This window comes from Rhipicephalus sanguineus, chromosome 11, assembly GCF_013339695.2.
Source record: "Rhipicephalus sanguineus isolate Rsan-2018 chromosome 11, BIME_Rsan_1.4, whole genome shotgun sequence".
Lineage (NCBI taxonomy): Eukaryota > Metazoa > Arthropoda > Arachnida > Ixodida > Ixodidae > Rhipicephalus > Rhipicephalus sanguineus.
In genome coordinates, this window is record NC_051186.1 from 77,839,040 (window position 1) to 77,911,128 (window position 72,089).

Consider the following 72,089-nt stretch of genomic DNA (forward strand, 5'->3'; position numbering starts at 1 on the left):
CGCAGTTTCTTCTTCTTCTTTTAGGACGTATGTTGTTGCCCGTTCAGAACCGTGAGTTTGACGCCACTGTATGTTTAGTTATTTTATACACTCATACACAAGTTTACAAAGAAGCCTTTGCTTAGGATGCTCCGATATGTTGTATCACTACTCTAACACTCTTTGTTCAGGAGAGTTGCTTGTTGGGCAAATTGGTACATACTTAGTTAACTACAAAAGAAGCCACAAAACGTCGAAAATCGGAAAACAGCAGAGCGGCAGAAAACAGAGACAGAGCGCAGAGACGTGGCACTAACAACTGGCGTTTATTTCGGAAAAAACCTTCCCCCCCTGACCGTACGACGCATGCGCAGATGACAAACAAAACCAAACACCCCAAAAAGCACACACAGCTAATCTAAGCAGATCACCTCTGTGCTAGAAAACAAAAATTCTTTCCTGGTAAGATAAACAGAAGCCGCACTAACGCATTTGTCTGGACTAAGTTTCCAAATATGGACATATGTCTTCCATATGTCTTCATATTCCAAATATGGAATATGTCTGACAAATGCGGTTACTAAGAGTTGCATTCATAATATGCAAGAGAGCATGGCTGAGCAGCAAAATAGACTTCTGTCGGCTGGCTACCCGAAGTCGTTAATAACCTCTGTTGCCGAATATGGGTTTCAACGCCTCAATGTTAAACACAGGAGTGATGGTGGTTTTCGAGAACACAGAAGCGAAGGAGGTGATCGAGAAAAGAGGGCCCTTGTGGTCATGCCGTATATACATGGCATTTCTCATGGACTGAAAAAGGTTGCGGCCAGGAGCGATGTAAAACTGGTCTGTTCTGCACCGTGCAAACTCGCGGGTCTTTGTAAGAAGGTTGTCCAGCGTGGCACGATGAGCAGCATTTGTGACATAAAACATGTCAAAAAATACTGTGCGTGTAACACATGTGTAGTGTATGCATCCCTTTAAGTTGTGACAAGTTTTACGTTGGACAGTCGGGTCGATGTGTCAATGTTAGGTTGAGGGAGCATGAAAATCTTCTACCCACGGGCACCGGTGGTAACTTGCCGCTGCACTGTAAGTTGTGTGGTTGTTCGCCTCTGTTTGCTAAGGTGACAATTTTAGGTAAGGCTAAGACGCAGCGAGAACGGGAGATTATTGAGGCATTCCATATTTGGAAACTTAGTCCAGACAAATGCGTTAGTGCGGCTTCTGTTTATCTTACCAGGAAAGAATTTTTGTTTCTAGCACAGAGGTGATCTGCTTAGATTAGCTGTGTGTGCTTTTTGGGGTGTTTGGTTTTGTTTGTCATCTGCGCATGCGTCGTACGGTCAGGGGGGAAGGTTTTTTCCGAAATAAACGCCAGTTGTTAGTGCCACGTCTCTGCGCTCTGTCTCTGTTTTCTGCCGCTCTGCTGTTTTCCGATTTTCGACGTTTTGTGGCTGCCTTTGTAGTTAACTCTTTGTTCAGCTTTGAGGTGGTAGTATAGCCACCGCTTTTTACAACCGCAAAGTATCACGTGACAGTGTTTTTAGTCGAAGTTGTGTGTAGTGGGATTTACCCAACCTGTGTGGCACATACGCATTTACGATGATCATAGGTTCAGGGGGGGGGGGCGAAGGTTCATCGCAGCACCCCCCCTCCCTATTTAGTCAATACATAATATATGGAGTAGACTTTGCGCCCCCCACCCTCTTAAGTGGCTAGAAAGAGCGACCGCGCCCCTGCCCCCCCCCCCCCACCGCTAGCACCCCCCTGCCCTCCCCCCGGGCACGCCTATGATGATGATGATAGTTTTCTGATAGGCCGCACAGATTTCTGTGGCACGTACCCGTTTGTTGGGCTAACTGCTGCGTTGATTTTTGTTGAACCAGTGGTGAGTAGTGGGATTTACCCAATGTGTATGTGGCTCATAACGGTTTACGATACCCACAAGCGTTAACACGGATCCCGCACCACATGAAAGGCTCGACCAAGAACAGCTTCCTTGTTAAAGGTCTGACGGTTGCATCCCAGCACATGACGATGCTTCTGTGATGCACGTTGGAGGGAAACAAAGAGAGAGGGAGGTAGTAGATGCTCTCGAAATTCACAGGGCGGGTGACGCATGTGTCATCATTCCGTCCATTACATTGTCAAAAAAAAAAAGAATTGGACTATCTATGCAAGCAAAAACCATGTGTGAGAGGGAGGTACAGATAGGCAGCGGTGAATTTCCTTTTGACAAATTTTGTCCGTGACGTGGCACCTGCGTGCGCGCAATGAAATGTATCCCTTCTGTCCTTCATGTCGATGAAAAATCAGTTAAAATCTAGCGACTCTCCTGTGTCTTTCTCTGCAGCCCTTGTGCGTGTTCGCTAGTAATGTGGAAACATTACGTCAGTACCAACTGGCCCAGCTAAATGCATTCACTCAGCTGCACCTTTGAATAAATTACTGACTTGCGGTGTTCCCTTTCAGTGGTCTCCCGAATGCGAATCAGCGTTTTCCGATCTGAAAAACGTCCTCAGATCTGAAGCAGTTCTTTGCAGTTTCATGGCAATAACCATGAAACTGCATTCACACTTCTGCATACAGACGCTAGTCACGGCATCGGTGGTATTCTCGTACAGCGATATAAGATTTCACGTGAGAGGGTCGTCGCGTACGCAAGCCGCGAATTGACAAACGCTTAGAATTATACTATCACCGAGCAGGAGTGCCTCACTGTTATTTGGTCGGTGCCAAAGTTTTGACCTTATCTCCACGGCCTTACCATCGCTACAGACAACTATGCCTCATGCTTTCCACGCTGAACGACTTGTCTGGGCGCCTTGGTCTATAAATTATTCGGCTACAAGAATACGACTTCACTGTTTTCTACAAGTGTGGTAAAAAGCACCAGTACGCAGATACACTTTCGCGCTGGCCGCTTCGTACGGCACCATGCGCGACTACCTTTCGTTACAGGCTCTCAGGCGGTCCTGCCGCATATGTGTTGTCCTAAGCCGCTATTGACCAGATTCATCCTGACAACCATGGACCGCTTACACGCGTATGTCACCAACTCGCTGACTCTTACTGTCGACACATCACAGACTTCGAGCCCACCGAACGTCCTGCTTCGTCGACAGCTGACGCAATTCAAATTTGATAACTGCATTCTGTGCCGCCACAACTATCTCCCTGACGGTCAACGTTGTGTGTATGTTCCGCGTCGCTCTATTTAAAGGCCAACTCCGGCGATTTTTCAAGGTCGATGGATCTCAATCAAATTCGCTGGGTACGTTCCTTTGCACGTTTCCGTCATTTATGCCAAATTACAGGCTTGAGACATGCACAGATTGTTTGCAAATGAATTTTAAAGATTGTCTGCAAACGCCCTCCTGGCTTCCCACAATTATTGGCAACATTGCGTCTGTGACGTCAATGTTGGGAAGGCGGCGGAAGTGACGCAGCTGAGGGCACCGCTAACTTCGGCGCTTCGGCCGCTACAGCGAGCGTCTGCTGTGCACAAGGCGACAGACAGCGTTGGTTTGACCGGCGCTTCGCTGGTCGTCTCGGCTGTCACAGTTTTCATACTCCGCGCCGGCGTGACCGGAATGCCTTGCCCGACTTCCGGTTCGTTCGTAACAACGTCTACGTCATACGTAGACAGTACACTCGGTTGGGTTTCGGTTTCGGTGTTGCGCGTTTTTGCTTATTTAAAATTATTCTCCAATTTGCCGAGTATTTCTGCTATCGGGCCCGTAACAGGAGCGTCTCAGGAACATAAAAGCACCATTACTTTGACATGGCCAAAAAATCACCGGAGTTGGCCTTTAAGGCCCCTCACGAAGACATCACTGCAGGTCACTCTGGCTTCCAGAAAACGTACGACTTCATCAAAGGTCGCTTCTGCTCGCCTGGCTTATCCGCCAGTGCACCGAGGTACGTCGCTTCCTGCGCCCTTTGTCAGCGCTAAAAGCTCCCAACATCAGCTCAAAGCGGAGATCTGAAACAAATCCCGTGTCCGTCGGCACCAGTTGATGTCGTTGGCATTGACCTGCATGGAGGCCCAGAGCCTCCGGAACCACCCCAAGACAACCTCCACATACCATCCTCATGCCAGCGGCATGACTAAGCGATTTCATCGCACGCCTTCCGACGGGATAGCTATGGACCTTGAATCACAGCACACAAACTAGGACGCAATTTTGCCATCTGTGAATTTGCGTACGATATCGCTATACAACGCACAACTGGTTACTCGCCATTCCACGTTGCATATGGCCGTTCACCCTCTTCCTTTCTTGTCGTCTCTTTCTTCGCTGCCACGGTGGCACTCGACCTGCATGCTCCTGTAAACAATGTGGCTCGCCTCCTCCATTGCTGCCAGCTCGCCCGCGTCAACACCGAAGAAAGGCAACAGGACCGCAAGAATCTCTATGACGCATGTCATCGCACGGTGTTTATGTAACATGGCTGTATACAGGCCTAAAAATGGGCCCAGTAAATGGCGCAAAATATACAATAAAGAAAATTGCGTCAATCAAAGGCAATCATGCGGAAATTTCCTCTACAATGGTGTGTGTGTGTATATAGACAACCTTAGTATTATTGCCTATGAGAATGCGCCAAAGATGATCAACTTCTCTTCACAGAGAGTACTTGTGATGTCGTCTCCTTTGTCTCATTCAACGTGTGTTACTTTCGCCGAAAAAGCCGCCGAAAGGTCGCTTGATATATCACCCAACTGACACGCACATCAAGCTCGATAAGAATGTAAAGAACAGCGTTTTGACAATGACAACAGCGGAAAGGTGGGTTATGACGCATGAAGGACGAACACAAAGAAAGCGTTCTTCAAGCCAAAGTTTATTGCAGAAGAGCACGAATAACTTACAATGCATACACCAAGTAACGAACACTCGATCACCAAGACAACATAAATGCTTCGCAGGTTTGACGTTAAAGAGCTCAGTAAAACTTACATGACCTTCAAACTTGATGAGTCCCGTCTATGTATGCTCAGCTAACTGCTAGCAACAAGCTTGTTGAGGTTTAAAACACAAATTTGAAGATACATCTAGGCACAATCAAAGGTATCGTTATCCTTGCCTTTTTTATGAGAGCTCCTGCGATATTCTATAACAAGCATGACCAGATTCATCGAAGCAGGTACATTTCTCATGTTAATGTGCAGCGAATGGTGCATTATTCAAGGTGAGTGATGGCTGAGTTATTTTAAATGCGAAGCATTTAAATGCTCGGGAGCAAAATACATTTTTCTCAGGGTCACTCACAATTTGCGTTTATAGCAAAATCACCTGTTCGCTCCAATTGTGCTAAAATTACATTAAAATTGTCCCCTATACTGTCCCCTGGGACAGTATAGGGTAAAGTAATGTCTCCTATGTTTCCTTTCGCTTCATTGACCCTTGGCTTCGTTCTGAGAAATAAGGGAATAGTTTGCCACTGCTTCCTCCCTCGCGCAAAAGCGTCGTGGCGTACGCAAGCCGCGAACTGACAGGAGACGCAGAGGTGTCACTCCACGCGCCGCAGTTAAGAAAAAGAAATATCTAAGAGCGTCTCATTCTCCATTGTCGACACTCGCAGCGCGTTACTCAAGCACAAAGACGCAATACGTAACAACTGTGAAAGTTGTTAGTTCACGCGCTTGTCCTGTGTATACCTGTGCGTTCTTTTCGGGCGTCCTTCCTTGTGCTTCAGCGTCGCGCTGCAAGCATCGAGCTGCTTGTCGTTCTTCGTGTGACATTCCAATTTCTTGCTATAGCATTCGTTGCTTCAAGCTTGCGGCGAAACTGTGACTTTCTTTTAGGGGCGAAGCTCCTTAAGGCGGCACCCGTTCGTCCCTCGTAGTCATCGTAGTAGTCCGTAACAAGTCTTACGCTTTGACCTCCAAGGTGGTGCCGGTGGGAGATTTCTCCTGTGCGTTGTTGAACAATAAAAAATTCGCAGCGTGCGCGTTAACTAAAAGCCGAATTCTTCTGTCTCTCATTCCCCATTAGCAGCCATTGGCATGTTCCAGTAGGAAACGTTAGTAGAAGTAGAAGTGTAAGTGTTAGCTAAAAGCCGACTTCTTTTGTCTCTCATTCCCATTAGCAGCCATTGTTTACCTCCAAGGTAGTGTCTGGTGAGATTTCTCCTGTGCGTGATTAAACAATAAAAATTTTGTTCAAAACGCCGTTGATTGATGAAATAAACCAACGAAAGACGCCAGATGTTTTGTAAAAGCAGAACGAAAGAACGCCAGATGTTTTTCTTAAAGTGTAGTAGTAGTAGTTGTATGTAGCCACCTCTCCCGATCGTCAACGGGCGAGGTGGACCGGCAACGGCGCGAGGACCCTGCCGTACGAGAGCTAAATCACACTAAAAGACATACTTTGCGGGCGATACACTCTAGTGAGCTTTCAACTTTCCGTCTTAATGTACATGATAAAGAAATTATTTCTACGAAAAACGCAAGGCACACCTTGAGCAATATATTTGGTTTTGGGACGCTAAATGGAACCATGAGGCGATGCGAAGCCGGAGCACTTGCACGATCGCGTTCCGTTGGCTTTCGTTGGGCATGCTACCGACCTCGCGTCGTGGAACGCGCGTCCTGTCTTCCCTCTAGCCTTGCCTTTAATTCGCACAGGGCGAGCGGGGAATGCGGTCGCTCTTGGCGCTCTTTCGCTCGGGAGCGGACTTCTTCCTTGCATTTCACCGATCACAAGTGATAATGAAGGGACCACGTAAACCAACAGTACAATAAAAGTTTGATGTTTAATATATACACGATGTTTCACACTCTTTATATTATGTACTGGGCGCATTTCACGGAAGAGTTTCACGGTTTACAGATGATTCCCTCCGTAGCTTCGCCCCACTCATCATCATTCACCCCGTGGATATGCTGTGATTTTTTTTCTTTTCAATAAAGAGCTGGATTTTCTGGATTAGACCGGGGCTCTAGGGTGCGGGTGTCTGCTGACGTTCACGAGTTATTCTTGCGGATGCGCATTCTTCGAAGAGGCAATATGTGTTTTCAACGAAACGGCTGTTAGTCTGCGCTCGCCCTGTCTTCCTCTTCTACTCTGGTGTCTCATTCTCAGCACTGTTTTAGTTCACAAAGGAAGCATGCTGACGGCCTGGTCGGTTACTATGCATGACAGAATATGCAAGCGCGACTGAACGAGGACGGAGATTCTTGTGCCCGTTTCTTTCTTCATTTTCATTCGGTCGCGCTTACACATATCCAGTACACCAGTTAGCCAGGCTCTTCCGCCTTTATGCTCTTTGTTTGTTTACTTGTCTGGTCGATATGTTTATTATATGACATATTTTTAGAAGATCTCACAGTGTGATAACTAACCCAGTCCCGCATCAATTCTCGAGCAACAATACATGACACGATGCTGAGGTTTGTTCCTTTCTTGTCACTCCAGCATGCAAGCACAACGAGCACAAAGTGAAGTGCTACCGTCATATTGGCGTCCCTGGGCGTTTGTGCCCAGGTGTTGAGCGATGGCCATGTAGTGGAACAAGGAAAAGGTGCGCGTGCGTGGATGGAACCGCACAAAGGTGGGACAGCTACTGCGTGCCCTACAGGGACTGCGGTGAGTAGGCAAAATCCAGGTATTACACACTATGGCACTGGAGTGCGAGCTGCAGCTGGCACGAGCCAATTAAAAAGCGCGATAATGTCCTACCGCGTCCTCAATACCCTATCGTCCCTGACAAGGACACCGCGGCCATTTGTATATGCGTTCTGAACTCATTACGCGAATGAGTTCTCTTCTTTTGGTAGAGTCTCAAACGCTATCTAAATGGTTGAGTGTTCATATCGTCACAAACAGTACATTGGCGAAACAGGACAGGCCTGTTAATGTTAGATTAAACGGACGTCGCGCGAGCACCGGCGAAGAAATTACCGAAAGCGGTGGCACTCCACTTAATATGGCAGGTCACAATTTCGATGATCGCGAAGCTTTACGTACTTCAGTCAAGCTTCCGGTCACCGACAGACAGAAAATATAAAGGGCCATAGTTTATTCACGAGTTTAATACACCACAGCCGATAGGTATAAAGCTTTCATAGGGGGCTCTTGAATTCATCCTGATATGGCAGATACAGAACGAAAACGAGTGAGAACTAAGCTTCCTTGCAATTTCTAATTGTTCTTATCACTGTGAAATTGGCATTGTCAGCTGCTACTCACTTTTGACAACACGTAGCTCCCCTTCCACGCTTACTACGTGAATCCCCCCTCCTCTCTTTCTTTTTTTTTTCTTTTAACACGAATGTGCTTTATGCCGTGGTTCACCACGGCTCCACTGACGTATTTCCGTCACGGATATGACGTTGAAATATATGTAGAATAACAGACTGGCGAAGAAAAAACTAGAAGAAAAAGTTCCGTCACCGGGAGTCGAACTTACGACCCCTCGCTCCATCAGTGCGCTGCCCGGAACGACCCGGCCATAGGCGGCACGTTCTTCACCATTCTAACGGCGAGCTACTTATATACACCATTTGCCGGTGGCGGTACTCAAAGATCGGTGGCACTTCAGCGTGTTTTCGTTATCACTAGCAAGATGGCGCGAAGAGCTCGAAGGGCGCGCTTTAAAGGTCGTCGCCCTACGCGTTGCGATGAGCGCGCACCTCTACAGGCCGTAGTCGCTCATGCGCGCGCGCTTATCTCGTGATGGGGGGGGGAGGGGGTGGTTTGCACGTCTTGCGATTTCACCGCAAGTTTGCGTTGAGTATACACACAGAGCACGAAGGTCACTTCGCTCACTGCAGCGGCTGCTTTTGCGAAAGGAGCGCGCTGCTAACACAAAAATAAGTTACAACTGTGACAGTTGGCGCTCACCCTGTTTATACTTGTGCGTTCGTTTCGTGCGTCCTCCTTTGTGTTTCAGCAGCGCGCTTTAACTGTCGAGCTGTGACAGTTTTTAGTTCCAGCTCATCCTGTGTATGTTCTTTCCGTACGTCCTTTCTGCTTGAGCAGCGCGTTGTAAGTTTCGAGCTGCTTGCCGTTCTTCGCGTGACATTAAAATTTGTTGCTATAGCATTCAATCGTTTGCCCTTGTGGCGAAACAATGCACAACAAACGCTCAACTACGTCTGCGAAGACACGTTTCGCTTTCGTGGTATACCTATTCCTATGACATAGGGACCAGCCATGCTTCTTTTTTTCTTTTTACTAACTGTTTCCTCTTTTCATTTGACTCACCCAATTCGACACGCCCCCCCCCCCCTTTCCCCTCTCCCACATTTGCGCACTTGGCCGTTTCTCCTCTTTTATCTGGGTTGCGGAGAAAGGGCACGAAACATGCACATGCATGCACACGCTAAGGTAGGCAGTTGCAGCCTTGAAGACAAGTCCACTTGTCGAAACATTGGCTCCCGCAACACCCTGTTTTCCAAGGACTTTTCAGCGAGTAGTGATGTTTTCCATGTGTACACCGCTCGCAGTTTTTATTCACAACTTTATATGTGTTGAGTATACTCTTTCCTGTTACCCTACTTTTATATATTGATTTTTTTTGTGTTCTTGATTTTTTGATCGGATGCACGCTAGCAATCTAACTTTCGTATTTTCATTCCTAAGCCTGTATGAGCCTTCTTAAAGGCTTAAATACTAATAACATGAAAATTCGTCCTAATTACAGTTTTTATGATAGCTTTCATACATCGTTGGTGTCCATTTTCCGATTTACGCTATTAAAACGGTATTTTTGATAGTGACTAACATTAGCCATAGCTACTATTACCAGACATTATGCCAGCACTACCAAACGTTGTATTACGCAAGCAAATTCTGTCGCCTTCTAGACGCTGGAGCGGCTCCTGGCAATATTTTTGAATGAACACGAAGTTTCGAGCCTGTTCGGATGCTTCCTCAATGGGTGACTGGAACGGTTGTGGACGCGGCGTCGCTTCTTCGCAGCTCGGTTCCCACAGTTCATTGCGTCGGGAAAACACTGCACATAGACCGATGGCATTGTTTCCAGCGAGAGGTGAATGTTGCTTGGGGCGTTATGGAAGCGCTCCGACTCGCGCAAGAGCCTCCTTCGCCCTTTGCCCTTCGTATTCGATCGCAGAAGCGCCGTCGAAATTGGTTTTAGGGTCACGCTTCTCACGGTGTTCTGCGGGAGCACCGCGATGCGTTTCCATTCTTCTCACATCGTTCGCGTGTTGGTGGGTTGTCATGAAAACTCTTGCTTTCACGTATATAAAACTTGTTGAGCAGTCAGAACATGACACCTTGCAGAAGACCACCTGCCGTTTTAAGCGCGTAGCACTTTAGGGGCCCGGCTTGTCGTCCGTAGATCTCATGTGGCGTGATCTTACTCACAATCAAGTGGTCAATACAAGCCTGAAACAAGGCTAGCAATGCTCGAAACCAAGTTCAAGTGAAAGAACAAGGTCTAAAAAATATAATTAACAACAATAACCAAGATGTTTTCTCAATAGTTAACTTAAGATAGCTAAAAACGTTTCGCATGCATGCGGCTGACTCCGGGGCCCCGCAAGAGAGGGTGCCACCGCCTCGCCGAGCGAGCGAATTCCCCTCTCCCTACGCTTCGCCGGCGCTGCGTCGCAGGCGTCGCTACATCTGATGGGGGGAAAAATTTCGCTGCGGACGACGCGTATCTCAACTGCCGTAACAAACAGAGAGTCGATAAAGTGGAGCGAGAAGTAGCGCGCATGTCGCACAACGAGTTTGCGAATCTCCTACAAGAATCTACTAGTGCCGGGGAAGCCCTGCATGCTTACCTCAAACATTGGCTTCATCAACGCTATATGATAAACGGAGCAGTGGGAACTCTACAAACGGGAATCGTTGGGTGCCCCTGCAACGCACTTCCTGAGGTCTCACAAAAATTTGGGGACCCTTAAGCTTCGCCTCCGGCCCCTGGTGCGCACTTCAACCACTAAGTGCATACTTATTAATGTGTATTGTTACAGACATACGCACACAGACACACACGCGCGCGCGCGAGAATGGTACATACAGGTTTTTTAACTAAAGCAAGAGTCGCATGGCCTCCAAGATACACGCCGCGCGCTTGCCATCTCGGAGGCCATAAAGAGTCTCACAATGCCTCACAGATGGCAGCACATTATCTAGCGTTTGCTGTTTGCTTGATCAAGGCCTCCTCTGGAAAGGCAACATTGGCTTGATAAGTTTTCCGCTAGATGGACATAGTGGTCCATTTCCTTTCTCGATTTTTCGCTCACGCATGATTTTTCGCTCACAACCAACGGTCCCGACACCGACGGCGGAATTTCTGCGACACGAGCTCTCTAACGCTATCGCGTTAATAGTGGAACCGCCATACGTTTTTCTTTATAACGCCACCGGCAACAATACGGAAAAAAAAATCTGCCCGCGGCATCGCTGTCCGCAGAATCAGTGCATAACAGTACAGGTTCTCAGTAAAACCCGTGTCTTGGCGACTCAATAACCAATGCCAACGCTGCCCCGATTGCTGCCATGGCCGAAGGATCGACCATGTAAAGAGAAAAAGTAGGGGGTCGTCTACAAGGTATCACGTTCTGAATGTCGAGCAAGTTACATACGTGAAAGCAAGAGATTTCATGACAGAATGCACCAACACAGGAACGTTGCGGGAAGAACGGAAACGCAACGCGGTGCTCTTGTAGAGAACTACGAGAAGCATGACCATCAAATTGATTTTTACGGCTCTTCTTTATTTGACAGACAAACGAACCATGGAAGAAGGCTCTCGCTCTAGTCGTGACACATCCAGAGCACCCCCAGGTAACTTTAACCGATCGCTGTGAACAATGCCCTCGGCAGACATGAAGCATTTTCGTCACATAAGGGAAAAGACATACCGAGGCGAGCAGATAAAAGGTGACACCGCGTCCACAACCAGCACAGTCACCCTCTGAGGAAGCGACCGAACAGACCCCGAAACGTCGGGTTCATTTCAAGAACTTTGATTGTAGCCATTTCGGCTTCTTGAATTCTTTAACCCAGCCAGACAGGGCTCCGTCGAAATGCTTACATACAGTAGCCTTCACGTAGCAACCCTCATAAATGCTCAAACACCTTTAATGATCTAGTACATAGTGCCTGTTAATTACAGTTCTATATTATACTTTCTGTGCACCTTTACATAGCTAACAGTGTTGTTTTTTCCAAATTAGCTCAGAAAGTGCGGCTCTTTATCCTGAGTGAAAAACGGGGTCGAAAGGAATCCCGCGGTCCACTTGTTATACAATGCTTCCCATGCAATCAAAACGTACGAGTCTCTCTGCTGCGTAAAGCGTTGACGTCCGTCTTGTTTACAGTATCCTTTGTCTTCCTCGCGCCTTGCGAACTCAGCCCCCCCCCCCCCCCCCCCCCCGCCGCTTGCTACAGCTGACTGACTATTGGACTAGCCATGTCTGGCTAGTCCAATAGTCACCAACACACTGTCCTCTACGTATAAACAGGTTGATGTAGGAGAGATGAACTGTTCCTCTACATGTTTTTCTTTCTGTCTTTCTTTCTTATTAAACACCGGACGTACAATGGAAATAAAGTCTTCAGGACCCACAACCCAGAAAAGGTAAGTAATATTTACGAGAACATCATCCTTACAATTATTCCCCGGGTAGAACTCCCAGATTACGATGATGTTCATGCCCCCTGTTCTGGCATCGTCTTCCGTTGAGCAGGGTAACAGGCTAGAAGGGAATTACCTCAGACGCTGCTCTCTGTTGCCCTTCTAACAAATTATCCTCCCATTAGGTGTCTTAAGAACGCACTTGAAAGGAAAGCCTTGGTACATTACGAAACATATTAGTGATATTGAAGCACGTCAGTGACAGCGTACCGCGCATTCCTTTTTCGCTGCAGAGTACGGGCGTATACTACCCAGGCTTAAGTTTAGTTATGATCCTGCTTTGTATGAGAAGCAATTGCTGATATCCTAGATTTGAAAACTTGAAAAAAAAGGGGGGGAGGGGGGCAGACACTTTCTAGGTTGCATTTGGGATGTACTGGTTTTAGTGTATCAGTAAGCTAAGCTGAGTCACGTTTAAGGGATGCACGAGTTCATCTTATGTTGCGCTGCCAGGTAGTGACGAGGACCACAGGAACAACAGAGACACAGAGGGTGATGCTTTACACCCTGTGTGCTCTAGCTCTTTGTCAACACCTGGCGGAGCGTTGAAAAGTGAAGTCGCACCAACGTGCCCCCGTGGCAGCCTTCTTAGCGTATGGCTTGCAATGACGGCTGTAACGGCGGCAATGACGGCAATGACGGCTGTAACGTATTATATTACACAACAGGAGGTCTTCGCAGGACAATTTCTTTTCAGTGGTATTTAACGTGAGGTACACCACTTCGTTGTCGCGCGCAAGAGATAAAAGTAGTAGTAGTAGTAGTAGTAGTAGTAGTAGTAGTAGTAGTAGTAGTAGTAGTAGTAGTAGTAGTAGTAGTAGTAGTAGTAGTAGTAGTAGTAGCAGTAGTAGTAGTAGTAGTAGTAATAGTAGTAATAATAATAATAATAATAATAATAATAATAATAATAATAATAATAACAATAATAATAATAATAATAAATACCAAAGTGAAAACTGACTTAGTTTGTGATGAACCTTCACTCTAAAGATCAAAACTGTACTATATGAATCTTGACAGTGCTTTCTTCTCTGTGCAGTTGCTCAGTCTGAAGGAAGACCTCGTCATGGTGGGCACATCAACAACAATATTTAACCAGGGAGCCCTCAAATGCTTTGTGTCGAAGCAGATGGAGCCCGTATATTATAACTACCACCGAAGTGTGAACTACAAAGCAAAAGTTGGGGTGAGTTCTTTAGCGTCTTCCAAAAATTGAAGGGGCATATCTTCATGATTCCAGAAAGCCTAAGTAAACAATATTAAGTTAATGAAACAACCACGTTTATAGATAGATAGATAGATAGATAGATAGATAGATAGATAGATAGATAGATAGATAGATAGATAGATAGATAGATAGATAGATAGATAGATAGATAGATAGATAGATAGATAGATAGATAGTGTACTAGAACAATTTCCTAGTGACGCGTCCGGGAAGGAGCGCGCGTGCCCGTTTGTGTAGACGCCACCAGGTGCCGCCGCTGCGCCTTTTTCTAGTAGACCGGCCGCTGTATCCCGGTGCGTTTGACGTTGTCCGAGTTTGTAGGCGTTCCTTATGCAACGGAGTCTTTTATTACAGCAGAAAAAGACTGTATTTACTGTAGTATAGTGTGAAGAAAGTTTCTGAAAACCACGTCAACACACTAGTATCGACAACGTCGTCTGCTAGCGTAAAGGCTGCAGACCGGCGGATTCATTGCAGTTCGGGACATCGCCTCAGCAGTATGTATTCGCAACATTTATCATACATTGCACAAACCCAGCATGTATGGACCTGTTTTTCTTCTATGGCGCTATATCCATCACATTTAAATTGCGTGCTGGTCACAAACTACATAAAAGTGCACAGCAACGTCTGCGCTGCGTTCCTATGCCAGAAGGCGTACAAATAAATAAAGGCCTCGACAGACACACATTGATTGTGATAAAATTTTTGTACTTTGTTATCGGTTACAGAACCGCATCTAAACAAAATTACTCCGGCGTTTCCTTACACCATTTCACGGCGTACAACGAGACTCTCTTTTTTCTTTTTAGCATCGTACATAGAAGCGTCTGAGAAAAAAAAAGAAAACAAGAACAAGTCCTCCACCGTTTTTTTTTTTCACAAGTGCTACCACGTTGAAAGTATAGCGTTGCACTACAGACGAACGAAGTAAGCAGTCGCAAAGCGCGTCCGAACCGGCCCAAACCATCCCGAACCGGCTCGGCGACTAGAAAAAGGCGCAGCAACGCCACCAGTGGTGTCTACTGGCGTTTGCTTCAACCGGCCTATTGTCCCTCCCTCGAGGACGCGCCACTAGGAGAATATTCTAGTACACTATAGACAGACAGACAGACAGACAGACAGACAGACAGACAGACAGACAGACAGACAGACAGACAGACAGATAGACAGATAGATAGATAGATAGATAGATAGATAGATAGATAGATAGATAGATAGATAGATAGATAGATAGATAGATAGATAGATAGATAGATAGATAGATAGATAGATAGATATGAAAGAGGCCTGAGAAAGTTGCCGCGACCGAGGAATGGCAAAACTCTGAGCGGTCGCAGCGCGATCAAGCGCTCTCATCGATGCGGAAAAAAAAAGGCCACGTATCTGCGTGCTCGGCTGCAAATGCCGCCTAAAGACGATAGAGGAGGCACTGCGTGAGATATGAACGCCATCTGGCAATACCTCGGTACCTCGGTTAACATGAGCTTGTGAAGAGGGAAACATGAGCTTGTCCTTCCTCCGTGGCAGAGGGCGTTCGTTGGGGCGCATAGCTAGAGTTACTGTATATGCTACCTTTAGGTAGCAGAGTTGCGCATCTGTCTTCCAAACGCCGCTAGCAACCATGCATTGCGAAGAAGCTGACGCTCGGGCCAGTTTTTGTATTTTACGACGCCGCCGCTGCATCGAACTAAATTAACACTAGTCGCCGATAGTCAATGTTTATCGCCGGTTTTCGACACACCAGACATATTAATCGGCGACACGGTAGGCATGTCACCTGCAAAAACGGAGTGCGACATCACCGCATAGCTGTGGTTGTTAGCCAGGCCTATGCGCAACTCTGCTACCTAAAAGTAGCATATACAGTAACTCTACGTATAGCATGGCATTTTCAGCGCAGCCGCATTTTCAGCGCAGCTTAAGAAACTAGGGTCTTTAGAATTACGTATCTATGTATTTTCTATTAAAGGAACACACCACTTAATACTTACCTAGTGATGTTGCGCCTCAGATATGCGTAATATTTACTCTTTGATCGACAACGTTCACAAGTATGAACAGCCGTACCAGTTCAAGATGGGTGGGCGGTAAGCAAGTGGTTTAACTTTGGCCGGGTGGCTGAATCGAATGACAGACAGCCAAACAGAAAGACAGACAGACAAAACAAAATTTCTGCGTACAAGTTCCCCAAGAAAGACTATCGTCTTTAAAAAACCGAGAACATGTGCCACAAGCACTTCTTACGAATTGGATGGAACGTAGGGCGAGTTGTTGAGGCTTCATTGTGGCTACAGCGTGACTAGAAACAGATGAAAGTTAAGAAAGAGACACAACAAGGCGCTGACTGTCAAATAAGTTGAATAGAAGAAACCACACATGTATAACGTACACCAACGTGATGGACACCAATGCCCTATAGGCATACAAGAACAATTTATTGAAAAAAATGCAATAAAGTACTGCGCAGATATACATGGTGATGAAAAGTCACGAATTCAAACTCGGCCGCGGTGGTCGCATTTATGGCTCGTTCGCACTGGGAAATCCGCCGTACACAGCGACCGGAATGCTCCTGTAGCCGAAACACAGTGTCGTTCGCACTGGACGCGCACCGCGCCGCCGGATAGCCATACTGGGGGGGGGAGGTGATTCTTAAAAGAAAGAAGGAAATGAAAATGGAAATTGGGTGTGGAGTGCACGATAACTGTCTCTCAAGTGAGGACACCTCAACCGATACACTCACGGGGGATTGGGGATTAAAGGGACAGTGAGAGTGAAAAGAGTATGGTAAAGGAAAAAAGAAAGGTATGAGTGGAAAAAAACAGTGAGGGGGTGGGGGGGGGGGCAGGAGAACGGGCGTCCGAGTCACCGTGGTGAGCGGCTAGAAAATAGAAAGCGATAGGAAGAAACGTGTCGTAGGTATTCCGTACATCCATTGCATATCTCACAGGCTAAAGAAAGTAGGAAGTAGATACGGCGTTAATGTTGTTTTCACGGCTGCCAATAAGCTAGGTAAGATTTGTGCCGCTGTGCAGAGGAAGAATGAGCGAGTAAAAGACAAGAAGCGGACCGATAATTGTTTCGTAAAACACACCAACAAATTCACTGATTGCCGTACGAGTGTGGTGTATAAGGTCCCTTTCAGCTGCGGCCGCTTCTACGTAGGACAGACGGGCAGATGCATTAACCAGAGATTGTTGGAACATAAGAGATCGCTAACAGGAGGCTCACCTTCTAATCTATCTTTACATTGTCGAGATTGTAAGTGCACGCCAAAATTCGATGAATGCGCAGTGTTGTACCGGCATAGAGATGAAGAAACGCGCCTGATGATTGAAGCATGGCATATCGAGAATAGTGGTAGCGCATGCGTGAGCCAACCGTCGATTAACCTGCATAAAGATGAACTCAAATGCCTTAACAGTTATCTTCTACGTAGACCGCCACGCGTGCCGGATTGATAGGTTCGCCGGTTGCATGGGCATGCGCAGATAAGTTTTCGTGCCTTCTTTCTTTTCAGCCGTTGTGCGTCTCTACAGTTGTTAGTCGGCGTTTGTGGTGTCCTGATCTCTTTCTTGTGTCCGTGTTTGCACGCCCTGTCTCTTTTTAGAATAGAAAATTCGTTCGACTAGGCCGGCATCCTCGAGAAAAGCGAGTAGGGCCGCAAGGGCTGATCGGCGACGGTGCACGTGGCCGGTGGGATGGAGCAAGTCCTGTAGGGTCGCTCACGGCAGTCCGACGAGGCGGTACTTCATGGCGAGCCGCTTCCGCGCAGTGTTGAGAGAAGGACAGTCAAACAATAGCTGGCACAGGGTTTCGATCGCGCCGCAATCGGTGCAGTTCGGTGCAGCGGCGCCGCGAAGACGATGCCTGCGTTCCGCGGGTCACACAGAACCGGTCCTCAGGGCAAGAAGAAGCGCGCGCTCGCGGCGAGTGAAACCAGTGGCTGGGATGGGAGGAGGGGGGTGTCCGGAGGCGACCCGTGCGTCAGGGCCCGTATTCTCAAACGATCGCAAAAGGCGATAGTATCGCGTTTGGTGACGTAGAATTTGATGCGTTCAATAAGTAAAAAAACGACTTGCCTGTGACGTCATTGTTGCAACTGGCCGTTGGTACTACGAATGTCTCACAACACGGGAGTGAGCGCACTGTACCGCACTGTACGAGCGCAGAGCAACCCGAGTACGGCGTTTTCGAGCGTGTGCTGCTGCTTCTACGCAGTGGCCAGGCTTGGCCGGCTTGGCTGTGGCTACTTGAAGTGTAAGACGTGTTGAAAGTGCTTTCAACGTTTTTTTGTTCGATTATTTAATGCACAGTATAATATTTAAAGAATACAACTTTGCGTGAAACGTATTTTCGTTGATAGTTTAACACGGCGTGCTCGGAGAGTTCAGCTGTAGCGTGCAGCCGCAGCGACATCGTCTCAAGATCTGAACATGTTGCCGGCTCGCGATAAGCCACGCGAGCAACGCACGGTTCATGCTCCTGGGACGTTCAAACCTCGAACAAACACGCGCTGGCAAAGAACGAGTGCTGATAACACATCAAGGTAATGCTCGATGAAAGCTTCAGCGTAAAAAATGCTGCGTATATCCACCGAGGATTGAATACTAGAAGCTACCGCCTACGTCACTGAAATGCTAGACTTCACCACGAACCGACGGTTAACGGTGCCTTCGCTTATTGCAAATATGTCGAGAGCACCGTCGAGCACCATGACGCAAAATTGACGTCGGCGGAACTACCAGATGGCGCCCTAACTTTTCCGGTTTGCTCAATAGCCAATCAGCACGCACCAAAGGCGATACTTTTGCGATTGTCGCCTTTTGGGAATATGGGCCCAGGATGCTCGCGCACCTATAGTGTACTAGAATAATTATTCTAGTACACTATACGCGCACCCATGGAGGAAGGAAAAATAAGGAGAGGCCCTGACGTCACATTCGTGAAGCCTCCACATCGCAAACACCCGCATCGCCTCCTAGCGAAGGAGCCTCGAAACATTTCGCGATTTCCGCCGTGTCGTTTGCAAGCGCATGCGCGACTCGAGCCTTTTTTTTTTTTTTTTTTCGCCGTGCAAGCGGCGCCGCGGCGCAGTCGATTCACGCATGCTCCTTGTGTGCGTTCTTTAGGAAAACTACGCAATGCCCAGCTTTTGCGTATGGTTGCGTATACCCGGTGCAAATCGCGTGCACTGCGGAAAGTACCGGGAGTCACTTTTCATGTGTACGTACACGTTCGCTTCATTGCTGATCACTAATGCATGGTATTTGCATGCGAAGCTCTCGGATGTGCGCTCTGTTGCTTCTTACTCGTTGTGTCAACTCAGAACACACGTGCACTTTTGTTTTTGGTGTCTGACGCGCCGTACATAACATGCGCGGAAGGCATCGTACGTTTTTAGAGGCTGTGTCGTTCGACGAAAGGGCAATAAACTTATGTTGTTGTTATCGGACTACGTGATGTATGTATTGTGCGGTGTGCGCTCGCTGCGTGCTTGTTGTGTGCGTACTGGAATTACAAACTTTACGTGCACAATCGCGTATACAATACAGCGGTGCCCTCTTTTCGACGTGAAGTTACGTCAACTATAGGTTGGCGTTGCGTCGAATAGCTATTACGCTCACTCCATATACACGAACAAAGAACCGCTAATCCGGCAACAGGTCGGGAAATCGGGCTACGAGAAAGGGAAGGCCTAACACCCAGCAGAACGCGTAAGTGACTGCTAGGTCAGTTCGAATACGATGATGCAGGGGCTGAACGTTTTTGATCACGGTACGTACCGGTATTCTGTACTGTTGCACAAAAACGCTCCACGAAGAATTTCAGCACGCCGCGCTCGGGCCTGCCACGCACGAACAGCCTTGTAAACGTCTGCTTACAACATTTTACTGCGTGCGAACCGCACAATACGCGCTAAGTTTACGCCGGGACTACAAATCTGCGCAGAAGCTAACCACCGCGGAGAGCACACCGCGGGGCGTCTGATGTTTTGTTTGCCCCATACCGGTTTGTTTGCCCCATAAATCTGACGTCACTTCCGCCACACTTTTCGCAATGCATTGAAATAGGATAGGGCCTCTCCTTAGTATTCCTTCCTCCATGCGCGCACCAGCTCCCGGCGATGGTTGTTGCGTGCCGAAGAAGAAGAACAACTTTATTAATGCGCACAGGTAGTCCTGGTGCAGATGGGTGGAGCCCCTATTCCAGGGCCCCACTGGCTTCTGCGGCTTGCCGGGCCTGGCCGAGGGTTGCCAGCTGGCTTCCCAAGTCCAGATCGGAGAGTCGCACCTCCCACGACCAGTTTGCTAGTGAGTCTTTGACTAGCGGCGAGACGGCGCCTGCAGGGCGCATCTGGCATTCGCATGTGATGTGGCGGAGTGTTGGTGTGTCTTCACACCAAGGGCATTTATTTTCGTGTCTGTCGGGGTACATCTTGTGTAGTCTTTGCAAGTGAGGAAATGTGTTTGTCTGTAGTCGGCGCCAATCTCTCGCCTGGCCCCTTTTGAGCTTGGGATGGGGAGGAGCCTTGGATCTTCGTCCGAATCTCTGAAACTCCAGAATTTCTCGAGGCGTGCCGGGTGTGGGGGCGTTCGTTGGGGGGGAGTGCTCCGCGGCTCGGCCTGTCATACCTCGAGCCAGGCGGTCCACCCGTTCGTTGCCGTCCACTCCGGCATGTGCTGGGCACCAGGTTATTCCGTGGTCCTGTGTGAGGGTCGGTCCCAGGATGTGTCGGACACTGGCTGGCAAGACTCCCCGCAGGTATAGGCGGCATGCGTCCTGTGAGTCTGTAAGTATATATGCCGATTGTTCCTTAGCTTCAGCGGCTCGTATGGCCAGGGCGACAGCCGCGGCCTCCGCCGCTAGAAGGCCGAGCGCCGCCTTGCAGGCGATTCGGATCAGTTTGTCCACCTGGTCAGTCTCGGTGCGGCGCGTGGCTTGAAAGGGTAGCGCGTAAGTTATGCGACTAATGACGAAGGCTTGCACCAATCGCAAGGTGTCCGCTTCCGTCATTCCCTCTTTGCCACGCGCGATTCTGTTGACGAGTGCGGAGATGCTGCGTACCGTGCGCTTGAGTTTGGAGAGCGCGATGCAGACGCTGCCCGTTTCTTGTACGTGCATGCCGAGAACCCGAATATTTGGTGTCCTCTTGATGGGTTCGCCATCGAGAAATAGTTGTAGGGCCGGTGCTCTATTCACCTGAGTGTGCTTGGGTCTGACGTGTAGGTAGGCCGACTTGGAAGGGGCGCATTTCATGCCTGCTTCTTTCGCAAAGGCCTGGACCATGTCAATGGCCCTTTGGAGGGTGTCCTGCCGGTCGCCGTACGAGCCTCGAGTGGCCCAGAGCGTGATGTCATCCACGTATATGGCGCATCCTAGATCATGATGTTTCTCCAGTTGTAGTGCTAGTTTGCGTAGGCCGATATTAAATAGTAGCGGTGATAGTATCGAGCCTTGAGGGGTGCCTCGTCCCGGTAGGTCGTACGGGAGTGAGCGTGTCGTACAGATTCCAACGCAGGCGGTGCGGTTGCTCAAGAAGTCTTGCACGTAGCTATATATTCTGTCTCCACACCCGACGTCTTCGAGCCCCTCAAGAATGGTGGAGTGCGAGATAGTGTCAAATGCTTTTTGAATGTCGAGTGCGAGCAAGATTCTGTCCGGACTTCCCGGTGGTGGGTTCAGGACTTCGTCTTTCAGCAGTAGGAAAACGTCTTGAGCCGATACTCCTCTCCTGAAGCCGAACATTGTGTACGGAAGCAGGTCTTTTTGCTCTATGTAGGTCTCTAATCTGTTGAGGACTACTCGCTCGAAAAGTTTGCCCAGGCATGATGTGAGCGATATGGGCCGTAGTTGTTGTAGTTCACGCGGTTTACCCGGCTTCGGTATTAGAATTATGTTCGCCGTTTTCCAATCGAAGGGTAGTCTACCGTTGGGTTTCCATACCATGTCGTTAAAGAAGTCGGTTAGCTGTTGGATGGTCGCATCACTCAGGTTTCTCAGCATTGCGTTGGTAACCCGATCAGGGCCTGGTGCCGTGTTCTTCTTGAAAGTCTGAGTAGCGGCATAGAGTTCTGCGAAAGTGATGGGGGCATCAAGATCTCCGTTTTCTTGGCCGTGATAGTCTCTGGGGCAGGTTGAGGGTGTCTGTGCTTCTCCGATGTAAGTGTCCTTAAGCAGTTGGATGAGCTCATCTTCCGTACCTGGGTATTCTCCGATGAGTTTCCTCATGACGTTATTTGTTTCCGTGCGCGTGCTGGTTGGATCTAGCATGCAACGAAGAATAGCCCAGGTCTTTTTGGTACTAAGGGTGCCTCGTAGGGAGTCGCAGAAATTTCGCCAGTTGTTGTTATTGACCTCTCTGGCATAGGCGTTTGCTTCTTCTGCCAAATGGGCTATCCGGCGACGCAGTTTGTTGTTGTGTCTTTGGCGCTTCCAACGCTTTACTAGACTTCTGCGGGCCTCCCAGAGGTGTGCCAGGTGGTTGTCTACCGCCGGAGTTTCCTGTGTGGTGTGATACTCCTTGGTAGTGGCGTTGTATGTGTCTTTAAGGAAAACGCTCCATTCTCCTGCCGAGGCTGGTGTTGAAAGTGCTGTCTCTTGTTTTTCTCTGTACTTTTTCCAGTCAGTGAGCTTGGCCGTCCCCAGGGATTGGCGTACTTTTGCCGTGTTGCAGGTTACATTGGTAATATAGTGGTCACTGCCTAGCGTCTCGTTCAGGTTGCTCCAGGTTACTCCACTCACGTCGTTGACAAAGGTGAGGTCAGGTGTGGTATCTCGAGCCACACTGTTGCCCAACCTGGTGGGGACGCCCGGCAGCGTGATCAGCAAGAGGTCGTGTTTCTGTGTTGTGCTCAGAAGATTGGAGCCCTTTGCTGTGTCTCTCTTGTATCCCCTCTCTGAATGCCAAGCGTTGAAATCGCCGAGGAGAAGTAGTTTGTCTCGTCGCACGAGTAGGGTTGATACGTGGTGAAGTAGTGGCGAAAAGTCAACTTTTTGGTCTCTGGGCGGGCTGTAGACATTAACCAAGACGCACTTGGGTCGGCCCTTCTTCATCGGCCAGATGGTTAAAATTTGGTGGTTAATTTCTACTCCCGGTGCCACGGCGCTCGTTATGGCAAGGTCTTTCCGAGCCAGAGTTGCCACCATTGGGTAGTCCGGGTCTGTGTATAGGTAATAACCCTGAATGGGTCTTGGTTGCTTCCCCGCCTCTTGCAAGCAGATAACGTCGGGGGGAACCAGTGCCGTCTTGATATATTGTGTTAGTGTCGCGTGTTTGTTGTGTAGTGATCGGCAGTTCCACTGCCATATAGTGAGATTCTCTTGCTGTCTGGTCGTGTTGTTAGCCATGATGTTGGGTTTCGGAGGCTGCGGTATCATCGGTGTCAGTATACAGCATGGTCTCTGCGCTCATCTTGTCCGAAGCGACGTTGTGTCGTCGTTTACGCGGTCGTTGGAGTTTATGAATTGAGTCATCCACGTATCGTTTGAGTTCCCGAAATTCCGCAAACATCTGCTGCATTTGCGCTTGTAATTGTTCTTGCATTTGTTGAAATTGTTGTTGAATTTGTCCTTGCTGTAAAGTAAACATGTGTTCGACTTGCATTAGGGTCCCTTGCGTTGTCGCTTCTTGTGGTGCAGGTTGCGTTTGTGTTGGTGGCCGCTGAGGCAATACTTGTGCTGATTGCGTGAGCTGTGTCGCAAGTGCTGGTGGTTGCTGTTTCGGCAATGGAGTGGGTGTTGTGGGTTTTAGTGTCTTAACCTGCGCCATGAGCATAGCTACCTGCCGCTTGAGTGTTTCCACCTCTCGCGTTTTGCTATCTAAGCTGGCCTTAAGTTGTCTCGCCTCTGAGATGGCTCGCTGGTGTTCCTCACTCTGCGTGACGAGTTTGGTCGTGGAAGACGCGCCCCCCGACCAACTTACCTCTGCTGGAGCATTCTGGGAGTCGGTCTTGGATCCTTGCTGGCTTTTGGGTTTTTCCGCCGGTACTTTCCTCACCGCAGTCCGGGATCGGGCTTCTTGTTTCTGGGTGCTTGTGGCAGTGGTGGTAGCTGCGCGATGCGCAGATTTGGAACCGGACTTGTCTGTGCTGACGCTTTCGCTTCGCGCGCCTCGACCCGCCCTGTAGTCCTCTTCCTCGCCTTCGGAGGAAAACCATCTAAATTGCCTGGTGGCCTGCGAACGCGAGGTCTGCGGTGCTCGTGGCTGTCGCGGTTGCTTTAGGCGCTTAGTGCAGCTCTTATCCCCGGTGAGATGGGCCTCTCCGCACGAGGCACAGTTCGGCTCACAGGGGTGACCTTCGCTGGGGTTCTCGAGGCCGCATACATTGCAAATTCGTCGCGCAGGATTAGGGCAGACGTCCGCGCGGTGCCCCTTGTCGCGGCAGATTTTGCAGACTTGGATAGTGGCGCGAAAGGGGTGGCACAAGAGTTCACCTCCATAATAGTACACAGTTTTCGGTAGTACGGGCCCGCTGAACGTGAGGTTGGCACTTTGAGTATCTCCAATCATTCGGGCCTGCAGCAGCTCGACTCCTTGCGTACGAACCCGCATGTTGCGTAGCAAGGTCTCCGACGGAGTGTGTTGCGGTATGCCGTGCACCACTCCTCTCAGGGCATCTTCTCCGGTGGCGGCATATGCTTTCACCGCGTGTGCGTTGCCGTTGATGGTGAGGAGACGAATTCCCCGGGCTTTCATGGCCACTTCTTGGTGCGGAGTAGAGAAGATAGCAATGTTTGAGCCCGGCTTGATTCGCAGGAGAAAGTGTTCTCCAGAGAATTGGTGGTTGCAGGATTCAATAATGGCTGTCGCCACTGCTGGTGTGATGATGTTACGTAGGGGTAAGCCTGAATGTGGTCGCATAACGATCTTGAAATCGTCCTTTGGCAGCGGTGGGAGTTTGGGTGTTTTCCTTCTTTTCAAAGAAGCTGTGTTCTTGATGTCTGTGTTCGTTTCCGCGTCGTGTTTAGCCGGCGCATTCGCGCGCCTCCGTTTCGACGCTTGTTTCTTCCGCTGGCGTAGCGTTAACGCAGTTTTCCCATCTGCATCGGTGTCGATGGAAGGTAGAGCGTGTCCACTCACCTCCGCTTGGCTGGTTGAACACCCCGTCGACGTGCCGGGCCCAGTGAGGTCCATTCCGTCGTCGTTATTCGATGCTTGCCGGTGTTGAATCTCGGTGCTCTTGAACTCCAGTTGTGTCCGTAGTCATGGTTAGCCCAGCTCTCAGCAAGACCCCGCGCCGCCGGCGCGGAGGGTGCTGAAGGCCTGAGAGCTGTTCGGCCTAGCGAGTGCACCACGTGGGCCGACTTGTTTACATACGTTGCTTGTTGTTGAGACGTTCCCGGTTGGAGTGGATGGTATCTTCGGATTCCTCTCGTCTTTACGAATCGATCGGTGTCACTTTTCGGTGGTTTGGGACAAGATTTCACAACGAAATCAATCAAAAGTACGGAGCGCGACGCGAGCTAGACTGCACTGCTCGGCGCCCCCTAGCGGCTCCTCCTGTTGCGTGCCGAGTCGAACGAGCTGGCGTAATCCGTCAGCGAAGTCTCGGCGGAGTGTGCTCGTTTTGCGAGTTCGTCTGCAGCCTCGTTGCCCGCGATGCCGACGTGTGAAGGGAGCCACTGAAGGACCACATCACAGCCTCGTTCCTGGAGGGCCAGCAGGCTGAGAGCGGCACGCTGAGCAAGAAGGGGGCCTCGTTCCTCCCTCGCGAGCTGGCGGAGGGCAGGTTTCGAGTCGCAGAATATTGCTGCGCTCGTGACGGCCGGCGAAATGCGCAGGAGGTCTGCAGCCAGCTGGAGCCCGACTAGCTCAGCTGTTGTTGAGGATGCACAGTATCGCAAACGGCACTATCGTTCCGAGCTGAGCTGAGGGGCTATGCGGGCGGCCGCGGCTGAGCGATCCTGCAGGACGGACCCATCGGTGAACACCTGCGTCCTCCCGGCCAGATCCTCATACATCCGCGCCGCGGCCTCCTGAGCAATGGCACTGATGGGGGTGTGGCGTTTGGATCGAATGCCCGGCAGGTGCAAGTTCACTGGAAGGGGCACTCGACGGTGAGGGGGTGGCCAGCGCGAAAGGCGTGCGGGGTCGTCAGCCACAACACCGTCGTACACGTCGATAAGTTGGCCGACACGTGAGTTTGGCACAGCACGTAACCGCGAGAGGAGGGGACCTGCATCAGGCGCTCGGTGGAGACGCTGCAAATGGCACAATGCGCGCAGGTCCGCCGTGAGCGACGCAGGCCACGCACGAGCCTCCGCGAAGGTCTCGGCCACACGAGAGCCACGAGGCATTCCGTGACACATGCGGATGACTCGGCGGTGGTCCTGGTCGATCAGTCGCCACTGTGGCGCCTGGAGTTTGCAGATCGGCAGTGCGTAGTGGATGGCAGACAGCCATCGCCTCGTAGATGGTGCAGGCGAAGGCAGCGGGGCAGCCGTTGCCGCCTGCGAGTAGTTGGCGCACGGCCGATTCAACGCGACGCGTCGTCTGTCGTACACGTCGCACCGCCGCGGGAACCATCGGAGGCGATTGTCTATCGTCAGGCCGAGGTAGCGGACGTTGCTACTCCAAACTATTGGTGCACCATCCAGCTGAAGGCACGGAAGACATCGTCGGGCTTCAGCACGAGGGTGGACGACGAGGGCCTCGGTTTTCGGCGCCGAGATCGCGAGTCCGATGTTTCTCACGAAGGCGGCCACACATTGGAGGGCCTCCTGCATGCAAGCGCGCACCACCGAGCACTTTCGGGTCGGACCACGCACATACAATGCGACGTCATCAGCGTACACCACTGCGCGAACAGGGAACACAGCCGTTTCTGGTAGGCACTTGACGAGCGGCGCGAGTACCAGATTAAACAAAAACGGGCTGAGGACGCTGCCCTGTGGGACGCCACAGCTGACAGATCGCGGCGCACTTGTCGCCCCGCCCACGCGCACAGTAAACGTTCGGTCAGTGAGGAAGGCCTGAACGTAGCTCAAGAGTTTGCCCTCAACACCTAGCGCGCGCACAGCACTGAGGATAGACGAGTGGGGGAGCGAGTCGAACGCCGACTTTATGTCAAGGAGGAGTAGGATGGCCACTTCTCCATCGTGAAGGGCCTGCTCGAGGGTGCTCACGACTGCAGCAATGCAGTCGATGGTCGCGCGATGTGGCCGGAATCCAGACTGCTCTGGTGGGAAAGCGTTGCGCACTAGAGTTACTGTATATGCTACCTTTAGGTAGCAGAGTTGCGCATCTGTCTTCCAACGCCGCTAGCAACCATGCATTGCGGAGAAGCTGCCACTTGGGCCAATTTTTTTTATTTCTCGACGCCTCCGCTGCAGTGAACTGAATTAACACTAGCCATCGACAGCCAATGTTTATCGCCGGTGTTCGACACGCCAGACAGGTTAATCGGCGACACGGTAGACATGTCGCCTGCAAAAACGAAGTGCGACTTCACCGCATAGCTGTGGTTGCTAGCCGGACCTATGCGCTACTCTGCTACCTAAAGGTAGCATATACAGTGACTCTATTGCGCACCTCCGCGATGCGCCATCTGTCGGGTAAACCATCAGCCACGGGTGAGCGCGGGATGGATTCGCAGTTGCCCGAATGTTATCGCGGTTCACAACTACGCCATGCAATTTTGTGGGTCTTCAGCGCTGCTATAAACGACCTTGCTCGTTTCAACGCTCTTTGCGACTAGGGCGTGCAAGGCAGCTACATCGCAATGCTCAAACTGGTGCTCGCTACATCAGAAACAAAGCAACATAGACAGCAGTACTCGTACATACCAGTCAATCCAAGCTCGTTTCCAATTTTATTCCACAAATCGTCCTTCAGTAAACTGTCCTTGTGCTTCGGGTGGCGTTTGTCGTAAAGGACGAGGTAGTTCCGCACCATTTCAATGAGCAATTCCACTGTGTGGATGCTTTTCGACTGCGACGTGACGAGCGTGTCGGACTTGGCCGCCATTTTTTCAAGTTCCGCGGCGAGCGGATCCGGAATGCACAGTGCGGTGCGCCGCCGTTAGTCTTTTCTTTTAAACCGAACGGGAATTGGGACATAGTCATAGGCGTGCGCACAGGGGGGGCGGCCGCCCCCCCCCTAATCATCTAGGAGGGGGGCGCAATATCTGCCCCGTACTGACCCTTAAGTCACCTAAGAGGGGGGGGGGGGGCAATATCTGCCCAATACATGGACTTAGTAGGGTGGGGGGCGCTGCGATGAACCTTCGGCCCCCCCTAATGGGGAACCCTGCGCACGCCTATGGACATAGTATCAACGGAAAAGGATTGGCACAAGTGACCGGTTGCCGGAGCTGCAAGGTTGCGACACGCGGCGCTGAGTTTTTTTCCGAGCGCGCCGATATCGAGAGTGCCAAGCACATACTATTTTCCAAAGCAGTTGTGGGCGGCGGAAGGCACTCCAACAAGCAGCATTTTCTGGGCAACTGCGATGAAGATACGGTTGCTCGCACCTTCAGCGAAAAAATAAAAACGAAAAGGAGATCGTGTGCATAGCCACATCTGGCGATAAGCAATGAACAAGCGTTTCTTTAAGATATGGGCTTTTGGGTGGACCGACAGCAAGGTTGAGCTACTTTGCGCCGGTCCGCCGGCCACCCCTGCTTTGGAAAGTGGAATGTGCTTGGCAATCTCACTATCACCGTGCTCGTGAACAACAGCGCCGCGTGTCGCAATTTTGCGGCTCCGGCCACCGTTCACTTGTGATAATCTTTTTTCATTGAGACTGTACATCACTTCACCGGGGGGGGGGGGGGGGGGGGCTCTTCTTGATGGTCCATGTAATGGACAGTCCATTTCAGCCAACGCTGATTGGCCGGAGCTCGGTAAGCAGCGCGCCCTCTGTTTCTGGTTTTCTTCTGCAACGTCACTTTGACGTCACGAAGCTTTCACAACTCTCGAGACAGATCAGAGGGACGGAATGCGCTTCAACCATGGAGAAAAACAAAACAAACAAACAGATAGCTGAGCTAGTTGATAAGTATTCATGTTAAAAAGACAGGACGTGCAAAGACGGACACAAGAGAGAAGTCAAGAGAGTGAACAGTTATTTCTCACGTAGACCGCTACGCGCACCTGACTGATAGATATCACCCCCTGCATGGGAATGCCCAGATAACTATTTGTGCATACCTTCTTTTCCGCCGCTGTACGATTGTTGAGTTGTTAGCGGCGCTTGTAGTGTCTTGGCTACTCTCGTGTATCGGTGTTTGCAGGCGCTGTCTTTTTAAAGGGCCCCAACATGGCTTCTGAAAGTATAAAAATGCGGGCAGTTCGCAGTAAGTCGCGCAAAGCTTGGCACAGCGAAGCACGGGCCCGTCGCCGCTCGTACTCCCCGCCGACCGACACGTCTAGCTTTGAGATGAACGGCTTCCTTCTCGGGAGTACGCACTTTCTTAGGACGCCCCGTGACCCTCCGGAGACGATCGGGCGCAGCCAGGCTATGCACTATAGACCCTTTTCATAATCCGCAAGTGCGCTTTCCTGCAGTGCATATTTGCCCAACTAATGGCGGCACCTGTCTTGCTTAGAGTGGAGACGAGGTCCTAGTTGCAGGTGCTGGGGTTTGTCTATTATGCGTGTTTATGTCAAGAGAGCCGAGTCTACATTTTCCACGTCATAGCGTAAGTAAAATGCGCTTGAACATGCTGTTTGCAGTACGTGACTAGCCGCCAGTAGCTGGGCAAACTGCATAGCAGGAAAGCTAGCTTTACAATTGTGAAAAGGGTCTATAGACCGGAAGTTGTGAATGAGTTTTGCGGAATCCGGCAAGGTGGCGGAAAGGTTAAGAAAGAGAAAATAGACAACCACCCGTTTGTAGCACGATGCCACAAGGAAATCCATGCGGATTTTAAAGGAAATTCGTATGCATTTCCTTGTGGCCTCGTGCTACAAACGAGTGGTTGTCTATTTTTCCATTAGACCGGAGGTTGAGCGCAATGTCTCCGTCGGTAGGCTTGGCTTAGCTACTGCGTGTGAGCGGCTTGGCCAGGTGGTGCGGTATCTGGTCGCTAGACGATGCGATGCTTGCTTCCTCTTCTTTTCTATCTTTTTTTCTCTCTCTCTACTTCTTTCTCTCTCTCTCGCTGATGTTCTCTCTGTATCTTTTTCTTTCTGCATTTCTTTCTCTCTATTTCTCACTTTCTCATTCTTTCTGTGCTGCGCTTTACCCTCTCTCTTCCCTCTTCCTCACCATCTCTCCTCCTCATGCTCACTTCCCTTTCCCACCCCCTTGCAACACTATACTATACAAGGCTATGCTATGCTCCGCTAGCGCGCCTGAATTAGCCGAGTGGCAGGGCGCTTTCCTTCGGATCGAGGGAAAGCGCCCTGCCATATTACGGCGACAAAGCAAGATATTGCAACTCTTGTTGAGAAAGCGAGTGGGAAGGCTCGCTATACGCACATTTCTTCTAATCTAGTAATTTCATAGGCTTCAGCAATTTCTCTTCTCTCCTTACTATGCGCCTTATACAGGATGGAGGTGTTTTCAAACAAGGGCATGCAGTCACAATCTCTTCAATGAATGCCCAAATGACCTGAGATTGCTTTTGTGACTTTGTAATGGTGCCCTGTAGCCTCACTCACCAGTTTTGCGCCGCACCCGCTACCCTCCGCTTGTTTGCCACTTGCGAGAGATCACAATGTGTCGTTTGCTGCGCGGCACCATCACACGATTAAGGTTCCCGCAACTTGCTGCTGTCGATGAGAACCTTCGTGGAAGCTTTAGTCGCTTGTAATGTCCACAAGGTGCACGGAACAATTTCCTTTTTTCCGAACGCGGCCGAAGGCTTCGTCCAATCCTCGCTGCATTTCGATTCGGGTGGCTTGGCCTGTGCCATGCTGATTGTTATAAAAGGGTTCAATTTCAATAACTCGATGACGCTAGGTTTTCAAATGATGCAAAAAGTTTATTTACATATTTACAACTGCCAGAGAGCTAAGGAAGGATCCTTCATCTATCGTTGCTTGAACGACTCTCCTCACTCCTCTGCCGCCGACTACCCCAGCGCCGGCCACCCTTGCTGCCTCTCTCATTCTTGTTAGCTGCACCGTCCGGTCCAGCAAGGGGGGGGGGGGGTCATCATTTCGTTCCCACAACATATACGCAGGGGTCCCAATCGCCCAACCTCTACCGTGGGAAGGCAAGTGTCGGTCAGAGAGCCCGCGATGGTTCGGGCGAAAGGAGAGATATTTAGAAATGGTTTCTGGGGACCGGCCGCCCGGCGAGGCTGCCTACATCACTCCTCCAGCAGCCAGTGAAAGCCGCTGAGCGATGCGCCGGAGTACTTGCGGCATGAGCGCCGGAGTAAAATCAGGGAATGGGTGCCCTTTTCTTCCGTCCATCGCCCGCGAGAGGAGAACGGTAGTGAATGAACGATATACTCCGGTACATTGCGATGTGTTCGTATTGGGGAGAGGTCACCGGAGTTAAGCGGGAGCATCATCCCCCAAGGCCTCCTAGCTGGGTACATTTTCGCTTAAAGTGTAGTTGCACGTTAAAGAACCCCCGGTGGTCGAAATTCTCGGAGCCCTGCCCTACGGAGTCCTTCATAATCATATCGTGGTTTTGGGACGTAAAACCCCAACAGTTTGTATAAAAACCGAAGGGAAACCACAATCACGACAGTGCAAAAAAAAAAAAAAAAGGCGCGAAGGCGCAAAACGCTTCACAGAACTATGGTGCCCCCCCAACGAGCGCACTGCCGTCGCTTCTCTCGTCGCTGTTCTTGAAACGCACTTTCAGAGGTGCGTACCAGGGGCGTAGCCAGGGGGGGTGGGGGTGGGGGTTTAAACCCCCCGAAATTTTTCAGTTCTGCTTGCGTAGATATACACGTGCACATACAAACGCACGCACGAACATACATAAAGTATGGTTGAACCCTCCCCGAAAAAAATTTCTGGCTACGCCCCTGGTGCGTACAACTCAGTTTATAATCTACAATGATGAGGAGAATATAGTTGGTGCTATATTACATAAACGTCGACCTCAGCAGATAACCAGTATAGTTTGTTTCACAATGAAGCGCTGATGAGTCTCGTTCAAATTACATTGTCTTTTACACGCCAAATGTAGGCTCCACAGTGTTCAAGCGATAACAAAATGTGCCTTACTTTCATATAATTTTTTTTCAGGGCCGTTGGGAGGACCGGTGCGCCTTCTTACTTGCTGTTGATCTCTAAATGTTGCACAAGTAATATGTTTTGTGGAATACAGCGTAGCAGACGCAAATTCGTATGTTCTTCTTTTGTTTTCTTATTAAGAAGTAATTGAAGGTGCTATACATACAAAGCAAGATTTTAAACAGCGCGCTTATGTGGACTTTAGTTTTAAGGAAGACTCAAATTAAAGAATGAATCATCTTAGACTGTTCAATTATTTTTCGAAAAGTCCACTCTCGTTATTTGCACAATCATATGTTGATACACTAAAAGCTCGTTAATTCGAACACGGTTATTTCAAACTTACAGTTAATTTGAACTGACGTTCTGGTCCCGGCACAGCCCTCTGTATTTCTATGGGGGAAAACTTCCGATAATTCGGACGCGTGGGTATCTACAACGGTTAATTCCACCTGCGAGCCCCCTGGCTTTCATCCCTCCTCGCAGGAGTCGGCCCCCAAGTGATCACAATGTGTTGCAAAAACCAACCAAAGCAAATTTACTAGAAATGAAAAAAAAAAACGAAACAGCAGTATTTCTCAGCAGATGAGAATTCGGACGCTGCGCTGTACCTCTTGGGCAAGCTGCAAACGATGCTCATGGAGCCACGACAGAAGAAACACAAGCAAATACAAATTGCTGATAACTTTTAGTTTTCAATACGTTATCTCTGCCTTTAAACAAACTTGTTTTGGAGCATAAATAGCATCATACATGTCGACGTTAAGGCTCACTGCTCATATGAGTGCGTGTCGGTGGTTGTTTATGGCGTATCATTGAGTGGATCCATTAAATTCTGTTTGCTGTTAGAGCTCCATGAACCTAATTTATGAAATCACCTGCCACAAACGTGTAGTAGCGCCTAATTCGCAGAAACGACCCCAGAGGTGGCTTCTTTGGGCTCTGTCCTCGCCATGTGGCGTGATGTCCGTTCGTTCTCGCCCGTCCGCTAATTCGAACTTCGCCTAATTCGAATACTTTCAGTCCCCTTCGAGTTCGAATTAACGAGCTTTTACTACTAGAAGATCAAATGTAGGTCAAAGTTTCATTTTTAAATTACGCGCTTAAATTTGCCCTTCTGAATACCAGTGTGAGATGGCATATTTCAAAGACGCTTTTCATAATTTGGCGACATTGGCTGAACAAAATTTTCTGAAACGTGGTAAATAGAGCCTCTGGCAACTCAAAGGATAACGTACTTCCTTTTTACCGAATTAGAAATGTGTAGGCCCTATAAGTCACCGTCAAAATGTATGATGCTACAGTGAGTTGGTGCGGAAATTTCAAGGCATGTCACTGATAAGAACAGGCACTACATAAGATCTGAGCCAAGAGGCCTCCTTCTACATCGTGTCAATAAAAAAAAGGCGTGTCGCCACCTGCACTTTCATTTTTGCGCGTTTTCACGCTTACCAAGCATCTTCTCGAGGCAAGTTGTGGTTTTAATGTTGGTACAGGCTAATTTACTAATAAGACAAAGGCATATTTTCTATGTAGTGTACCTTAAAGTGTGAAGCTTAATTACGGGTAACGGAAATTATTATTCCGTGTGCTGAAAAGAAAGAGCCTCGCTGAAAAATGGCTTGATTCTGCAAGGTCGCGCAAGCTTATGCTGCTATCTGTTTATTAATGCACAATATCATAACAGCTCATAATTCTAACCATAAGAGCAATAAAACCAGATATCAAAAAAGGTTTGTTATATAGATCCTTGTTGCGCTCGTTCACGCCCACCTTCTCAACCGCAACCAGCACACTTTTTCCTTCAGAAAAACCAAAAGCCTTCACGGCATTTAAAGAGTGGCAAATTGTCATCCAGAATACTCAAATGCCTACGAGACCTGAAGTTTGGGCTAGTTTTTGTTTTCACATATTCATATTTAACGTGATGTGCCAGAAACGGAGACAAGTACAAGTTTTTTTTTCGCCTCAAGTTAAAGCATGAAATGTACAAGACCTGTAGCCCGAGCTACAGCAAATCTTTACGGTGCTTAATCCCATATGACGGCTTTTCCAGAGCATACGACCTAAAAATGATCACGGAAAACTATGGAGAAAAAATCATAGCCGAAGAAGGTGAGCTTTCACGCCTTCATCGCATGACATTATTAAAATAAAGATACCCCATAGAAGCTAATGAATGAGCACCGGGGTTAGAAAATGTCACATGGTGTATATCATTCCATAAGTGTTATAAATGACAATTTAGAAAACTTCATTGGCGGGTTATTGGTACGATTTATTGGTAAACGTCGTTCCATTCTGCTGCTAGGCATATGAAAAAAACATGGCTGATCCCCCTTTCGTAGGAATCGGTATACGACGAAAGTGAAACGTGTCTTCACAGGGGAGCGTTTATTGCTCACTGTTTCGCCATAAGGGCGAAGGAATGAATGCTATAGCAACAAATTGTAATGTCACGCGAAGAACGGCAGGCAGGCCGAAACTTGCAGCGCGCTCTAAGCAGAAAGGACGCACGAAAAGAACATACACAGGACGAGCACGAACTAATAACGGTCACAATTGTTACTTCTTTGAGTGTGAGCAGCGCGCTCCTTTCGGAAACGCGGCCGTTGCAGCGATCGAAGTGACCTTCGTGCTCTCGGTAACGTCAACGGAAACTTGCGGTGAAAACACAAGACGTAAAAACCGCCCCATCATGAGATAAGCGCGCGCGCACGAGAGACACCACCTGTAGAGGCGCGCTCGCATCGCAACGCGCGGGGCGACGACCTTTAAAGCGCGCCCTCCACGACCGTCGCGCCATCTCGCTAGTGATAACAAGAACACGCTGAAGCCACCGGGCTCTGAGCATCGCCATCGGTAAATGGTGCATATAAATAGCTCGCCGTTAGTAAGCTGGAGAACGTACGCTCTGTGGCAGAGTGGCCTCGCGCCGCGTGTGGCGGAGCGAGGGGTCGTAATTTCGACTCCCGGTAACAGAACTGTTTCTTCCAGTTTTTTCTTTGCCATCTGTTAGCGTGTATTTCACAACGTCATATCCGTGACGGAAATACGTCACTGGAGCCGTGGTGGACCCCGGCATAAAACACTTTCGCGTAAAAAAAAGAAGAAAGCTTGCACTCCTCCGCGCAGTGCTTGAGACAGAGCGAAGCTGGCCGAGCACGGCGCCGCTCGTACTCGGCTTTCCGGTAGGCAGGATCCTGACGTAGAGCTCGCATATTCGCAGCATTCCACTCACGGTGATCGGCAGTATCTTCTCGTCGTCTCCTCTTCTACCTTTCCTTCGACGCATTTTCTGGATCTGCTCTTCGCTGCCGTTGCCGTTCTTGTACAGCGACAAGACACGCTTCACGATGCGCTGATTCTTCTTCGGGAGTGCGTACTTTCATTGCTCATCCCATGGCTGAATTTGATCGAGCGGCGGAAGCACGGTGTAACTTGGTTGCGTGAAGTGTGTCCGTCACCGGGCGCGACTTAGCGATAGCAGCTGCATGGTGGTCACTACTGCGCATGCGCTGCTCAGAATGACCTCACGAGGTTATGCCGGGCGTTCTAGCGACTGCGCCCTCACTGGCTGCAATCACTACGGCGCGGCTGGCTTTTCGTGAAACGCGCACGTTTTAACGGCGGCTTAAAGAGCTTCTCTCTTAAAAGATGTAGTAGATGAGACCCTGGGTGCGTGCCCATGAAGCTTGCTACCAGGCAGATTAGCTGTGACCCCTTTGATGAAAGCGTCAAGCGGAACGACTGAAACACAGCAGAACGACCAGGGCACTGAGAAGTTCACAGTGTATGCGGAAGGACCGTGAACTGCGTGGGGATGCTATACATCCTACGTCTCAGTTTAGCGTGAACTCAGCTCTTGTGTCCAAGGCTAATGTCATGTTGACGGGCACCACGCTCCGTTCCGAGCCGTGTCAACAGCATTGTGTAGTAGTCGCTGCAACCTATTCAGCACGAGTGGGTGTACATGTTTATTAACAGGAAACATCGGTGGTTGCTTATATAGCAGCTATAGTGGTGCGGTGTCAAGTTCGAGGACGCGGGTTCGATTCCCGGACACGGCGGCCGCATTTAGATGGGGGCGAAATGCAAAAGCAAACGTTTACTCACATTAAAGTGTTAGTTAAGAAACGCCAGTCAGCCAGATATATCGCGGTCTCCCACTAAAGCATCCCTCATAATGATATAGCAGTATTAGCACATCAAACCCCGTAATTTAATTTCCTTTAGTAAGCTCCTTTCAGGTAAAACAGTTATCTAAGAAGGTAGAGCTATTAGGCATTATTATCTGACAGCAGTCGCTGCATTCTGCCTGTAAAGCATTGGGTCGTTTTTGACGAAGTGGTGTCGTCGATGCTATGACGCGGACACAATTCGGAAGCTTAATGTCTTAACCATGTTGCAATGTCCAGTGTATTGCATGCTAAGGTAAATTTGACGCCAGAAAATGTTTTAGACGGAGAAGCCTAAGGAATAGCCCATAGTTGGCTTTGTTGTGATAAACTGGAGTGAAGTTTGAGTTGTCGAGAGACTAACGCGCCAAGATTAAGTAATTTCTTACTTATTCTGGAATTAAAAATGATATCTCCCTATTTAGTTCATAAAAGGGTACTCTTTGAGGCCCGAAATAACAGTGAAGAATTCGTTTCAGTTTTTCTGGATGTGCAAATATTTTGCTACATCATCATAAGTCTTAGTCGAACTCTGTTTTTGTAACAATTTATCTAATAATGTACTCTAAAAAAGTGAGCTTGCTTTTTACTTTCTACCTCTTTCTTATTTTTTTGCTTTTTACGATAAATTGTACTTTTATTACAATTAGATGAAATCTATAATGAACCAAGATGTTGCATGCTTAGAATAACAGAGAGCTGCGCTAGTTGGTAAGTATTCATTCTGAAAAGACAGGGCGTGCAAACACGGACACAAGAAAGAAGTCATAATAATAATATCTGGGGTTTAACGTCCCAAAACCACCATATTATTATGAGAGACGCCGTAGTGGAGGGCTCCGGGAATTTCGACCAGCTGGGGTTCTTTAACGTGCACCTAAATCTAAGTACACGGGCCTCAAGTATTTTCGCCTCCATCTAAAGTGTGGCCGCCGCGGCCGGGATTCGATCCCGCGACCTTCGGGTCAGCAGTCGAGCACCATAACCACTAGACCACCGTGGCGGGGCCAAGAAAGAAGTCAGGACACCACAAACGATTCACAATATAGGATTTAACCGTTACCTTCCTCACCTCCCCCATGTAGTGTTTTTTGTCTTGATGGTATATATGTAGTTTTTTTAATAAATGGATGAGTTAAGATGTGTTTGTTTCCCGATATGCTTCAAGTTACGCACATATGCTGCTCTGCCATTAGCTCTGGGGCCCACGTTCTCCCGATGTTCTCATCAATCTTCCGTCATTTATTGCTAGATGCACAGCAACTGTCGTGTATTCTATGAAGTAGAAGTTGCGGCAGCCTAACGTAGGTTGCTGTCGCACATGCCATTTTTTTTTTCTTTTCTGATGAACCTACGCTTAGTGTTGGTAGCGCGGCACTGGAATACAGACACCAGGGTACCGTGACGTGATCATGATGGGGGTGGGCAGATTTTTTTTGTTTCAATTTTATTGCGTAATGGTCCCTCCAACTTTTTTTATTCCACTCTGTATGTGCAATCGAGCTCAGACATGTTAACATGTGATGCATATATTACTTAGCCTGTGCCGAGTGTTTTGGAATGGCTGCACCGATGCTTGTTTGTCAAACACTTTCTATATATATACATGTATCCACCCTAAAGGAAATAAATGTTCGTAAGGAGACCAAGAGAGAAAGTGAACACATATCTCCAGTTTCCGGATACATTTAATGTGGATTTTTTTGAAGCAAGCAAAGTAACTTTATTAACTGGAAGCAGAAGCTAGCAAATGAAAGCAGTGACAGCTTTTTTTTTTTTTCACGGACTGCGTTAAAGACCCTGTAGTTATAGGCACATCAGTAACCCAACTAATCTTGCCTGGTGTTCGCAGCATCGCTAAATTATGAAAGTGCAACTGATACTTAGATTGACTGACTGGCTGTATTTAACGCTGCACAGGAGCATAGGCGGCATGACGGCGTACTGAAGTGCGTCGGATTGATTGCGGCGTCCACGATGTTCATGAGGTTCGCTACTTTTGCTTTTACACCCACCCGAACATTCGGTAGCTTGGACTCATAGCTCATGGCATAACCAAAGCAGAAATAAATAAGGAAATTTATTTACACGTATTTATTCAATACTGCATACTGTACGTACAGAAGCATTGGAACGCTGTAATGGGCCGTCCTCTCGAGCGCCTTCTAGTGGGTCGCCCTCTTCGCCTCTTCTCGGGGAGCACGCCCCTCGTGCTCGTGCTCGTGAGAGTCTGCGAGCCTGCGCTCTGTCTTTGTGCATCGTCGCCGCCAATCCCGCCGTCAATAAACGCCTTTTCAATAAGTGAATTTATTTACACGTATTTATTCAATACTGCATACTGTACGAGACGTGCACGAGTGTGGAAAAGAGGATTTTCATGAAACCTAAGATGATATAGGCGCCTGGCAAGGGGGCATACAGCGCTATGCTCGTACGCTTGATTGACTGTGCACAACGTCTTTTCTACGTCGCAGAAGCTACGATAGGGCTAATCAGGAGAAGATAAATATTAGACAAAAGAGACGGTATTACAAATTGCGACCGAATTTCGTAGGTATACAATGACATTAGGAGATATTCCAGTTATCCATTATTCCAGGCAACTAATAAATACGTTCGCTTTGACTTTCAGTACAAGACCGACTACCGTACGGGATGGATTGTTTCCCAGTTCTTCACGCCGACGAACTCTGCATTATTCTTGCAAGGCTACTACCAGAAGGAAGTAAACGAAAACATTTTTGTGGCATTTTCTTACCTGCAGTTCATCCGTTTATGTACTTGCTTTTCTGGCTGTTAAAGTCTCATTGGGTCAGCTATCATGGGCATCAACCAAATTAACCCAAGTTTGCAGATTCTTGTAGCCGCATGACCTTCCCGGACACTGTAGTATCTATATGTACTTTGCGGCATTCACACGAATCTAGCAGTACAGTACGAGCGTACAGTCGGTTCTAAACTGGCTGTTGTAAATCGATCACTGAACCATGAAGCAACCTGCTTTATTACCTTGGTTCTAATATAAAGTTTTTACTCGCTAAATAACTTCTTGTACGGTACAAGGAAAAACGTATTTTTGTGGGAGCAGCAAAATTGAACCAAACACCAGATGAGCTTCAAATGAGCCAGAAAAGACGTGAAAAAGAGCAGCTATGCCGTGAAATATCCGCACTACAGAGGTTGTCATGTTGCTGTAGGTCTGAATGACGTCTATTTCGGCACATGTTTATCATTTATCGGTAATGCTTGACTACACTAAATTCTAATGGAGACGAAGATTGAAGCTAGCAAGTTTCGGAAAGATTCAGTGTCATAACGGTGCTAGGGGCGGGAAGAAACTTAATTATTAATTATCATCTGATGTTTTAGGTCTAACGCGTCAAAATCACAGTATGAAGGCGGGGCACGCCGTAAGGTGGAAGGTACTCCTGATTAATCTGTAGACTTCGGGTTCATTAACGTGCATCTAATCTCGGTACACGGTTCTTCTGTTGTTTCGCCACCATCTAAATGTGACTACGTTCACCGGGAATCGAACCCAAGTCCTCCGGATTAGAACCGCGACAAGAGAAGACACTTTTAAGTCGGTGATGCTACCTTTACGTACCGGTCCTATTATTTAGCCGAATTTAACGAATTTAATTTGGCCTTCATATGATATCCTTACGCCGAAAGTAATGCTTCAGATATCATCCACAACCCTTTCAGACGCCACCTTCGAAGAAACTGTCTGTATGCGACAAATTCCCACTACATTATTACAAGGCACTTGATATTTTACTGCAATGAAAATATTGTCATAATACGTCGATTAATACCTTTTATGGTAATTATTCTTAATTAAATTCCAATTAAGAATCTGTTTATCCTGAATTCTTTTATGTTCCCTTTTTACATAAATAGAATCAAATCATAGTATAGAAATGCAATGCCAATTTGTTTTCTGTAATGTGGATTTAGAGATGAGAAAAAATATATTTTTGCCGTTGCTCGCGGAATTCGGCACATCCAACGACTCGTCGAACATGGCAGTACCTTCAGGAGAGTGATCATATCCAACAGTACACTGCAAAATGAAGTTAAATGGAGGCACATTTCTTGCGCAGGAGGTTGAATTCGTCCAAACCAGGTAATACTAATATGTGGGGTTTTACGTCCCAAAACCACGATATGATTATGCGAGACGCCGCAGTGGTGTACTCCGGAAATTTCGACCATCTGGTGTACTTTAGCGGGCACTGACATCGCGCAGAACACGGACCTCTACCGTTCCGCCTACATCGAAATGCGACCGCCGCGGCCGGGACCGAACCCACGACCTCCGGGTCAGCAGCCGAGCACCATAACCACTACTCCCTTTCTCTTGCTCGTCTTAGCCACTAGTCGACCACAAATAACAAAAAAAACGCCAGGCCTGCGCGGAAGCGCAGCACAGTCCAGCGAAAGCTGGAAAGGGCGGCTTTCTAGAGCCCGTTACAAGCTCTCTTGTGGCTATTAATACAAGTACACTAGCAACGTACCCACAACGCCACAAATCATAATATTGTGAAGTTGGGAAGCACCCACCACGACGTTATTCGTCATTCTGCGAAGAAGCGAGGTACCATCTGTAAGGCATTATGTGCCGTTGTGTTGATGCGACGGTTGATGACGAAGAATTATGGCTGAGTCCTTTGTAATGGGTGAAGCTTAAACGACCCACTAGATATGTAATTCGCGTGTGTGACACCCGGTCGTTATTTAACTCTCCCACCACGCTTTATAACATACGTTAACGTGAGAAAGAGAGAGCGAGGGAATTGACTTATTCAGACCCCGAGGAAATGGATCATGGGGACCTTATGGGCTTCCTTGGCAACCAATAGAAGAAGAAGACGAAGTGATTCCTTTGCGGAACACATTCTTGGCCAATACGGACATACCTTAAAGGGATGCAGATCGGAGGTGAGGTGCCGTACATCGCGCTGAACAACACAATACTAATGATTGCTCAACCCAAGAAGTGAGATGTTGTTATGTAGTTGGACTTCACGCAGCTGATGATGAAGGTTGCCCTATGAGGACACAGGAGTTGCAACTCCTAGAGATAATTGAACAGAAACGATGCTCCCGGCGTGAGGCCCGATCTGTTCTTTCAGAGCGCTCACGTGGCTATGCCACCGCTGCCAACCGGGCCAATCAGACGCTCGACTCGTCGCTGACGGATATAATAACATCAACGGGTGGAAAGATCGATGACGAAGTTGATGGAAACTTTATTTGTGAGCCTAACCGAATCATTGGCACAAGTAGTGAATACTCAATTGACACAAATCTTGCAGGGCGGTAATCGATATGCGGACAATCCTTTACTACCTTCTCCAGGTGAGATTACTGAGGTTTCATCTGAACCAGGGCCCTTCGAAACCAAAGCCAAGCACATCGAACACAGGCCGTAAACTAATTGTACCTACTGAACACGAGGTAGATTGGAGCTCTGACTCCGGATCCCATGATTCGATGTCGGAAAAAATGGACCTTGATTCAAGAAAATGAAAAGACGTGCTTCCCCTGAAGCACAGGGGTCTTCACAGAACTCCAAAGCAAAGAGTAAGAAGTACCAGAAGGAAACCTCATCAAAAAAGGATTTCTTGAAGGATAGCATTTTGGAGAAAGCAGTGAGTGCTGCTGGTATTTCACCAAAATAGGCAGTCTAAAAGATTACAGTGGAATTGCCGTTCTATTTTTTCAGCAACTACCGACTTATTCCATCTTTGTGATCATTATTCCCCCGATGTTATTGTTTTACAAGAAACTTGGCTTTCAGAGGAAAAGTGCTTTAAAATTAAAATTACCGCACATTTAGATTAGACCGGCGCTCTCGCGGTGGCGGTTTGGTAATTTTTATATCCTCCAAAATTGTTCATAGAGCGAAAATTACATATCAGTTAATGACTTCAGATAGCGAGGTTCTAGCATTAGACATTACTATTCCGGGATACCTCCCATTTTCGTTAATTAATTCATATTTTCCAGCGGGTGTTCAAAATTCTGCCGTTCTAGATACCGTAGTTTCAAATTGCCGCAAAGATATTATATTAGTGGGGGGACTTCAATTCTCACCATATTTCGTGGGGTTTTAAAACTGACTTGAATGGGAAGCGTCTGTGGGATTGGGCTAATAAGAATAACTTGATGTGTATCAACACCAGAACTCCCACGTTTGTGTATAATCAGTCTTATGCTGTGCTTGACCAGACTTTTTCTAGTGGTATTTGTCCATCTCAACATGGTCTGCTATTAATTCTGGCACAAGTAGCGACCATATGCCTATATTTTTGAGATGGTATGCCCAGTAACTTCCATGATTCGACCATCGGTTACGCATGTAAATTTCAGTACATTTGGAAAATTACTACGAGCGGCTATATCTAACCGAGCAGATGATAGGGAACCAGACGCTATCAGATTAAGCGACATCCTAAAAGAATCGTTGAATAAGTCCAAATTCACTATACACAGCTCCAAAAGCGCTTCGACCAACCCTTGGTGGAATGCGGACTGTTCGCGGGCGTATAGATTAAGAAAAGCTGCATGGAAAAAATTACTTTTCAACCAGTGCCCTCGCAACTGGAGTGACTATAAGTATGCCGCCGCGAGTTTTAAAAGAACCGTTGCCATTGCGAAGGACAAATTTGACAGTGAACGTTCTGAGTTTCTCTCAAAGACAGCAAACAGAAAAGCACTATTTCGCTTTCTGAGAACCAAGAAAGTTCTTCCAGTACTGAAAACCGTAGAATCTGTATATCAACACCAAGTGAACTGAAGTCCTTTCTCGAAGACATCGCTCAGGGCCTAGAGAGTCGCTTTACGACTGTTCTCTTATACCAACCCCAGACCCCTAAGAGGGGTGAGGATTTTGAGGAGGTCACAGCTGCTGAGCTAGTAAATGTGGTAAGAACGCTGCCTAATTCCGCTCCAGGTCCTGATGGTATCACGACGTCGGTAATAAAAGCAGTACATAAGATATACCCCCTTGGCCTACTCGAAATTGTGAATCACTCAATTAGAAATTCTTGGATCCCAGCTGATTGGAGAGTTGCAAAAGTTATTCCGTTATTAAAAAAGCAAGGCGCGGGGTTTACCTTAGATAATATCAGGCCTATAGCACTCACATCAAATCTAGTAAAACTCGTCGAGAGAATTTTACATAGCCGGGTAGATCGCTGGATGTCAGAAAAAAATGACACCGAGCACATGTCAAATTGGTTTCAGGCGTGGTTGTTCCATTTGGTGTGCACATGTTGATCTAGAAAGTAGAATACAGCTTGCTCGATATCAGAAACAATATTCAGCTTTAGTAACCTTAGATATCACCAAAGCCTATGACAGTGTGGAGCATGTGAAACTGATAAACTTCGCTTCAGAACTTAGGACTGCCAGAATACTTTGTGGCATGGGTCTATGCTTTCTTGAGGGATAGAGAATTTTATTGCTCGCAATCTGGTGTCAGTTCTTCAAAATATAAGCAACGAGAGGCCTCCCGCAGGGTTCAGTGTTATCACCCTTATTATTTAATATTCTACTATGTTCTATTCCATACAGCAGAACGTGCAGGTGTATGTGTATGCCGATGATATCGCATTTTTCGCTACGTCAGCAGACATTCACACTCTTTACCAAACCCTGCAGAAATATATGAATAGCCTGGAAACGTGGCTAGAGGGTATTAATTTATCGCTAAATATTAATAAAAGTGCAATTGTTGTTTTCGCACAAAATGTACCAGTGCAAATTTCATTACTTTACCGACAAGCCGTGATACCTCAGGTCGAGTCAATTAGGTATTTAGGAGTAACCTATACCGACAAACTTGACTGGAGACCCCATATAGAAAACATGGCTACTAAGGGAGCACGCGCAGTAGGGATGCTGCGTAGGCTCAGCAGTAAACGTGCCGGTTTGCGCAGAGACGTGCTCGTCATGATTATTGCATGTACATACGACCAATTCTAGAATTCGGATGCGTTTTGTTTTCTGGCTCTCTGGCTTATAAAGTTCGACCATTGGTTTTGTTAGAACGTGAATCATTACGATTATGTCTGGGGCTACCAAAATTTGTTGCAAACAATATTCTATACGAAGAATCACGCCTGCCGTCTCTTATCAAAAGATTTCATATTTTAACAGTACGTACATTCCTAAAAATCTATGCTTCTCCACAGAGGAGGTCACAGTATGTCTTCATTAACCAGCAAGCCTCATTTTTTAACCACCAATGGTCTAGATTACGTTGCCCCCATGTCATTTTTACACAGAGACTTTTGGACCCATTAAAAGTTCACCTCTGGGAAGTACAGATACTCAGCACTGTAGAAACAATTAGGATTGAATTTGATGATATATATCCCATGAACGCGAAAAATTTACCATATACATATCTAAATGCATTTTGGAAGATCATCTGGCCACTTAGACAACTAACACTGTGATAGCGACTGATGCGTCCGTTTGTGAAGAGAAGGCAGGTGTGGGAATTGTATCATTCTCTCTAGACTGGTCATTCTCGATTAGGTTACCGGACTTCACCCCTATTTACCAGGCTGAATTGCTGGTAATAGTCCTAGCATTGAGTAAATTGCCCCAGTGTCTATCAGCAGTGGTTGTACTAACAGACTGCCTCTCTGTCTGTTCTGCGTTAAGTGCACCTAATTTATCGAGTACCATACAGACGTTCTATTCGATGATTCCCAGGCATGTACGGCTGGTTCGATTAGTGTGGGTACCAGGCCATAGAGGCTAGCACTCAATGAATATGCGGATGCACTGGCAATATCATCCCATGATGGCCCTATTTTGTCTGTATTGCCCACGTCAGCGTGTCACAGCAGCAAGATTTGAAAAGCGTACCACGGCCAATAACTTCGATAAATCTCCTTTGTTTTCATCAGATTTCCCACAGCTAAAGTTTCCTTGGAAGAGCAGATGGTGTTCATCTAGGAAGGAAGAAATACTAATTTCAAGGCTACGCTGTCGAGTCCCACCACTGAACTTTTACCTTCACAGGTCGGGTCTGGCTCAGTCACCGTTATGCCTCCACTGTAATGAGAGGGAATCTCTGGAGCACTTCTTTTTGACGTGCCGAAGATTTAAAACACAAAGAAAAAGATTACTAGAAGAACCCCTGCGGAAGTTGGGCTTGAATTTGTCACTTCCGGTGATTCTTTCATTTGGGGCAACCATATTTGGTTTTAGCCACAGGAGCGTTTTCAACGCTGTCTTTAATTTTTACGAGAATCCAAAAGAATTGAATGTTGAGTGTAGCCTCAGTTGTCTTATATGCAACTGTATATATATATTTTATTGTTCTTGTTGTTGTTTCCATATAGGTTTTTTTTTTTTCTTCTTTTTTCTCTTCTTTAAATCTTGCGAGTTTATGTTTAAAGGCTAAACATTTCATTTCAGCGTTTTCCTTCACTAAGTGACTTAGTTTCCTAAGCAAGCCACCGTCCGCTTCATGGGCCTATCCCCCGCAGTGGGTTGAGCCAAAGTACTAAGGAACCAACCAACCAACCACCCAGCCAATCCCCTGAGGGGTATGAGCCATTGCAGTAGAGGACCTACTACTACTACTACTACATCTTGCTCGTCTTTGTGCTTTTCTGGACTTTTCGCTGCAGTTGTGGGGTCTATCGCCCCGTACGTCCCGGCGATGGATGTACAACCTCGCGAGGCGGCCGTCCGGTTCCGATCCGACCGCGGGCATTGCTTCGAGGAAGCGAGGAAACCATCTAGCGACAGTGAGGGACACTGAGTTGTACTCCGCATCAGCCGACGAGTCCTCGGAAGACGGCTTTCAACCCGTCCTGTACCGCAAGGCTAAACGACGGATCATCAATGCATCTTCGGCGTCTAGTACGGCCACCGTGAAAACTGGCCCTCCAGCGATGGCCTCACTCCATCCTGTTTGTGCCGCTGAACGCAAACAGTCTACGTGTGCTGAACGGGCAAGCTCTCTCTCTGTATCTTGAGAACACTGTGCCGCACGAGATCAAAGATGTACGGCTAAACACAAGAAGAAACATCTTGGCCATAGATGTGCTGAACCCGAGTGCGTTCAACACACTACAACAAGTAAACGCAACTGGGTAGCATCAGAGTCAAGTCCATCATACCAGCCGATGCGCCACTGCAACAGGAGTCATTTACGACATTGACACTGAGATCCCTAACGCGGATCTTCCGGTGCTCATAAAACCAGCAAGCGAAGATAGCGTCATTGTGAACGTCGGCCGCCTTGGTAACACACGTTGTGTGAGAATTACGTTCAAAGGGTGACTGTCTACCTTCATACGTGAAGGTTGGCCACTTCCGTCACCAGGTTCGACCATTTATTCCAAGACCTATGCAGTGTTTCAACTGCCAGAAGATCGGCCATGTGAAGGGTGCTTGCAGGAACTCCACAGTGTGCCCCCGATGCGCAGAACCGCACTCAGAAGACAACTGCAACGCAACCATATGAAGTGTTCTTACTGCCAAGGTGCTCACAATGCTTCTTCCAAAGACTGTCCGCGCATCAAGAAGGAGATTTCTATTCTTAAGCATAGGTGCGAGACAGCTCAACCCAAAAAGAGGCCGCTGAAAAAGTCCGGCGAAGACGACGTCGCCGTCGAAGGTCCTCACGTCGGTCAAAGTCAACTTCAAGAAGTAAGTCGACTCATCTGGAAACACCGCCAGCTGCAGTTTCCAGCACGGCCAACGCAGACGTTGGAAGAGAGAAAACGGGCAGATGTCTCTCTACCAAAGAATGGCCACCACTTACGCGCACGCGGCTTGTCCCCCATCACAGCAGCTACGATAGCAGAGGAGTTGCGGAATACGGATCAGCAAGTGCTAGCTCTTCTGCGACCCTTAATTAATGCCATTCGCATGTTGTTAAACAACATTCACACAACGTCAGCCAGAAATGCACTTCAAGTACTGGACGCTCTGAGTCCAGTACTGGCAGCCCTTGAGTAGATAATGGCTCATCAGCCACTGTCCTTCAGGGAAGAGGTTCGAAAAGCAGCAATTTTCCAGTGGAATGCCCGGGGACTGAGATCATGCATTGCTGATTTCCGCCGGTTGGTGTTCACCAATATGTTTCCCATTATCGTCATCTGTGAGCCAAACTTATCGAACGCAATCAGACTCTCCGGATATGAATCATTTATGTCGGCTGCTGTGGGTGGAAACAGTAAGGTTCTGTTGTTTATTCGCCGCGACCTGACGTACGTTCTTCAGCCGGTACAACCTGACGACGATAACCAATATGTATGCCTAACAGTGAAGAAAAAGGGTCTTACTGTCACTGTTGTAGGCGCCTACCTGTCTCCATCAAGTAGATTTGATCAAAAAAGACTACGACGTATACTATCATCTACTGCTGGCCCCATGGGTCATCGTTGGGGACTTTAACGCTCACCATACGCTCTGGGGGAGCCCGAAGGTCAGTTGCGAAAGGCAGAAGTCTGATATCTTTTGCGTCAGACAATGAGCTTTGCTTGCTAAATGAGGGAAGTCCCACGTTTTTACGTGGCTCTGCATACAGCAGCTGCCTTGACTTGACTTTTGTCTCACGAAGCCTCGCCAGACGTCCCGGGTGGTTTGTGGACATAGAAACACATGGAAGTAACCATATCCCCACATGTGAAGATCAGAGGTTTGTCACCTCTCAAGGTACGCGACACCATCCAAAGAGTGGACTGGACCAAATTTCATTCGCTCATGGAACAACAATGTCAAGACAACAACATCTCACTTGACTTAGAAGAGGCAATAAAGTGTACAGTGCAAGACACGATGTGCACTATCACATGCTATTCGAAAGTAACGGAATTCGATGTAGAATTGGAGCGACTTCGGGCACTCCGGCGACGTGCTGAACGAAGGTACCGACGCATGAAAGCAATCGATGATTTATGGACCGCTAGACGCTTACAGAAGAAGATGCAACGCCGGATAGACAAGTTAGAGTCACAACGTTGGGCTGCCTTCTGCGAGTCGCTAGATCCCCGCAAGCCTTTATCACACTTGTGGAGACAGTAAGAGGGCTCCGGACACCCCCCGTCCAGCGGTCTCCATTTAAAGCTCTAGCCCTGTCTCAACAGCGATCGGAGGTCGACGTGGCAGACGAGTTCTGTGCCAAATTATCCAGCCAGCTCACAAATCACTACTTCGCGCCTTCAAGTGGCTGCCCGATATCGCGTGACCGCCGCATGGACCTACCTTTTTCAATCATGAGCTTAAAGCAGTCCCTGGCTTTGTGTGGACGGACATCAGCACCCGGACCTGATGGTATTTCTACAGAGCACTGTGTCATCTTGGTGAGCGTGCGAGAATTGCTCTCCTCGAGGTATACAATGAATCCTGGCGAGAGGGCACCCTCCCCGTAAACTGGAAGACCAATCGCCTGGTCCCATTACTGAAGCCTGGAAAGTCACCATTGGTGCTATCATCGTACCGCCCGATTGCACTGGCTAGTTGCGTGGGCAAAATAATCGAGAGAATGGTACTAGGACGCCTAGAATGGTATTTGGAGCATCACAACATCTACCCAGATGCTATGACAGGGTTTCGCCGTGGTCGGTCATCGATTGACAGCGTCGTCGACCTGGTCACCTACGTACACACGAAAAAGGCCGTAAGCGTCTCTGCGCTTCTTTATTCCTTGATGTTAAAGGGGCGTATGACAACGTCACCCATGAAGCTATCCTTGCCGCTCTCGGAGAGGTAGGAGTGGGTGGTCGGATGTTTCAGTGGCTACGGAGCTATCTCTCTGAGCGTTCTTTTTCGTGAGCACCGCCGACGGCGACACTTCGCTACATTACAGCCACCGTGGTGGTCCCCAGGGTTGGCGTACTTAGCCCTGTACTATTCAACTCTGACGCTAATCGCTCTCCCCGAGCGCCTGCCAAGCACTGTCAGACTGTCAATGTACGCAGACGACATCTGCGTTTGGGACGTCATGCAGTGGACACGTCTACAACTGCGAGCTCGAATTCAAAGAGCGGCCAATGAAGCTGCTATTTACCCTCCGTAACAGAGGTCTAGAAATTTCCTCTGAGAAATGTGCACTTGTGGGATTTACGCGCAACCATAAAGAGGCTACAGCGTAATGATAACGGCCAAAGAATACCTTACTTCCGATCGTACAAGTTCCTAGGTGCTTATAATTGATAGAGCGTCCCTCATGGAAGCCCTCATGTGTCGTACATGAAAAAAACGGTTGACAGGCATCTGTCATTTGTTCAAGTTCTTCGCTGGCAAGACATGGGGAATGTCCCACAGCCGCTATGTGCGGACTATACAGGGTTCTTTTCCATCGGATTCCTACGGTACAGCCTGCCTGCATTATCCAACGCAAGCAAAACAAGCCTACGAATGATACAAAGTGTACAGGCTCAAGCACTCCGGATTTGTCTAGGCTTGCCCCAGAGTGCATCAACAGTCGCGACTATAGCCATCGCAAGGGACCACCTCATCAAGACACACATTGAGGTTGAAGTGCTGAGGACACATATACGACATCTTGCTCGCACTCCCCGCCATCACCTAGCCTCTCTACCAGCGGACCGACCATGCACATCTTACCCCACAACAGGACCGCCCATGGTGATTCAATACCAACTTCCTTCACTCCTGCCGCAAGACCTCGGACTCCTCCATGGTGCCTTACTCAACCAAATATCAACATTACAGTATCTGGCGTCCAGAAAAAAACGGACTTGTCGTCACCGGCACTTAAGCAGCTCACTTTACTTCTCTTGTACGAAAAGTACCAAGACTCCATCCACATCTACACTGACGGATCCGTGCTGCCGAACAGCTCAACCGGAGCAGGTCGTGATACCAAGGTTGGTTACGACAATTAAATTCAAGACATCTCGCGCAACAACATCGACGGCAGCAGAACTGGCAGCCCTTCATAAAGCGTTACAATTCGTCAATGACCAACCGATGGCACAAGTGGACTATTTTCTGCGACTCGAAGGCGGCACTACAGTCTCTACTGTCAGCTTTACGCCGCGGGCCGCACGAACAGCTGTGCTAGAGAATAGCAGAGATTATCCACCGCCTAACTGAGAAAGGACATCAATCACTTTTCAGTGGTTACCAAGTCACTGCGGAATCATCGGCAATGAACGGGCCGATCAAGCTGCCCGCTCAGCCCACGCAGAAGACCAGGAACTACTACTACCGCTTTCTAGGACCGACGCTGCACAGAAGCTTCGTTTGCATGCTCGCCTAACGCACGACGTCACAATGGAATGAGCCACACTTCAAACATGATCGACTGCACTCATTTGGCCCTACATTAAGTCTTCAAGTCCCATCAAGGCTTCGCCGAGCAGACGCGACCCTTTGTGTAGGCTGTGGTTGGTGTTGCGTTTACCAACGCCTATGCTTTCCGCATTGGGATGGCCGACACCGCAGCCTGTGACCACTGTGGAAACGCAGAAACATTAGACATATTTTTTTGCGACTGCCCACTGTACAGTGCACAGCGACTATCTATTTGCAACGCGCTGAACAAGTTGGACGACCGACCTTTGTCGGAGGAAAGAATTCTATGCCATCGACAAGAAGCAACGTCACAGAAGAAGGCCATGCAAGCGCTACTGCGCTTCTGTATATTCTTATTTTATCCACTCTCTACCTTGTTCTCTCCACTATCCTCTTTTTCCCCCTCCCATCCCCCTGTAAACTACTGCTGATGTCCTCCTTACGAGAGACAGTTGCGGGGTTCACATTTTTTTCTTCTTTTCCTACATTAGAACACTCCCCCCCCCCCCCCCCGACCGGCCTTTTTGAACGATTGTAAGAAGAACTTCGTCCCTGTGTGTGTTTGTTTTTTATCTTGTGTGGTACGTGCGTTCTTTTCCTCCTCTTTTTCCCCCCCCTCTCTAGACCCTCTTTCTTGCCCTATTTCCCCTCCCCAGTGCTGGGTAGCAAACCAGATGCTAATATCTGGTTAACCTCCGGGCCTTCCTTTTTTCATTCTCTCTCCCAATAGAAGTGCACTTGCGAGGAACCCCTACGCTATAAATCATTATAATTTTGTGAAGTAGGGAAGCAGCCACTATGCAATTTTTCGTCGTTCCGAGGAGAACCGTGGTACCCGCTAAACACCACTAAGGCATTGTGTGCGCTTTGTTGTTGCTGTGGCTGATGGCGATTAAGAATTTATGGCAGAGCCCCTTGTAATGGGTTGAAAGCATTCAACAACCCACTCGTTGCGCACTTCGCATTTGTGGACGCCTGGTTACAGAATTCGCGTTGTGTGCGCCTGGCTGTTATTTACTCTTCTACCACAATACATACTCATGTTAATGTGGTTCCTTCGCGACATAAAGCCTGTATAGAATCTTTTTGTAAAGCTGTTTCGAGCACCGGCATGGCTCTGAGGTAGAATAGTTGCCTCCCATGCAGATGGCCCTGGTTCGAACCTCGTTGCATCCTGGAAATTTTTTCTTATTTGGTTTTTTTTTATTTCGCGCAATAGTGGTTACGGACACCGGCGGCGTCGGCGGACAACTACGGCGCCAAAAACGGCCCTTGTTCTGATCTCAAAACAGCCTTCGCTGTAAAACTAGTGATGAGCACAATTGTGTATAAAGCGTCTCGAAGGGTTAATTAGCAGATAATGCTAGCTATACTCCGTTTCACACATGAGGTGCAACGCTGTGGAAGCTATGCAAGAAGTTCGGTCAGCAAAATGTGTAAATCCGCGTGTCTTCTGCTTGGCCTCCGCGATCAGTTCCGGCTGCGCGCTGCCATGCTAATCGCGGAGGCCATGACACACATAAAGAAGAGACACTGAGCGATCCAGAACAAACTATCGACAACAGTGTAAATAACGGGGTTCGCTTATTTCTTGGACGCAAATCACCTTCTCTTATTACACAGCCCATGAACGAAAAAAAAAATACCGCATTACGGGTGGTAAATTCACTGTACTATTTCTTAGTGCGAACGCATCTACAGCAAGAAGTCTCGCTAGCTTCTGTAGCGTTTCACCTGATGTATGAAACGGAGTATAGTCTGGCGAGGTACCCAGAATCCGCGACAGACAACTGGATCCTTGAATCAGTCGAAAAGTAGGTCTATCCAGGCCAAATATTAACAGGAGTGCCTACTCATATAGAGGAAATTCACTGCAGAATAAGGATTGGCTGGTGCACGTACGGCAGGCATTCTTTACTCCTTACCGGTAACTTACCACTACTATCACTGAAGGAAAGTGTACAACCATTGTAATTCGCCTGCTCTAACCATTGTGTTTTGCCTGCTCTCGGAGCAGGGGCCCGGAGAATAACAAAGAAACTCGAAAAGAAGCTAAAGACCACTCAGCGCGTAATAAAACGAAGAATGATGGGAGTAAATAACCCTAAAAGATAAGTAGGCTGCAGGGTGGATCAGTCATTCTAGTATATATATATATTAAAGATGTAGTAGTAGTAGTAGTAGTAGTAGTAGTAGTAGTAGTAGTAGTAGTAGTAGTAGTAGTAGTAGTAGTAGTAGTAGTAGTAGTAGTAGTAGTAGTAGTAGTAGTAGTAGTAGTAGTAATATATAACCAGTAACCTAGTAGATACTAAAAGTAAAAAAAATTAACTTGGGCAGGTCACGTCATGAGAAGGAAAGATAACAGATGGTCAGTTAGAACTCCGGAATGGTTAGCAAGGAATGGGAAGCGCGGTCGTGGATGGCGAAGTGTTAGGTGAGGCCATGAAATTAAGAAATTTCGAGGCAGAAAATAGAATCAGCTCCTCAGGACAGGGGGGGTGGGAGATGCATTCGGAGAGGCCCTCGTCCTGCAGTGGACATAAGACAGGCTGGTGATGCTGATGATGATGGCTGTTATGTTTTAAAGTGCGTAGCACATTAGGGGCCCGGCTTGTCGTTCATCGACTGTCTGGTCGCGCAGTGGTCAAAACAGGCCTAAACACAGGCTGACAATACTCAAAACCAGCGCAAAATAAACTAACAAGGTCCAAAATAATATACACAAGGTAACCATTAATTGTTATGATTGAATCCTAAATTCGCGAAAAACGCTTCTGCAACATCCGGCTCATACCCGCGCCGCGCAAGAGAGGGCGCTCGTTGGGTTGCCCATGCTACTCACTTCCTCAGGTTTCACGGCAGTGGAGCTGCAATAAGCGCAGTATTTGTAACTCCACTAAGACCTACACAAGAACTACTTTAGCGCGGATTTACAACTAAACCAAGACCTACACAAGAACTACGTTAGCGCCGGATTTAGGGCAGGATTTAGAACTACACCAAGACCTACACAAGAACTACGTTAGGGCTACATTAACCGCAGAATTAGGGCTGGCTTGGAACACAATTAGCGCTACACTTAGCGCTCAATTTAGAATATTTCATCTCCGTCTTTCATCACACTGTCAGCTTTGCCCCCTCCATCGTGTGTCTTGATTGGTCCGAAAAGGAAAAGAAAATGCCTGCGCTGCGCGAAACGCTGCCGCCGGTGCCGTATTACATTCGCACGTGGCAGCAGCTTTTTCGCGGAAGTTTATTTTTTTTTTAAACGGCACGACCCTACCGTTACTTAACGTCCGTCGCTGTCACCGATAGCCTGTTCAATCGACCTGTATACGCAGAGCATCCTTTGCTAATTCGTTCAACTTACGTTTGAAGGCATTAAAAAAGCGGCGCGCCAGCCAGCAGCCACGAGATATTTTTGAAATTTCGCGCTCTTTAAAGAAAGGCTGGACAAATATTTTAAACAGGGACGTTATCTTGCCATGGATGAAATTATCCGATGTTTCGCAACAAGCGCTTGAACTTCTTTATTCAAGGCTTTTTGGCTAGTTGCTATTTTAAAACCTAATTAAGCAATGTATGCTAATTACGCACCTCGGCGAAATGGAAATAATATAGGAACTGTTGTATCCTGTTTACGTTTAGATTATGTAATTATGTTGATTGATATAACCATATCTTTGTATATTATGCTTTTGTTGTCTTATTTGTATGCCACTGCTTCTGACTCATTTATTTTTAGGTAGCGGGAGCTGGTCACGCTGTTTTAGTGCAGCTTTTACTCCCGCCATCCTTCATGTAGTACCAAGCATGAAAATAAAGATTCAGTTCAATCCAATTCAATCATGACGTGCTGCATATGGCTAAGAAAAATACAGAGCCGATTCGACACATATATCTCCTATGTTTGTAAGCTGAAGTTAGCTGATAGGTTTGCTCATGAGCGGCAAAGATGTACGAAAAAGCAGTATCACTCCTAGCAGGTAAAAAAAAAAAAAATATGGGGCTCGTCCGGGATTTGAACCCGGGACCTCTCGCACCCGAAGCGAGAATCATACCCCTAGACCAACGAGCCGAGCTGTCAGGAAGTTTTCGAATAGGGGCCCCAAAGGTTTGGGACCCCAAGCCCTTTGCGTGTGCTCGCTTTGGGTCAAGCAGAAGCTAAGAGTTTTCGAATAGGGCCTGCGGCGCTTTGGACTCTCCCCTGTTCTAGGTCACTCTAGTCTTGGTCAAGAACCGTCGCTTCAGTGGGTGCCGTCATGTTTGTTTGACGCAAAGCTTTTGGGGGCAGGCTTTGGGGCTCCCGCTAAATTCGAGAAATAGCGTCCCCAACGCAAAACCCAAACGCTGTTTGGGTCTCGCGCATGCGCAGTAACCTCGACGCTATTTCTTTGGGGCTCCAAAACGATTGGGGCTCCTATTCGAAAACTCCCTATTATGTAGAGAACAGCTACACAATATAAAAAATATGTTTCGAAAAGAAAAGCAGGCGTAATACCATACATCAGGTCGTCAGGTAAACCTACGGCTAGTTGCGGGTAAAGAGAGCAGGCTATACATATTGATATGCAAATGGACAGCGTAACATGCTGCTGGAAATGAATGAATGAACAATGCATGGTACGTGTTAAACGACTTCCATACATTACAGAGATGCACTCGTGAACTTGACCAGGAGGCGAGAAACACAGGAGACTTCAAGATGACAAAGTGTGGCAAAAAAAAAGCGGAAAAACGAAACACTAACAAGAGACAAGGAAAGGCAAAGAAAATTTGAGACACTTTAGCAGTATGTACTGTCTGTAGTCGTCCCGCTTAATACGTCTGCGGTACACGCCTGGCCCTTGCAGTGAAAGTGTCGAATTGCTAGAACTAATTTATTTTACCTCGTTTATGCGTTAATTCTTTCTAGGTTGTACCCTCAAGCTCGACTTACCTACGGTCCACTAGCTGAGATGAAGACGTTTTTCGTTTGTCACACCCGTTCACAGCCTTCTTGGTGTGCAGCTGATTGCAGCCGAGAACTAACATGCATGCTCAGCTGTTGCTCTCGGAGTTCTAACTCGGGTCATTACTATCGCAATTCATTCAACCGCTTTCTTTTCATTGCAGAAAAAGCGGAATGCACGTACTGGGTTCGCAGAAGTCACGTCGAAAATCGCAACTGGAAATGTGACTTCATTTTCGACGAATTTTGCAGAAACCAAGCAATTGTAGTACATAAAAGGGACGAATGTAAATAATCGCATAAAAATGCAATATTAAAAACTATCAATTGCTCATTTTTTTTCAAATCGTCCTGTAGTTTGACGCGACACACATTCACTGACGCCGCAATATCCAATTGTACATATCACTTGTTTGACACCGAATTTAACGATATCCCGCAAAGTATAAGTGTATTACCATTCTTGACGCTGCTTTTGTGCGATGCAGGCAAACGCAACCAATTTTACTTCTGCTGACTTAAACATGCACTATGATTCATTCCCTTGCGCTGTATAAGCTAGCGATTTATATCTGTAGATTTGCAATTATTTCCTAGAAGAATTGAATGACGCAGATACTTCATTATAGGTATCTGACTTCGTCTCGTGCGCTGAAATATTAAAAAAGAAAATGTATCTCTGCTTTTGCGAAGCAGGGTGGATTGTCAACACGTTCCAATCTTGCACTTTTATCTCTCTTTAAATCTACAAGCAAATGTAGCTGGAAGCCCACAGTGTCCTACAAATTGTTCACGCATTGCGCATGCGGTTGCGCACGTTCATAAACTTGCGTACGGCGCATGTTTGTGTGGGCCGAATTTGAATAAAAATGGTGAGCGTTGTACATCTATTCTACGTATTATCCATGATGACCCACACACTCCTGCAAATGGCGTTCAAGATATTTTGAAGACAGTATCTTCTGAGCCCGCTTCCACCAGCATTATGTAATGGTTTATGGTGTGCGATGCTGTTTTCTTACCGAAACAAACGTAGAGAAAAGCAGAAGTAACAACAAAATAAAAGCGTGTGGTAACTAGCGCGGACTAAAGGCGTCTTTCCAAGAGCACCGAAATCTGGTCTTACCTTTAAGTGCGAGCGGCCGTTATGGCGACATAGCTATCACCGAGCCTGTAAGGCTGTAAAGCTTAAATGAAGAACCAGTCACTTTCGACTGCACAAATGAAAGGAATGAGCAAATTAGACGCACCGTTGGCAATTGGGTTATAGCTTTTCCTTCATCACGGTCCTTCAATATGGGTCGTAGGCAATATGTATATGGGGCCTTCAAGCGCACATCTATACGATAAGGCATAGTGGTGCCCAAGGAGAATTAACAAATTAAAAAAGTAAATGAAAGACGTATCGCGGAGCAGCGCAGCACGCCATGGGTCATCTCGTGGCGCTAATAAACAAGAAATGTATATTGTTATACCACTTGTTATTTGCTGCCAAAAATGCAACATTGTCTTCATGCAGTCTGAATTGAATGTCTAAGCTGTACTGATATCGCTTTTTTTTTTTACAGTAAAGTTTAACCTCTGCAAACCAATCGTCTCGTTCTTTCTCAAAGCAAGCAAAACGGAGCTATAGCACGACAAATTTGATTTAACCGCATTTAACCACAGCTGATTTTTTTTCGCGGGCTTTCTTTCAGGCTTCGCAAAAACTTGCAAGTAGACTGCATAGAACAGAAAGCTGGATTGTTTTTTTTTAGTATGCACTTTAATTCTGTCAATGACAATTTTGCTGCACGCACTAATTATAATTCAAACGATTATTAAGAGTAACTTATACAATTATGCCAAATACCAAAATTGTCCGACGTGCTCCAAGCGTCAGCAAATAGTCAAGCTACGTGCGTATCTTTAAGTTTTGCATACGTACCGAATGCCTACCACTGGAGCGAGCCCAAGAAGTAGACTTTAAATAAAAGAGTAGCAGAAGGAAAATATTACAGCGACATCGTAACTGTGAAATAAATAGGGGCGTTGCATTTTGACGCGCAGCGGTATGAGAGCCAATAATTCTGCAGGTGGCCTTCAGTGTCTTCAGTATCTTCAACATGGAGATGGGCTCCTCAGGTCTGACCGCTACAAGCAAGACGGGCATGTTGCGGTCGACTTGCCCAACAGGGTCGGCACCCAAGACTTTCTAGAAGTTTTTCGTACAGGAATCACTTATGAGTATTGAAGAGATTGAATCTGAAGGTTGAGTGAAATTGTAAATGTAGGGTTGGATCGAAAGCTCATAGGATCAGAAGATAGTCAAGCTAGCCAAGAGAAGATAGTCAATGATAGAGGGCAGCCAGAGGCAATGCGATGTAAGTGTACTTTAAAAATCCCAGGTGTTAAAATATCCGGTGCCCTCCACCACGGCGTCAATCGTAGCCCGAGTCGCTTTGAGATAATAAAGGGGCCTTGCAACACTCTTTGAGCAGAAAAAGCTGCCGATCGGTAGTCGAGGCTCCCTGAGAACATGCCAAATATCATAGCACAGTACGTGGCCTGTAATTTATTATTCTCAAAGTCACCCAGAAATCACTCGCTCCTCTCTCGACAAATGATGCCATAAACCCAAATAACCGCGCCATAAACTCATTGTCCACGGTCATTGGTTGAATTGAGCATTGTGAGCTGCATAGATACCGCGGCGACCGCGGGATGTCACGACGTGCCCACACGCTCGCTCACGACCACACTGGATCCCGGGCGACATTGAACATCGAACATTGTTTATTTGCAGGGAAAAAAATACAAAATTTCCCTGCGGGAGGCAAAGACTAAAGGCTAAATAGCCTGGCGAGGTCTTGACCTCCTGATAAGTGCCAAATATGTGCAAAGATTTCCTTCATTTTCCTTCCATTGTACTTCACTGGCCTTCAGCAAGTTCATCCTGATCGCTATCTGTGAACTCTGGTGAAGTTTCAGTGCTCCAGCTAGTCTTTCATTGTTCAGCTGACATTCCTCCTACAAAACAACGTGCACAATATTACAGAAAAGTTATCGAGGAATGTGACTTGAAACTGATTGACTGAGGCAGCTTTTTATTGGCACAAGCGACAAATGTGGCCAAACAGCTCCAGCATTAATGTTTTAAATAGCAATAGCAACCACACAATTTTTCAAACGGATCGCTAGATTTAAGGCAATCCCCTATTTGAGAGATCTAAGCACTGTAACAAGCTATCGGAAAAACACTGCCCAATTTGTACAACAAAAGCACCCACCACGGCATACAGAACACACCGATTCCCATGCGTCATTACAAAGCATTTCTCCGACAAGCCCCCAGATCATTTGCAGAGCTGATGAACAACAGAGAAAACACAAGCCCGACACCATGCTCAACAACTTCACGTTTTTCAATAAAAATTTACCGAATTCCAGGCTTTCAATACGAAAAGCATATTAGCAATGTAATTCCGACTATGTAGTGCTCTTTAATTGGCATCTATATTTTAAGCACACAAATGCTATTGCATTTTCAGTCACACTGAAATATGTGACAAGGAGGAGCCTAGAGGCCACCAGGAGTTCAGATACTCAACGTCATGGCCGCTCACTAAACTACACTGCGTTGGCTATGAGTGATAAGTTATGAAAACATGGCGCTAAACGATATGAAAGTATCTACAGCTAGCCAACAACAGCATCACTTGCACATTTCCAGCACAGAAAATCACTTGTTCTTAGTCGGAAGAAGCAGACGATTTAATAACACTAATATAGTAATAGTAATAATTGCTTAGGCCTTAAGTGCCAAAACCACAATATATGATTATGAGGCACGTTGTAGTGTGGAACTCCGGATTAATTTTGACTACCTGCGTTTCTTTAGCATGCACCTAAATCTAACCACACGGGTGTTCCTTGCACTTTGCCACCATCGAAATGCAGCCGCCATGGATGGAAATCGAACCTGCCCCCTCAAGCTCAGCAGCGCGACACCTTGCATGCTAATGGCTATGACAGTGGGTAAGTAGACGTGGGACAATTGGGTGCCATAACCTTTCTACTAGATTTTTCAAGCTGCCAATAATGCAGCACAAACATGACTAAATTCCGTCTTTAAAACAAAATGCTGAAATTCCTTTTGAACCTAGTCTGCAGCGTGAATAATACAAGCAGCAAAGCTTTGGCTTGAGCTAGTTCGTCATACATATCGTATTTTCTCACATGTAACCCACCCCTGCATATGACCCGCACCTTTAACACTCTACAAAGCACTCTAACACCACTATACATAAAAAAAAACATGCATATAAAAGGCAACCCCCACTTTTTAAGCGCATTTTTCAGTTGTTTTTTTGTGTGTGGGTTATATGTAGGGCTCTGTGTTCTCGGAGTTTATTTTTCTTGACATTAGGAGGATGCTTTTTCTTTTTTTTTGGGGGGGGGGTATTTTTGGGAGGAAATTCGGCATTTATCAGAGTTTATTTCATGTCAATATCCAATTATCCGAAATTCGGTGTTAAATTTTGCATTATAAGTTTTCGCAATGTGTTCTTAATTGTATTTCCAGTGAAGACGCATTGCATTGTTGCTGATAATCCTGTTTTTCCATCCTTTTATTTTTTTCTCACTTCCTGGTCATTTACCCTCTTAATAAGGCTGTTGATGTGCACTACTGTACACTCAACAAAGTGTTCTTTGGGGGGGGGGGGGGGGGGGGCAGGAGCTAGTCAACCTGCTTCACAGCTTTTTCTCCTAGCCTCCCTCATCTTCGTGATGAAAAATAAAGGACCTATTATTATTCTCAATGCTCCAAAATCTTCGATGAAATGATATCTGCACACGAAAACATGCGAACACACTAAGTGTATACGTTTTTTCGTATTACAACCTTAAAGCATATTGTAATAGACGCAAGCGTATTTTACGAGGTTGCCGCTGCTGATGGAGGTGCGCTCCTTTCGGCTGATGACTCTCAGCTTTGAAGATACCATTTGAACGCCGAAAATGGCCTTTTAAAACCGGAGTTTATCGGATAAATCTGAACTGTCAAAACTTTTACTGGCGAGTGTTTATCGGATTTTTTTTTCCGGATTTATCCGAAAACACGGAGCCCTAGCTATATATGAGAGAAAATGCAGTAATTATGCCAACACGTAGGCGCGACGCAGACAAGGACAAAGAACACCGTAGACAGGACGGGTGCCAAGCCATGGACACACCTCGGCCAGTACCACAGCTCTGGCAATGGCATATGGCACCCGTCCTGTCTATAGTGTTTTTTGGCATCATCTTCCTCGCGCCTAGATGTTTCCATAAAAGTAAAAGCGCTCTACTTACACGAGACGGCGCGATCAGAGGCTTACTTCGCATCACAGTCTCCACCCTGTCATCAGTGGTTGCTGCAGTGGTGTTGGCTCAGTCGTGTGCTTCTGCAGCATGTGCGTTTTCAAGGTGTCACGCCTGGCATAGTGTCTCTCGCAGACGGGACATTTGAATGGCTTCTGACCCGTGTGTGTCGCTACGTGTTTCTCTAGATAGCATTTTCTATCGAACCTGGCTGGGCAAAGGTGGCACAAGTGTGGTTTTGCCTTCTTGTTGCCCTTCAGATGCTGCTGCAGCATTGTATTCCGCTTGAAGCCCATGCCACAGCCCGGCCAGTGGCATCCGTGTGCTCAACTTGCATGCTGCTGCTTGTGCTTCTCCAAGGTATCCTTCCTGCCGAATTTGGATGGGCACGTGTCGCATACGTACGACATCTCACGCGTGTGCACGCGCTTGTGCCTCATGAGGTTCGCCTTTGCAAGAAACTTGTGGCCGCAGACGTCGCAGGCATGGGGCTTCTCTCTCATGTGCACGCGCATGTGTGTGGTGAGATAGCGCTTTGTAGCAAACTTCCGGCCGCAGACGAAACACGGTACGTCTTCTCGCCCGTGTGGACGTGCTGGTGTAGGGCGATGTACGCGTATGACGGGCGAGCAAACTTGTGGTTGCACAGATGGCAGGCATGCTGCTTCTTGTTCGCAACACGACGCCCACACTCGTGCGCATCGCCGAGACTCATTTCAATTGCATATTTTTGTTATCTATTATCATTTAATTGTCACACGCATTTGGCAGAACTCCTGAGGCAAAAGTTAATAAGCTAGCAAAATAACAATTTAATAAATTTCAACGCGTAAAATAGCAATATCCCTCTGCGGCTCTACTTAACAAGCGAAAAGAAAAAAACAATGTACATCACAAGGAGAAACGAAAGTGTCTCAGTTGTGCCTAATACACCAACACACGCTTTCAAAGTTCACTGCAGGCTCACTCCTGCACATGTCTTGCTTCAAGCGTTATCGCTGACGATTCTGTGGCACCATCAGAGACTCTGGGCACACAAAAGAAGCAAATAAGTAAAGATAACTTTGAAGTTACTTGGCTGGTCATTAAAGCCATCACATAAAAGTGACACGTCAATAGTATCAACAGAAATGGCAGGATGAAGACACTTTTATTTCAGCTGCGGTAGCGCTGTTGCAAATGAGATAAAACAGGAAGAAAGGGGGAAAAACCGCATGCCTGGATAGAACAAAATTATCTGCTGCAGTGACTTACATATCGAAATCAATTAACAGCCTCAAAAAAACTGACAGTACAGCACGCATGAGTACAGTGGCAGGCAAATGAATACAGTCAACCGCCGATTTTCCGGAATCTCTAGGGACCGCGAAATCATCTGAAAAATCGGGCAGACCAAAAAAAAAACAAATTCATAATTTTTTTATTCTGCTCAAGCAATTAAATCGCTACAGCCACGTCAGAAATAGCTTCACTGTCTCCCAGTACTCTTAGACGTGTCGGTGCGCGCCGAGGCTCTTGTGAATACTTACGGTACCTGTCGCGAACCCCGCTGAACTATGTGACAACCGCCAATGGCAAATTTGCGTCTTGTGATGAGCGTGGAATGGTTCACGGCTGTCTCTCATGGAGCGTTTAGAAACTATGACGCGGAACACAAAGGCTAGCACCTTGTCCGCCGGTGGGATCCGGACCCACAACCTTTGAATTACGCTTGAATGAATTATGCAAGTGAGGCGTATTACGGGACTCCAGCTTAATTTTGTCAGCTGGAGTTCTTTGACGAGCATTTAAATCTCTCCACAAGAAAATTTTATATTTCAACCACATCGAAATGCAGCTCTATGCATGGAGTGAAACAGGACTGAAAGTTGGGCTATAGTTTGTGACACATAATGGGCAAAAAACAGCGCGCAGACGGACGGGACGAAGAAAGGGATACACAGAACAAGCGCCGACTCTCAACTGTGGTTTATTAGGCATATACAGATTAATTATTCACAAATGATAAGCACCAAGAACATGCGCAGAGGAGCTGACAAGGGACCATAACAAGGAAAAAATAGAAAAGGCTTTTATACCGTGAAGAGACTGCGCAGGAGCGACAAAAGATTAAACATACTATTGACTAAGTTTACTTCTTTTTCGTGTAAAGAAACCGATGTTTGGCTGACGCAGGACTCTCCTTCTTTTTTAATTTAGAAAGCTTCCACAAGTTCCCGTGTCGTTTGATCACTGTGTCTAAAGAGCACTGTCGTGTCACTGCACAATGGCTTGCACCCACACATGTTGCAGCGCGAAGGCAGGTTGGCATACGTGCATGTCTTGAAGGTTCCAGAATGTTCTTTTAGCCGTACATAGAGGCAGTGCCCCGTTTGCCCGGTGTACACTTTTTTACAGGTTAAGGGTATTTTGTACACTACCCCTTGTGCACAGGCATTGCTGCGTCCCTGTGCTTCACGCCGCACTTACTTTGGCTAGACCTCAGTTTATCATGATTTTTGCTCACCAGTGGGCACAATTTTCCTAACTTATTCTTGGCTGAAAATAGTACCTGAACATCGTAACGCGACGCCACATTTTTTAACCCATGTGCCAATCTGTGCTTGTAGGGCATAGTGGCACATTTTTTTGGCCGCTTTTTTTACACTTTTGTAGCGTTAGCTACACTTGCCTAGCCGGAGCCGATTTCGCGTGGATCCTCATGAGCCGTGCTGCGCATGCGCAAGGTTCAGTGATGTCACACATCTGGCTCACCGATCTCTCCGCCACCGCGATCTCACGCGCTCTCCGCCACCGCCGCGCGCGACTCGCCGCTGCTAGTCTGCGCATTCGAGAGGAGTGACGTGGTAGCCATGGTAGACACACTGGCGCCAGCGTGCGCGCAGCTATTCGCCTTCGCTGTGCAGTCGCCGTCTGACACAGCGCTGGTGCCGCTTGATAGCGCCTCTGACTGGCGTTTGCAGGTGGGTAACGCCATGGAGAAGAAGAGCGCAAATGCTGCTCAACGGCGCAGAAGAGCCGAGAAGCTTATCTCATCGGATCCCGAAGTTGTTGCCTGGCAATTAGCGGTTCAGCGTACGAAGAATGAACAGAAGAAGGCTAATAATCATAGACAATCTGGAAAGCTAAGAATAATCAGCTGAACCTTTGCTAACGCTACGTATATCCTGGCATAGCCGAGCTAAGCCACTGCAAATTTTTTGGCCCTTCTTAATCTGACGCACTAGTCCTTCGCAGACGGAAGTGATTACAGGAGTCGGGAACCCGGCTGCCTAAGGCGACCCACCTGATCAGAAAAGCTTTTTTCTCCCTGGTGCCTACACGACTTCCTAATCGCGGCCTCGAGGCTCGACGTAGCGATGCCCTTCTTCACTATTTTAGAATGCCCCGACTTATAATTAAGGAGTGGTTTTACAGATCTGGGGTTATACGCCCAACAAGGGTGGTTGTTAGAAAAGGTTATCTTTAGGTCTAGAAACTGTATTGCGCTTTGCGACGGTTTTTCGCTGGTGAACTCAAGCCCCATTCCAGCTTTTCGAAAGATCTCCAGAATCTCATCCACATTCAGGGACGCTTCATATTTGGACATTACAATTAAGTGATCATCCACGTATCGGGCGACACGAACAACTTTCCCTTCAAGCTTCTTGGCTAGGCTTAAGTCGACTTTTCCTAGGAAAATGTCGCTCAGTACCGGTGCCGCCGTGGACCTTATGCATACCCCGGCTTTTTGGACCATCGTTTTCCCTTCCTACACAATGAAGGTCGACTGCAAATAAAACATCAATAACTCTAAAAACGTCTCTACGTTCAAACCACATTCATTTTGGAATTTTTGTTCATCGTTCATCAATTTTGGAATATTGTTAATCAACACTGAGTGCAGTACATCCGTCAAACTTTCCATGGCGTAAATCTTCAACAATTACCTTCGAGTTCCGTATTATGAAGGGATATTGCACTACTAATTTTTCTAGTTGCTTCTGCAGAAAGGTTGAAACAACTACCTGCCACGTGCCATTCTCAGCATAGGTCGGCACTGTAAGAGAATACTCACTCATACTCACTCACCCCAATTTTTTCCGCCTTCGCACTCACTCACGTTCATACTCACGCCTACTCACACTCATAGGCACTCACTCACGTTCATACTCACGCCTACTCACACTCATAGGCACTCACTCACGTTCATACTCACGCCGACTCACACTCATAGGCACTCACTCACGTTCATACTCACGCCGACTCACACTCATAGGCACTCACTCACGTTCATACTCACGCCTACTCACACTCATAGACACTTACTAACGTTCATACTCACGCCTACTCACACTCATAGGCACTCACTCACTCACTACACACACTTCATACTCACGCCTACCACACACTCATAGGCACTCACTCACGTTCATACTCACGCCTACTCACACTCATAGACACTCAATCACGTTCATACTCACGCCTACTCACACTCATAGACACTCACTCACGTTCATACTCACGCCTACTCACACTTAGACACTAGTTCATACTCACGCACTCACACTCACTTTCATACTCACGCTTACTCACTCACACACTCATAGCTTACTCACACTCATAGGCACTCACTTTCATACTCACGCCTACCACACTCATAGTTCATACTCACGCACTCACTCACGTTCATAGACTCACGTTCATACTCACGCCTACTCACACTCACGCTCATAGCATACTCACTCACTTATAGGCACTCACTCACTTTTATACTCACGCCTACTCACACTTATAGGCATACTCACATTTATACTCACGCCTACTCACACTCAAAGCAGTCACTCACTTTTATACTCACGACTACTCACACTTATAGGCACTCACTCACATTTATACTCACGGCAGTCACTCACTCACGTCACTCACGTCATACTCACGTCTACTCACACTCATAGCCACTCACTCACGCACTCACTCACGTTCATACTCACGCCTACTCACACTTATAGGCACTCACTCACGTTTTATACTCACGCCTACTCACACTCAGGCACTCACTCACGTTCATACTCACGCCTACTCACACTCATAGCAGTCACTCACGTTCATACTCACGTCTACTCACACTTTATAGGCACTCACTCACGTTCATACTCACGCCTACTCACACTCGATAGGCACTCACTCACGTTCATACTCACGTCTACTCACACTCACAGACGCACTCACGTTCATACTCACGCCTACTCACACTAGGCACTCAATCACGTTCATACTCACGCCTACTCACACTCATATAGGCACTCACTCACGTTTATACTCACGCCTACTCACACTCATAAGACACTCACGTTCATACTCACGCCTACTCACACTCATAGGCACTCACTCACGTTCATACTCACACTTATAGTCACTCACACTCATAGGCAGTCACTCACGTTCATACTCACGTCTACTCACACTCATAGGCACTCACTCACGTTCATACTCACGCCTACTCAACTCATAGGCACTCACTCACGTTCATACTCACGCCTACTCACACTCATAGGTACTCACTCACGTTCATACTCACGCCTACTCACACTCATAGGCACTCACTCACGTTCATACTCATGCCTACTCACGCCAATTGGTACTCACTCGCGTTCATACGTGCACGCCCACTTACGCTCATAAGTACTCTCGTTCATACTCAAGCGTACTCACCACTCACAGCAGCACTCACGTTCATACTCCACGCCAAGACTCACACTCATAGGCACTCAATCACGTTCATACTCCACGCCTACTCACTCAGTAACACCACTCACGTTCATACTCACGCCTACTCACACTCATAGACACTCATTACGTTCATACTCACGCCTACTCACACTCATAGAACACTCACTCACTCACGTTCATACTCACACCTACTCACACTTATAGGCCTCACTCACGTTCATACTCACTCCACTCAACTTATAGGCACTCACTCACGTTCATACTGACAGCCTACTCACACTCATAGGCAGTCACTCACGTTCATACTCACGCCTACTCCACTCATAGGCACTCACTCACGTTTGCAATACTCACGCTACTCACTCATGACACTCACTCACGTTTCATACTCACACCTACTCACACTTATAGGCACTCACTCACGTTCATACTCACGCCTACTCACACTCATAGCATTCACTCACGTTCATACTCACGCCTACTCACACTCATAGGCACTCACTCACGTTCATACTCACGCCTACTCACACTCATAGACACTCACTCACGTTCATACTCACGCCTCTCACACTCATAGGAAGTCACTCACGTTCATACTCACGCCTACTCACACTCATAGGCACTCACTCACGTTCATACTCACAGCTACTCACACTCATAGACACTCACTCACGTCATACTCACGCCTGCTCACACTCATAGACACTCACTCAACGTTCATACTCACGCCTACTCACACTTATAGCCCTCACTCACTTTCATACTCCACGCTACTCACACTCACAGGCACTCACGTTCATGCTCACGCCTACTCACTCTTATAGGCACTCAATCACGTTCATACTCACGCTTACTCACACTCATAGACACTCACTCACGTTCATACTCATGCCTACTCACACTTATAGACACTTACTCACGTTCATACTCACGCCTACTCACACTTATAGACACTGACTCACGTTCATACCCACGCCTACTCACATTATAGGCACTCACTCACTTTTATACTCACGCCTACTCACACTCATAACCACTCACTCACGTTCATACTCACGCCTACACGCACTTATAGGCACTCACTTAGTTTTATACTCACGCCTAGTTACACTCATAGGCAGTCACTCACGTTAATACTCACGCCTACTCACACTCATAGACACTCACTCACGTTCATTCTCATGCCTGCGCACGCCCATTGGTACTCACTCGCGTTCATACGTGCACGCCCACTTACGCTCATAAGTACTCACGTTTATACTCAAGTGTACTCACATTTATGGGCAATCGCTTACGTTGATACTCATACCTGCTCATACCCATCGGTACTCACTCGCCTTCAGTTCCTACTCGCGCCCACTCACACTGGTAAGTACTCACTCGCGCCTACTCACACCGGCGCTCACGTACTCACACCTACTCACAGCCATTTGTACTCACGTTCGCTCATGTCTACTCACTCCCATGGGAACTCTCACATTCATACACATCTACTACACTAGTATGTTACCTTCATACTCATGTCTGCTCACATCCCTCGTCACTCACTCATACTCACGCCTTTGAAATGAGTCTCCTCATGAATGAACATGCCGAGCTTTCTGCTCTACTCGCACTCACATGCGTTCATACTGAAGTACACTCCCGTTCACAGATACTCGCGTTTACACGTCCACTAGCTCCCATATTCGACCATTACCGCTCACACCCACTCAACTTCTCCGGGTCTCATTGAGATCTGTCTCTCACACTGGACGTCTTGTATGCATTCGCATCTAAGATGATCTCTCATATATTCGCGTTATATCCGAACCTGCAGATTTGCAATGAATATTAGGGACAAACCGCGGATGCTAACACTCGTACAAGAGAAATGTCCTATGTATGTGTTTTATATGCGATGTCGGGACCGCGGAAAAAAATTTTCGAAGTAACCGAATGTCGAATTATCGAAAGTATCAAGAAAACAATAAACAAGTGTCTATTACATCAATGCATTTGCCTTTTCTTGGTGAATACGTAAATTCATGGTACATATTTGGCATATAATAAGAGCAATGTAATGCCGCAAATTTATTTGTGACTTCGTTCACAATGTGACCGCGGCTCAAGACAGCCGTGTCTTAACACTAAACGATGCTATGCCCCCCTTCCTTATTACGTACCGCCGCCACCCACGCGCCCGTATGATAATCATTTTCGCCGGAAAAAATGATCGGCAAATGAGCGTTCATTCATCATAATGCCGCAAGCCGAATTTTATTCCAGCCCGTGGACTGCGGCTGAAGCTCTTCATCTTCAACAACTTCCACTATGTTCGAGTTGCGTGCGCAATGCGTGCGCATTGCCCGAATTCAAAACGAAAGCTACCCGAGTGCCGCATCCGCTGCGGACGAAAGCGTGGTTGCTAAATTAAGACGGGATCATAGCGTCAACGTAGTTCCGAAGGCGCGCGCGCGGCCTGCGCCCACAGTCGAAACGAAACTGCTCAGCACAGCATCCGCTGCTGAATAAACCTGGCTCGCTAATGCACAATAATGGGTGGCGACTACGCAGTTCTGAAGGGACGCGGTGAAAACGAAACTATTGCTCGTCGCAGCTTTGACCCGCAGTTGCCGCAGGCGCTATGTACGCGATCATAGATATATCACCCACGCAGTTCGCGTATGCCGAGTAAAATCGAAGATGAAGCAAGTGGGCCGCAGCCGTCGAAGTCTTGGGTCACCAATAACGCGATTATGGCTAGATCGTAGATGGCGACCACGCCTTTATGAAGGACCGCAGCCGTTTGAGTTGTTCACGAACGCCGTTTTCCCTCCTGTGAGTCGAACATTTGTGGCGCTTCGTGCTTGGCGCGCTCCGAGGATCGTCCGAATTAACCGCGTTGCGGTCAAATATGACCGAATTAACGAGAGTTTGATACAATTAAACAATGCATAAGCTTGCCAGGACCAGAGAACACGTCCAAATTATCCGATTTGCCGAACTAACGGGGTGCGAATTAGCGATCTTTTACCGTAGAACCTTTCATTTTCGACGACTGACCAAATAGCAAATGTATGACGCGCCTATTTGCTAACTGCACCTTCACTGTTTATCCCAGGGGTCTCAAACTCACCTCAGCTAACGAGCCGCAGTCACGTAAATTTACTCCCGCAAGGGCCAGGGCACAGTGACGAAGGTAAGAGTGGGGGGCGGGTAGGAATAGTTTGTACAAAATTCCAGCTAGCGTTGCCATGTGAAAGACCTTTCCCATATTTCATAAATGGGGTCATTTCTGAAGGGGATTTTGCGCCTAGATCCCAACGACATATCTACCTCCAAAATGACTCAAATATGGACGACGGTTGTGAGAGTTTGTTTCCCTGTTAGGTATCCATGTCCAGCAATCTGGGACATAGAGTACTGCGGCAAAGTCGACCTTAAGGGGAAGCGCTCGGCGTAACGCTATGGAGAGCGTTCTTTAAAAATTGGTTACTGAAGAATGCCTTAATTTTTCGCAAATTGCACTTAAGGGACTTAACGCTGACAACGTTCTTATGCTGTACATTGCGATTAGTTTGAATTCGCCGGCTGGATGTTTTTCCCGAGACACTTTCGTGGATCCGTTGAAAACGCAAGGGGTGATTTTTCAAAAGTTAATTGTAGCGCAACGATCATTTATTCGCTAATTGCACTCTACTGGCATGTACAGTATGACAACCTTTCCATGTGCTTGCAATTTGGTATTATTGCGCTGGCTGGATTTTTTTCCCGAAGAGTTTTTCTAAATCCTACTGCGGGAAAGCAGCCCTACAGGGGTAAAAAAATGCCTGTCGCTAAATTGATGAGGAAGTGCATGTTGATCACGTTAAAACTCAGAAACGTCTGCAGATGTGATGCACATTATCATGCTGACGTATAGGAAATTGGTAATAGTAATAAATAATAATAAAGAATCGAACAATTCATTTGAAATTTATGGGCGCAAGCTCATAGTGTAGAAGCACATGTATAGTATAGATGGTATTTCAAGGTATATAGTTACGATAAGACGATAGCCATAATTTCAAATTGCCACGTGCGTTTCTTTATCACTTTTGCTGTATTCGGTTTTCGGCCACAAAGACTGTCAGCAACGCTCAGCGCGAACCGCGCCTCGTTGTTCGAGAACCTTCGCGATCATTGTAGATCATTTTGTTAATATTGCGCGCTAGACGCGCACACTCGAGCTTATTTTAGAATTTGTACGACAGCCAGCGATAACGCTGGAATATTCGACGGCACATGTTTAAATGCCGACGCGCTTCACCACTTGTCAGTTGATCGACGGTCGACGCTCTGTTCGCCGCTATCAGCGTATTGCTGTAATTTGACTTTCAGTTTCCCGGCCACAAGTTCGGCCAACAAACAGTTTCATCTCGGACGTGCTGACTGCTGTCTTCGTCGACGTCACGACCACGTGACATCTGGTGGAGGTGCTGCTTCATGATCCGGACGCCACCGCGGAGCGCTGATCCAAGCCCAAGCCGCGAAGAAGACGACTCTAAGGACAACCCGGATCCTCGAACCAGCCGCCGGCAGAAGGGACTACAACCAGAGTACGGGCTCCTTCCCGAAAACGCCAGGCAGCCGAAGACCGTCAACATCGACCACCGAGACGATGACTGACGCAGTGCCCCCTACGGCGATCGTGATGCAGCCACCCAGGGAGCCGCCGACGTTCCGTGGTTCGCCATGTGAAGACCCCGAGACTTGGCTCGAGACCTTCGAAAGGGTCTCAACATGTAATAACTGGAACTGCGAGGACAAGCTGCGCCGCGTATACTTCTACCTAGAAGACGCCGCGAGGACGTGGTTCGAGAACCGAGAATCCGCCCTACAAACATGGGATCTCTTTCGGACGACGTTCCTAAGCACGTTCACGAGCGTGGTCCGCAGGAACGGGCCGCGGCTATGCTGGAGACCCGTGTGCAGCTGCCCAACGAAATATTGCCATCTACACGGAAGAGATGAATCGTCTGTTTCGACACGCCGACCCAAGTATGCCCGAAGAGAAGAAAGTGAGGTTCCTCATGCGGGGTGTCAAACAGGAACTCTTCGCTGGATTGATAAGGAACCCGCCGAAGACGGTCGCTGAATTTGCATCGGAGGCTTCCACGATCGAGAAAACGCTTGAGATGCGAACGCGGCAATACAACCGCAGTTTCTCGGCTACAAGCTACGCCGACGTTCAAGCCCTAGGACCCGCCGACCTGCGTGAGACGATTCGAGCAATCGTGCAAGAGGAGTTGCGAAAAATTCTACCTCCGTCGCAACCTCAAGTAGAGTCCATCACCGACGTCGTGCGCCGGGAGATCCAGCATTCACTCGGCGCGCCTCAGCTAGCAGAGCCGCAGCCGCAAGCTATTAGCTATGCTGCTGCAGCCCGCCGTCATGCTCCTCCTCCACGCCCCCGCCAAGACGCCACACCGCCGCGGTACCGTCGTCAGACGCCGCCGCCGCCAAGGACACCCTACCGACAACCTGTCGGCCAGCGCAACACCCCGAGGAAGACCGATGTCTGGCGTGCCCCCGACAACCGCCCGCTCTCCTACCACTGCGGAGAGGCCGGCCACACGTACCGCCGCTGCCAGTACCG

At 47.7% G+C, this 72,089-nt stretch overlaps 1 protein-coding gene and 1 non-coding gene across 2 annotated transcripts; one reads left to right on the plus strand and one right to left on the minus strand.

The window, feature by feature from the left end:
• Nucleotides 1-5,069: 5,069 nt before the first annotated feature.
• LOC119373967 (uncharacterized) lies at nt 5,070-55,716 on the plus strand. Its single transcript, XM_037644026.1, has 8 exons — nt 5,070-5,178; nt 7,407-7,577; nt 12,524-12,549; nt 13,646-13,792; nt 31,994-32,010; nt 34,038-34,096; nt 38,792-38,884; nt 55,579-55,716. Exons 1-8 carry the CDS (start codon nt 5,112-5,114, stop codon nt 55,707-55,709), a joined length of 711 nt encoding a protein of 236 aa, XP_037499954.1. The 5' UTR covers nt 5,070-5,111; the 3' UTR covers nt 55,710-55,716.
• Trnap-cgg (transfer RNA proline (anticodon CGG)) lies at nt 54,470-54,541 on the minus strand. The gene has a single exon. It is a non-coding gene; the product is annotated as a tRNA-Pro (tRNA).
• Nucleotides 55,717-72,089: the final 16,373 nt, after the last annotated feature.

Excerpts from the sequence above, each read along its gene's own strand:
- LOC119373967 (XM_037644026.1), top strand. The coding sequence starts at position 5,112 with ATGACCAGATTCATCGAAGCAGGTACATTTCTCATGTTAATGTGCAGC. Across the intron at positions 7,578-12,523 it reads CGTGCCCTACAGGGACTGCG|TCTTCAGGACCCACAACCCA; the intron begins GTGAGTAGGCAA and ends ATGGAAATAAAG. Across the intron at positions 38,885-55,578 it reads AAGGCTACTACCAGAAGGAA|AAAAAGCGGAATGCACGTAC; the intron begins GTAAACGAAAAC and ends TTTTCATTGCAG.